The following is a 53,281-nucleotide window of genomic DNA, read 5'->3' on the forward strand; positions in this document are numbered from 1 at the left end:
ATAGATGTGAGATATTATCCAATACAATTTGAATTTTATTTATTGAGTTATATTATAATCAAATACTTTCTATAATTATACTTTCCACAAATCAATGCTTATACAAATGCATATATAAATGTTAATATTATACATATACCCTCAATAACCAATGTTAATATTGCAACTATATGAATGCAAAAAATATAATGGTTCGATATATGATTTATTGACGTTATAAAATATATGAACATTATTTGCGTATTATGCATAAATAAAGAAACGACTCGTGCAAGTGCACGAGTACACTGCTAGTTATTAATAGAGAAATAAATATTTTAATTATCCTTTTATATATAATGAAATAATATTTTTATTATTGAAAAACAAGTAAAATCAAATAGTTGCCTCCATACTCCTTTCACCCATTGAAAGAATCATTCCTTATTAAAAAATTGTAAATTCACAGCATCATACAAATTGGTTTAAATAAATTTGTGTCCCTATATTTTTATCTAATTTGAATTTTAGTCCCTTTAGTTTTCCTTTAGGATTTTGGTACCCATAAATTTAAAAATTAACAAAATCATTTTTTCTCTTATATTCCAATACTGAAGAAGATTTCTACTCATTTATTTTATTATTTATTTATCGAATAAAATCTAAGCACATTTAATTGTTTAGTTTAATGTAGTTTTTAAATTTAGTTAACCTGGTTTTTTAATTTTAACTAAGGTGTAGTTGTATTTAATGCAAGTTTCTTTTTACTTTGTTAAATACATATTTATTTGCTTAAAAACATGATTTGTCTATTTAATTGATGTATCGTTTTTCAGTTGGAGTGAATAATATAATTTGATAATAAAAAAGAGAGAGAGTAAAGTAGAGATATATATTATTAAAAGTTCTAATGGGTTTTTAAGACTTATTTGAAGTGATCTTCTGAAATTTTTTTCAAGATTATAAACTCCCATTTTTTTTCACTTGAATTATTCTAATAATTTATAGGATTTAATTGTATATACTGACAGTGTGAATATTTTTTACACTGTCAGCAAATCCTCATCATTCATATATTAATTATAATTGATTTTTAAATAAAAGTATTACAAGTGAATATATTGACACCGTAGAAAACTTTATTATATTAATGCATATAAACTCAGGTTGTGAATAGTCCTGCATGCATAGAACAACTTGTCTAAACCTTGTAAAAATAAAAAGGTTAGACTATAACCAACTTTCTGACCCCAACAACTTGTATATTGTATAAATTTTATATACTACAAATAATATATTATTATAATAAATGATAAATAATATATTAACTACATATAAATTTTTATATTAATAATGCATAAATATTAGACTAAATTATAAGTGAATGAACTAATTTTGAGAGGTTAGTTGAATTTACCTATTGGATCCAACTCATTTGTCTTCTCTAATCATATTCATATGTATGTGATCCAATGGCTATAATGCCCTTCTGTTGAACTCACAGATGAGTGATGATCACTGTGTATATATCCACCCCACCATTATGTTCACACTCGACTCACTTTGGCTTGGTTCAATTCATTTCCTTCTCCAATTTGCATTATAATAAGGCTTTTCTCAACTTGGTGAGATAAGAATCTCAAAACTGATTTTTTTAGTACAAAATAAGACATAAAAGTCTTTTAATTCTACCAGTGCATCATTTCCTAACAAATTTTTTTGTAAATTATTAACCATTCAATTATATTACTTATATTGATTGAGAAAAAATATGTAGTCAGAGTCTAGAAATTTCTTATTGCAATGCTTCAATATTGATTCTCTTAAATATAAGTAAGAATTGATATTTATCATATAGATGATATGTTGTGTTAATATTGTAAAGAGTATAAATACTTTTATTTAAAAGTCAATTATATACTAACATATAAAAATTGTTATGCTATTATTATTTTTTTTTTCTCATCATGAATTGATTCGCAAAAAGAAATAACTTATCTTCTAATCATAAATATTAAACAGATAATAATCCAAAAAATATATTTTGATAGAAAACAAAACCCTTTTCTTACTTTATGAAAGTGTATGACAAGAGACATAGGGACACTGCATTATAAAACAGTGATGTCCTTTTCCTACCTTTGTCTTTATTTAATAAATACTTTCTTACATCATATTCTCAAACTCCTACAACTGTGTATGTTCTCAAGCTCAATTTACTTCCCTATCTTTGTATAAATTCACTTTCTTCCTTCTCCCAAATCATTCCAACCTCAAACACCTCTTTGGTCTCTCTCACTCAACCTCAAAAAATTTCAAAAGGGTGATTGTTTCTTGTTTTGAAGAAATGTATGCTGAAACAGGTCTTTTCTTCCCATACTTGCAGAACTTCTCTCAAGAGCTACATCAACTTGAGGAGTACTGCAAAACCCAGAAATCTAATGTTTCAATGGTACTTTACCATTCATCTCTTTCGTCTCATACTTTTTCTGCTTATTCCTATTGTTATCCTTTGTTAATCTGCACTTTTTTTGGTGGGTTTGTCCTTATATCAATAAATTTTGAAACTTTCTTTTCTTTGGAGTAAATGGGGCAACAGAAAATGGTTTACTTTGTATTAGAATTAAGCTAAGTTCTAAAACTTAATTTCTTCTTCTTCTTCTTCTTCTAAAGTTCTGTTTTTTGTTGTTGTTTTTATAACCTCTAGTTCCTTGCTTGATTAATAATATCAAGCTGAAGAAGTAAAATTGATAACCAAACTATTTCAAGTGTGATATTTGTTTACTCATTTTTTTGCTCTTTATTCATTTGATTTTTTTTGTTTTTGCCCTTTTCATTCTTTCTGAGTGTTTTGTATAGTGGTAGCACAAGTGGAAACAGCTGGTGTTGGATTCATATTCTGGATCTGGAAAAAGGTGTGAGAAAAAAGAGTATAAATAGATAAAAATAATTGCCTTGTGATGGTTCCGTGCTCTATAATCTTTCTTCCATTTATTTATTAAGTTCCTTGTATGATCTCTCAGTGGGGTTTGTCTTTTTGTGCCGCGCTGAGGGAGATGCAAGAGAAAAAAGCCCTTTTATTCTCCCTTTATAGTAAGGGAAAAAGGTTAAGGACTTAGTGTTGTTTAATGCTCAACTTAATTTTCTTCATGATATTGTCGGGCACTAAATACATTTGTAGAATGATGCTTCTAAATTTTCTGATTCTGTTACAAGTAGGTTGTTTCCAACATGGTGTGGTTTTCTGTTTTAGTCATTGAAAGTTTTAACAATGATTTTGAAGCAAGGCCTTTTGTAATCAGGGAAGGTGGAACATAGTTTAAGATTTTTTCTCTCCTTTTTTGGTATTGTCTCAAGGTACAATTTGACTAATCCACCTACTACTGTAATCAAGGTGGGTCACTGAGACTAAGTAGTGTTTGGTGCACAGACAAAGTAGGATGGAACATGATAAAACAAGATGTTATCTATGGTTCGACCGAACCTTTGTTCTGTATATAATACACCAAATGCATAACATAACCCCTTTGTTATCTTCTATTCTATTCACGAGGATATTCCTTATAGCTTAGCTTCAATTAATTGGCATATTTAGGATCCAATCTTATACCGTTTAGATATTTTTGTTACGCATCTACTCGGCCTTTCCATTCCATGTGAGAGTTCATCACAATATGTATCATTGTATTGGCACCTTTGATTTACAAGGCTTCTGTTTTGCAATATAGATTTGGTTTTCTCTGTTGTTGTATATGGTAGTTGATCTGTACTGAATGAAAAGGTAGAATTTCCTTTTTCTTTTTTATCTTTCTTCATTTAACCTACAATATATTATATTCTGATAATAGAAGTTTGAGTCTGTTTCCCAAACTACAGAATTTTGCATATTTCTTAGGTTGTGCTTGAAACTTTGAGGCCCTTGCTTAAGTCTCTTACTTTCATATAGCTTTTTCTGTCACTTCATTATCTCAAATAGATTCTCTCTACCTTTTTTTGTTCATTCTCTCCTTTTCTCTTTCTGAAAAAGTTGTGGAACAATCTCTATTCGATGTAAGTGACATCAATAAACCGTGTTTTGGTTGGCTGATAATGGCTTGCAAGTGGAATCTTTTGCCCATTCTAAGAAATTCATTACCTTGTGGCTATAAGAACCACTTTACTTTATGGAATCATGAAAACTTTTGGCACCATTAATCTGAAGAATCCCATCTAAGAGCCCATTATAAGTGTTAAAATGCTCATAACAATTGATTATTGAATATAGACTTAAACATAAAAGTGGTGCTGATAGTCTGATACACTTTTTTCGGTGGTGGTGGGATTAAGAGGGAAGTGTTAATAATTATAGTCCTCACTGTATCTGGAATTAACCAAGTCAATGTCATTTCTTAAATGTTTTTTGATTTTTTGCTACATGATATTTAGTATTGGTCAATTTTTTAATTTTTTTATCTTGACATAATTTTATCTAGTGCTGAATAATTAATTATTCAACACCTTGTCTATCTTTTGTGTTCTAAAGCTAACATTTTGTTTTTATTCATTACATTCTGGTTCACCGTTCTTTGTCTTTATCTTTGTTGGCTCTTGTAATTAAAGACAATTTGCTGGTTTATTCCTGTTAATTACATTTTTTGTTTATTTCCCGTTGTCTTCAATGCAGAATGACCTTGTTCAGTCGTCTGCTATGGCCGAGTATGATTTTGCAGCAGAGGGAGATCTGTTCAAAGCACCCGAACCAATTATTGAAGAGCCATTCATGGACCTGGATCCTATGACAGCAGCAATCTCAATGATGTCTTGTGGAGAAGGCGTCTCGTCACAGGGACTTCAACCCACAGATATTGATGTTCTTCAAAAAGAACAGCTTCTTAGCGACATGTTATATGAGTGCGAAAAGGATCTCTTAGAAAAGGCTGCAATAGAATCACCATTCTCTGAGATTTTGGAAATTAAGGCTCCTGCTTTAAACACGGATGAGTACTCAATTCAAGAAGATAAACCATTTCCGGACATGCCAAAGAGTGTTAGTTCAGTAAGTTTGAGCTCAATGGACTGGATGTATGGAGCTGCAATTAAGCCGGCTTTCCTTGATTTCCCAGGAATAGATTTCAATTCAGATTATGGAATGCGAAGATCATTTAGTGAAGGAGATATAAAGGTCTGACTTAACCGATTCGTATTGTGGCTTATGCTTTTGATAAATATAATTAAACCAATTAAGCAGCACTGATGTAAGTCATAAAGGTGTCTTAAAAAAGGTTAGAAGGTCATGCCTTCTTTTTGGAGTGGGGGACGGCACTTACAATGAAAATTAGTAATAGATTTAAGTTTGTTTGCTACATGATGTTATTGATATCTACCTTATCAAGGAGTGATTCTTAAAATATGTCTCGAGTTACTGTCTGAATCTTATTCCACCTCAAGTTGGTATTTTTTTCTTATAATAGATCCTATAATTCAAAGATTGATTTTAGTTTTGTCAAAGTCTATATTTGGATCTCTCAAATGTCAAAACCTGCTTATGTGATCAGAAATCAAAAGGCTGTTACCAAAATACACCAAATGATTTTTATGAAAATGACTATTTTGTCACTCCTATATTAATATAGTATGAAGAAATATATATGTACTGAAAAATCTTTAGATTTCTGGCCATTTCCGGAGAAGGGGGTTGCATGATTGATACTGTTTTTTTTGTGACAGACTCTCGGTAATGGTAATTTGAACATCGTCCAGTCCCCCCGCGAAAGGCCCTTTCTTATAAGCAACTGCACCAGTGAGGAACGCCAAGAAAAGCTTTCCAGATACAGGAATAAGAAAACAAAGAGGAATTTTGGGAGGAAAATCAAGGTAACAGCGCATTCACCATCCCTCTACTTAAGGTTTCATACATGTCATGAAATGAGTAGTGTCTTCTATGAATCTTAATCTTCAACTTCCGAAGCTTCTGAATGCGCCACTATCCATGCTGTTGTTTTTTTATAAGATCAGCTAAGTAAGAAGCAGTTTGACTAATCCTTTAAATGCTTCAGAGTTGTTTAGTATGCATTAACCACAGTTTTCTTATGCAACCAAGCTTCCCTGTTGTGTTACTTTCGGTCTATCAACAGTTTCCGAACTCAACTAATGATATCCTTCGGTTTCAGTATGCTTGCAGGAAGGCTCTTGCTGACAGTCAACCAAGAATCCGTGGAAGATTTGCAAAGACCGAAGAATCCGATGTGAAAAGGCAATAACTCGGAACTGATCCAGACGGAAGAAACTATGAACCAAGTAGCTAATATCTGATCAAGCTATATGGAACAGCCCAGCAGCAATATGTGCTTGGAAATTATATACTTGATGGAGTTCTATAAGTTGAACAGATGTTGCCAAATAAACTAGAACTTAATCTCCTTAGCTAGCTTATCTCTTATCTTCTGTAATAACCTTCTCCGTAGACAGAAATTATCTTATAGAATGTAAGTAGGTTTGGATAAATAAAAAGAAGGAAAAAAAGGTACCATGTTCATATATATGAATATATTATGTAATAGTAATGTTTAGTTTTCATTAGTTATTTTTTCTGAAATGCATTGTGAAGTTATTTTTGAGCTAGATGTAGATTATTTTATTGTAATGAAGCTTTCTATAAACTCCTCTTATGGAATGTTGATGCGGAAGACATATGGAGAAAATATAATAGAGAAAATGACACCGAGAAATTAACGTGGTTCAGCAATTTGCCTACGTCCACGGTTGAAGAGCAACAATGATATTATCACTATGATAAAAGAGAATTACAAGTTCACTCAAGTGTTTCACTTGCTTCCCAAAACCCAAGTACACCCAATATCACTCTCACTCACTTATATCTTAAACACTAAAATATTCCTCACAATATTAGAACAAGAGAAGAAGAGAGAATATGCACTAAAGCTAGAATATTGGTGTGTCTTACAATGGCTTGGAGCATTCCTATTTATAGCCAAAGCCTTGAGGATCCTATGGCCAAAAACAAAGATGCTTCACCACAACCTCTTCTTCTCATTGGCTATAAAAAAGGTTACACTATAGCCACTCATTTTACTTGGCCACAAGAAGGTTTCATCATAGCCACTTCTTTTGCCACATCATTCTCTTTTTCTTTTAAGCCAATATTTAATAGACTTCCTACCACTCTTTGACTGCATCTATTCAGAACCCATCAGAATATAACAACCATGTAATTAGCGATAACATAAAAGACAATGTTCTAAAATAGCACCCAGTATTATCAGCAAACTTTTAATTGAGTACAGTAAATTAAAATAACCTTATAGAAGCTTAGTTTTCCAATACTGTACAATAAAAAAATAGTATGACGTTTTTAATTCAAGTAGTCAACTTTACTTAATGAGTCTAAGATTTGGTTGTTATTATTATCTTTAAAACAAACAGTCCAACAACAATAGCTAATGTTCCCTCATGTATCCATTTGTAGGAAGAAATCACTTAGTGGAAAATGTCTAGTTTCATGTTTTGGGATCTATGGATGTTAGGATTCATGCACACAAAGTAACTGTTCAACCTTATTTATTTAGTAGTCTATTACTCACTCAAATGAAAATGAAGAAATAGTAGTGTTGTTTGATTTATAAAAGTATTCAGTAAACTAAACATCTGGGCATTTGGTCTAGTTGTATGATTCTCGCTTTGGGTGCGAGAGGTCCCGAGTTCGATTCTCGGAATGCCCCTTTTTAACTAACTACCTATTGAGCTTGTAATAGCACAAGATTACTACGTAGTATTACCATGCAAGTTTCTCCAACCATATGGTTCTTTTTGCAGCATAAAAAGCTTTTTCTGTTTACACCATTAATCATCAGAGGCAGAGCATTTCTTTTATGTCAAACAAACAAGATCAAAGTAATCAATGTTCTAAATTGCTTTTAAGGTTGTCATTTTTATTAAATTGAGCTTTTAGTCTAAAGCCCCTTACAAGAAAATTTGAATGCCTGCTATGTCTGAAGTACATTATAGCAAGTACTTCTAGGAAAGAGTACAAATCCCAAGGTACAAACTGAATATTAACCAAGCATCAATTTAAATTGATCCGGATGCAAATATAACAACCGAAATAGTTTCTGATATACAATGTAAATAATCGAAAAAGGACATTGAAGGTAGTGTTTCCTTCAAGAATAGCATCATCATCATCAATAGATTTAGACCTTCAATGCTAGCTTCTGAGCTGCAAGAGCTTCAGCCTCTAGAGTTGGTTCCCACAACAGTGTAGTCTCTGCCAGTAAGGCAGTCACTACATATGGATCCATGTTTGAAGCCGGTCGCCTGTCTTCCAAGTAACCTACATTCAAGAGCATTGGCTTGGTAAACAATTAACTGATGTCTGTAGATTTCGGAAATTAAATGCCCTTGATGATATTAACTGAATCCGATGGATGGCTCAATGCACGAGTTTTCCACCTACTAGGGTATGAAAAGACCGAAAGGGTAGTTGTATACAACCTTATTCTTGCAAGCGAATAGGCTGTTTCGAGGATTTCAGCCAATGACCTCCAAGTCACAAGGCAAACAATCTTATTGTTACGCCGGGGCTCACCCTCTTAAACTGATTCTGATGGTATAGAAAAAAATTAGAATGAAAAGGCACAGGATTACACAACACAAGAACACTACAAAAATATATTAACAAAAGCCAAACCAAAGTGTCATGGTTAGACAGTGCCAACCCATAAGGCTAATAATGGTAAGATCAAGATGAAGTTGTTGCATTAGAAATTAGCAAGCATTCTAAAATATTGAAACTAGCAACTTCTGTCAAGAACAAGCTAATGAAGTAAGATGATGCAGACATTATAAGTAATGTATGTATTCATTTTACTGTTCCTTCATTCAACTAGACTTATCAAACAGCAGCCATTAAAAATTAGTTTTGGTGACTGACCTTTGCCATTCTTCTCTGTGTCTCTTCCGACACGGATCGAGCAACCACGGTTAGCCACTCCCTGCAAGTAGAATTTTATTAGGGTGTTTCACTTCATGCTTGATTATTCTGTGAAAATTTAACCAAAATATGTATTGGAAATTTTGAGACAATACCCAAGAAAATGTGTTAATGCTGGCTGTCTCATGCTTTCCTGTCAACCTTCTCTCATTTCCTTCTCCATATGCACTGATGTGATCCTTGTGGCGAAGCGATAGATTCAAAATCGCCTTCTTTATTACCTCGAACCCTCCATCTTCCCTCATGCTCTTTGTACTAAAATGCAAATAAAATTTCATCAACCTAGTAATAGAGCAAGTTAACAAAACACATGCATGCATGATTCATGACAAATAGTGAGTCAAGAAACCTGTAGTTGGTGTGTGCTCCTGCACCATTCCAGTCACCCTGTCAAGGGAAAAAAACAAAACAATTAACATAATCATTCAGAATGAGAAATAATGGCAACTACATCAATTTAGTACCGCTATTGGTTTTGGATCTAGTGTGAGAACAACTCCAGCTTGTTCAGTAATTCTCTGTCAGAAAAGGAAAAAAAAAATGCAACACTTTCAATCATAGGATACAAAATTAGATAAGGGACAAGAGAACAATGTATCAAGCTTAGTGCACAAAGGAGCCACTTCTTAAAATGCACCTGCAAATGAACAAGAACTACACAAAAGCCAAAGCCTTAAATAAGACATTATACCTGAAACCTCTAGATACATGTTTTAGTATCTGATTCTTTGAAAAGCTCAACCTTTCTGTATCAAATGGCCTAACAGTATATATAAACCAAAAGTAGGTAAAATGAATTACCTCAAGGATGTATCTCGAAGCCCAGATATGATCACCAGCTTCAATACCTACACTAGGACCAACTTGATACTCCCACTGTAATTTTCATACAACAAATAGTGACGAAAACCGATTTCGTATATTCATAAGCCTTAAAAGAAAGGAATCATGAGAGATGTACCTGCCCAGGCATAACCTCCCCATTGGTGCCACTGATGTTAATTCCAGCATATAAACAAGCCTTGTAATGAGCATCAGATATGTCACGTCCGAATGACTTATCTGCCCCGGCACTACAGTAATACGGACCCTGATATATGAAGCAAGATTTAATTAAATCTGCATTGCAAAATTCCTGTGAAAGGTGAATAAAACTCAAAAGAAAAGTACAAGAAGTGACTTTACCTGAGGACCGGGATAGCCGCCCACGGGCCAACCTAAAGGCCAATTCACATTTGTTTGAAGTAAAGTGTACTCTTGTTCTATTCCATACCTTTGAACAATCAACATACAATATCATCATGTTTTCCATTAGATTATAGTTCAACACCAAAATTTCAGTTATCTTCTATTTGATAAGTGATCAAATGAAGTAAAAATCTCATGCCTAATTTGGTTAAGCATCACTAGATAAGAAATACAATACATGTCAGAATGTTAGTAGGCATTATTGATCATTATATATATCTTTCCTTTTGGAAATTAGTGATCAGATATAGGTTTGTGCATATTAGAGTTAGATACTAAGTTACATTTTCTAGCAGCCAACAATAGTTGGTAACATAAAAACTGCTTGAACCATGCAATTTATCACCACAAAATTGTGTTTATCTTGGTTTTGTGCATTTAAAATGACAAAGTTAAGGTGTATAATATATACCATGGAATTTCAGCTTGGACCTTCGGGTTACTGAAGATTTCAGCCGCTCTGTATCGCTTGTTTGTAGGGATAGGTTCACCTGCTGGTGTGTAGGCATCACAAATTACCTTCACAAAACAAAATAAATCAAATTAACTTCTTAACATTTGTATTTCAATTTCAATCAACATTTCATGAGCTCTCACCAAAATATGGTTACCGCCGCGGAAAGGATCTCTGAAAATTGCTTGAGGACTGGAAAAAGAGAGTAGTAAACTTAATCTGGAATTTTGTGGAGTAACATTAATAGAAGTATCAGTTCCAAAATTCTTACTATAGGATTACTTCACTATCTTCACCCGGTGCTTGTCCGGTGCTAGATCCATCATAGTTCCATTTCGGGAGTTCAGAAGGATGTTCAACAGGCTTTGATATTGTCTGAGAATTGAAAGTATAGGATTATCATGATAAATAACATGAGATGAATCAAATGGCAACATAGTTAGGAATAATTTATTATCCTAGCCTGGTTACAACATTATAAATAACATACTCTTGATTTACTGCGGACATCAACTCCTGTTCCTCCAATCCTGTTTCACAACAACAAAAATTCAGCTTCAATACCTCGTATCGTCACACAGAAGCAGGAAAGGCAAATAATAATATGCGATACAAACAAAGTCGAGGGGAATGAAATACCAAATGTACTCAGCAATTGTCTTGTCAGTGTATGGACTAACATCCAAATTAAGCAGACCCTCTAGCCTGTTGATGGTGCTACCATCAGATTTGATTGCCAGCACTCTAAATTTAGTAGAACTAATCGGTGCGACTTTCTTATTTTGCCTCAACATCAAGGAACTCCACATGTTTGACGTGATCGGGCTTGCATTTGGAGAGGTTTTTGTGCTTCTAATCCGCCATTGTGTCGGGGGTGCCAAAATCTGTGCCATGTTCTGCTCCTTACAAACATGTCATGGAAAAGAATCAAATCAGAGTACTTAATACAATTTTTGATTGATAATAAGCAAAAAAGCTAAACAGCATTATGATCATTGAGATAAAGCACAAAAGAGCATTATGATCTAGAAAATAACATTTTATCTTACATTACCAAATTCAAATGATGAGTACTAAGTAGTGTTTCCTCAAATAAGATCACACTAAAGATTAAACAAATTTCTCTTTAAACCTAACATAACATTTCAGTCAGAGCCATGCAAAAAAACAATAGAGAAATAATCAGTTAACAAAATGTGTAAGTGCAAGGATCCTTTGATAATCAAAATCAAATATGTGTATCTAACCACTTCCCTCTTTTGCATTTATAAAAAAGAACCATTCTTCCAAGTAATCAAATCTAGATTCACTTTTGTACAATTGCAATATAAATGTTCTTTGTACATCAGATATTCCTTATTCAATACATTTTCACTTTTCAATAAGCTCTATTTCTCTCTCTCCACTTTCTCTTGCAACTTTCCTTTTTCTTTCTGCATTTTCTCATCAATTTTCTCTTTCAACAACTTGATTATACAATTCTACAGTACTGAATGCAGTGAAGATCATATTTTGCATAGAGTTCTGTTATAACTTCCTACAAATCCTCATAATATTAAATAAATAAAAAACACTACGTGAAAAATAAATTCAACCAATGCCATGAGATTACCAAAAAAAACATTCAATTCTTTCTAGCTATTAGAAGGATTTGTTAGAAGAACTTGCATGAGAACATAACATTTCTCTTCTACAAGTTTACCCCTCAAAAAGACATTATATTTTGAACCATAATACAATTTCATTAGCACTAGTCTTCAAAATCTTCTTGATAAGTAAAAAAAAAAGAACCATGTTGACAAGGGTGATCATGAAGATATTTCACCAAAAAGAATAAGCATAGAATTCACATCCCAAAAAAAAGAAATGTGCTTGATTTATCATATCACCTTTTCTTTAACACATAAAAAAGTTTCACTAAAATGGGACAAAGAAACTTACAAGAAAACAATGGAAAAATTTGTAAAGCTGCAAAGTTGAAAACTAGGCTCAACCAGCAATGAACCTTGTAAGACAAAGTGTAAAATATGAAATGGTTGATGACCAAAGAATGTGTATCTTGGCTTTTCTATAACTGATAGGGGTATGTTATGAGTGGATGAAAATAAATTTTGGTCCCTTAAAGAGCACCAAGAGAAGCTTGGACTCCATAATATATTTTAGATAAGGTTCTCTAATGTCACATTTTTTTATTCATAACATATTGTTGTTACCAATCAATAATATAAGGACAATGATATTGCTAATGTCAATGAATTAATAGCTTTGTTTATTGCATTCATAATTGAACTTTTATGTTGAGTTGTTGACATTTCTTCTTCACCTGTGATATGTTGCCAATTTCTATTTGAGTGTTGAAAACATACATTTCAACCATGTTTTCTTCTTACTTTTAATATAGACTCATTTTTATAGGTTAAGTTAGTATCATATGAAGGAAAATCTACTATAGATTATCATGAAATATGTGATAAGGAGTTGATATAACTTATCTTGTGTTTAAACATTAAGTATGTAGTTGAATTAAATATTTAAAGTGGAGATTTTTTCACTCATAATAGTTTACCCACTCAAAAAAATTATTTATTATCTAAACCAAAAAGTCAATTATAGATTGTTACTATTATAATGAGGTACATTCTCTAGATGGAAATAAAGTTATTTTGTCTGGTAAGAGCATGCGTTGAAACTAACAGGTAAGAAGTTAGATAATATAGGAGTAATTTAAAATTTAATAATTTAAGTAAAACAAAAAAATTAATTGGTTAATTGAGAGTGTAGATAGCTAACTTGAATATCTTAACTTTAGATTAGTCAAAATCTAATAATGCAACTTCAAAAATACTAATATTTCTGATAAAAAGGCAAAACAAAGGTAGTGTTAATAGACCCTTCTTTTATCAAATTAATCTTTAAAAATCTCTATTTCTAGAGAGTATTCTATAAGTTGTAATGAAATTGATGGTATAGGTGGGAATCAAGACAAAATAACATGCACATGGTATATGGTATAATATATGTGGGCGCCCAATGGCTTCTATGATCTAAGCAAGCCAATTATGAAAGTATATGTTGAATATTCCTTCACTTACTTGGTGAAAATAGGTTATGCTAAGATAGGTGGACCTAGTTTGTATTTTAAATTTAAATATATTCAGGCTGGATTTTAACTGGAGTATATTTGTTGTCTCACAAAATATGTTACTCTATATACTATTGTTTGTGATTGGTTGAAAAACATATTTAAATTAAAAAATTAATAATTCAATATTTTTATGATCAATCACAAACAATGGTACATGAAGTGATATATTTTTTGGGACATAAGAGGTAAACTCGACTTTAATCTAGTTTGATTTATTTAAAAATTTGGTTAGTATGTTTGAAGATACTATTGAGTAAAATTTTAAATACCTTTTCATATATGAATAAGTTAATAGGTTCCTGTTGTACATAGGTTAATTGGCATATATTGATTAGAGCTATATATCTTTACCAATAAATAAGTTGATTGGCTATTACATGTAATAGTATGAATATTAAATCATAAATTATAAAAATGCATGTAATACTAAATAGGCTGACATTATAGACATAAATTTTTTTTTAAACATTTGAGTCTACATTTTTAACTAAATATTTTTTTAAAAGACTTCCTACATTCTTGTTATTAAATAAGCTAAGCCAAATTTAGGTATTAAATAGGTGATGTCATATATCTTATATATACAACTTTTTAACAGCTTTCATATTTAATTTCCTGCCTCTTGTCTATTTCTTTCTTACAATTACAATGAGAGAATAGAAAAGGAATCTCTCTTAAAAAGAAATGAAAAAGTTACATATACCTACTTTTGTTTTTTATGGCTTTTCTATATCCTAATTAAAAGCAATTCCGGGTAGAAAAAAAATCATTCATATAACCACTTTAAGCTTGAAATGAATAATTCATGTGGGCACACAATTTCTTTGTATAATACATGTACGGTATGTATAATTAAATAATTGGTTTGCAATGGTGCAGGACCACTTAACAGATAACTAGATACTTGTCTAGCGAAGGGTGCAGAGACACTAAAATTTTAATCTTGTGTATGTATTGGTGTGTGGAGTGGAATATGGTAAAGATAATAATTCTAAAATACCATATAAGGTACACTTTGTTAAGATAAACAACTCTAACCTTAAGACTTAGTTTTAGGGTTGAGTTTCATCTTATCATTCTAGTATAATATTAGAATCTGAATCTCCTAATAAATTACACATAAACATTAAGTCTCAGATGTGGGAAATGTTTACCTAAATATGAGGGATGTCTCACATCAAATAAGAATATGATCACCTTCTAAAGTTTATATAATAGCTTTAAAATGTTGAATTAAGTGTAATCATTCTAATACATTTTCATTAACTCAGTGAATCTCATCACAACTCATTACTCATTATCTTATTTAGTGGTGTATGACATATGTCAGATGGCAATGAAGCTTTTATGGCATTTTCTCTCTTTCCAAATTTTAATGATTATTGGTGGCATTAAGACATTATGCTTTGGAGTATGGGGACCATATTGGATAAGGAGCACTCCTCCGAGATAAGTTTGCGTGTCCAAATTGAAATGATAAAAAAATGTGAGTAGGGTGTAAGCAGTTTCGGTTTAAACTGTAAAACCGATGAAACCGAACCAAACCGTAAAATGTGGTTCGGTTCGGTTTCGCGGTTCGGTTCGGTTATTTTTTTAAGGAACCGTTTATGTTCAATTCGGTTTATGGTTTTAGAAATTTAGGAACCGTTAGAACCGAACCGCGTATTAAAGAAATATATACTAGGGATTAAGAAATAATATTTTATTATTGTTTAAATTCTTCAACCAATTTTCTAGCTTAAATTATCAATTTTTGTGTGAATTGTAGTGTTACATATGTTACTAAATTGTTATTAAGTTAGTATTATATATGTTATTAGTTACTAAATTGTTTCATAATGTCTTATCATTTGGAACATATTTTCCATCTTTTGTGATATTGAGTTTGAAACCAACATATATCATATATTATTATACATGTGTTACTAATTATGAAATGTAAGGTTATAAATGTAACTATTATATATTTTTCTAATTGATACATATGTTACTAATCATGAAGTGTATTGTTATATATGATTCATAATTTTTTATAATAATAGTAGTAATGTTTATCCTTTTATGATAAACAATATCTCTTGTAATACACTTTGAATTTTCAATTGATGAAATATTTTTTTTAATAAAAGGTAAATGTAAAAACCATGGAACCGAACCGAACCATTCAAGAGCGGTTCGGTTCGGTTCTTATAGTTAAAATTGCGGTTAATTGAGCGGAACCGAACCATATGTCTTTGATCGGTTCGGTCACTAAAATGCACCAAAAACCGAACTGAACCGAATTTTTACACCCCTAAATGTGAGTCTGACTTCTCTCCATTACAAGAGAAACCAGTACATAATTCAGTTAATAACATGTGGCAAAAATAATTTTTTAATGATTCAGATTTTAATTTATTTTTAAATTAAGTAATTTAAAAAAATTCATTCCCTCATATTCTCCGTACGGGAGGATTGGAGAGGAATCTTATTCAAAAAAATATATATTTTAATAATATATAAATTTGACATATTATCATCTTCTTATTATCATTCAAATTTAATTATTATTGATTCTTATATATTTTAGTGATTCTTTACACGTGCATATATATATATATAATATATATATATATATATATATATATTAGTCAATTGAAATTCACCAATTCTACACTTTCACTCTGATCTGTTTATTGTCTAACATCATCGGTTATACAATTCATACGCAATTTTTTTCTTTTAAAAGTTATCTTAGATTATAGTTATGGGAAACTCTTGAGACGTAATGATAATTACTATTATAAATTATATATAGTATTATTTCTATAAAATGGAGACAGTAGACTCTTATTACTAACTTCTCAAATAATATATATAAGAAAATACATAAAACTCATAAATTTTATGTCTTTTACAAATAAATGTTATAAACTATTTTCTTCTAATTTATCCCTTAAACTTTTCTAGTTTATGAAATTAGTCTATCTAAAAAGATACTGTTAGGATGAAGCAGTCACAACAATAATATTATAGAATACAAGTTAACTAATATCAATGGTTAGAAAACCACGGTCAAAATATCAATAATTGAGAAAATGATGATAAGAATATTTAAGAGATAAAAAAAATTAATACAATAATATTATATTATTAGAATATATAAAAAATAAAATAATAGTCATCATCTAACTATAATTAATACAAAATGTTAAGCGAAAGTTTTCTTTATTTTTGCATGACAAAGTTAAAAGTTAAAACATCCTAGCAAATAAATGAGAAAAAAATATTTCATCATATTAAGAAATAATTTATTTTCTTTTATCATATATATTATTTTTACATGTGTACTATTTTATTTAATAAATATTTTATCATATGTATTATTTTTATATGTGTACTATTTTATTTAATAAATATTTTTATAAAAAATAATTAAATATAACCTATATTAAAATTTAGTGACTTGAGAAGATAAGGGTATAATTTATTTTCATACTAAAATATATAAAGATGGATGAGACAAGGTATGTGGTGAAAAGTTCTGAAAAAAGCAGGTTTGGTTACAGCTGAGACTGATAAATCCATTTAGTCATGTGCTTTTATCAACCACTCATTCCAATGCTTTTCTCTCATCATTTTAAGTTGAAATCAAGACAGACACACAGTATTAGCTGGGACCATATATGTTTTGCTCAATAAATTCAGCATGAAATTTGAGTTTCGTGTTTGAATTTTTTTAGTATCAGGTTTATTTTATTTCCATTTTCAATAACTATTAATGACTAATTGAATGAAACAAGTCTTATTAACCTATCTAGTAAATTATACTCATACACCCCAATCAAATTACATAGATTATCCTTCATTTTTTGCTCATACAAAAATCATCTAATTTTTATACATATATTATACTGACTATCTCTATAAGATAAATAAGTATAATCTTTTAAATAAAAATGATATGATAATAAGTATAATTAAGTTAAACAAAATACGATATATTATAGAGACAAGCCCAGTAGTATATAAGTCGATACATTTTCATTATTTTTGGTAATATAAGATGCATAAATAATTCTAAGGACATATTTAAATCACTCTTATACTAGGCTCTAACCAGTAGTATATAAGTCGATACATATGAAAAAGTATTGACTCAAATGTTATTTAATTTTGTTTCCACAATACACATATTTTGTTTAACTTAATTACAGGTAAGTGGGGCTAACTCTTCCAACGGGCATTTTTTCCATCCACAAGACTCGAACCCGGGTTCTTGCTTAAGGGGAATCAAGCATGTACCACTTGAACCAACGCCCGTTGGTGGGTCAATGTAATTTACTCTAACATATCTATCATGATACAATAGATTTACTAGTTAAAAGGCATATGATTAAAATTAATATGTATTAATATTGTTAAAAGTCATAAACGATATAAAATATTTATATTTCCACCAATAAACAAAACAAAATAATGTGATGAAGCTGTTAAAATGGTAGAGTCATGTATGAATCTTGATAAAGCAAGAAAGAGAGAATGAGAAAATCATTCATTGAATGATTATTGAATTAATTAAAAAGGCGAGCCGATATAATTTATTTATACGAGAGAAAAGAGGAAAAAGAAAGCTTGTAAAACAATCAACTAACACAAATCTAACTAGCTAATTCCTAATTTCCTAACCAACAATCATCTTATAAAAATAACCTCTAAAATATCTTTAATAGAGGCTATATTCCATCATTCACAATAACAATTTGGTAAAAGAATTAGTTTTTTATTTTTTTTATTTTAAAAACAATAAAACATTAGTTAATAGGCTAAATAAGGTACAAATGAGAAATCATCAATGCAACTGATTTTGACTAATATAATTATATGATTGGAGTATGTATTATAACACATTAGTATGAGTCCAATTCATTGATTTTTTAATTGAATCGACCACACATTTTTTTAAACTATGGATTCAAACTATAAGAGAACTTATTTTTTATAAGCCAAATTTCTTAGCATAAAAATAAAGGGTATTCAACCTAAATACAACTTTTATATAAAATAAATCAAGGTGTCCAAACATCCCAAAGGCGATACACACTAATCTAAAAAAGAAACCACTATATCCATTATCCCCATAGTTGAAAACCACTCCCAAGAAACCTTGCTGGAAAATAGTATAGTTCCTTGCTATATCCACAATAACTATGTAACAATAGTCCAAATCATACATAGAAACGTGAAACGTCCATTGTTTCTTCCTTTAAAAAAACTTTGAAATTCCAGAAAAAATAAGAGCAATCAGTTACCTGGACTGAAAGCCCTTAGCCTACTTTCCACACTATAGTAGTTAGAAGGTTCCTTCCTTTGGCCTACATAAGACATATCTATTCGATGTACTACATACCAATTATATATAAAAGAAGTCTTGTATTAAAAATTATAAATTGATAAATCACATGTGTGAGAGTAATGAAGAGAAAAATGTTTTCTCCGAGTAAAGGTGTAATTTCACCTGAATAAAAAAGATATAAATACAAATATATATTAATTTTTCTTTGATTTTTAGTTATATTTATTATAAATTATGTTTATGAACAAAACATTGATATAAGTTTTCATTAATTATTATCCTATCATTTTTCTTGGTCTCCATCTTTTTCTAAGAATTTGAGTAATCTCCATTTCATATATTTTCCTTATGACATTTCTATCGGTCTCTTCTATACATCTCCGGGGCACTCAAGTTTTAATTATAATATTATACCATATTTTCTATAATAAGATCTAGAGTAAATTACACTGACACTCCCTAAGTTTTAGTTAAATTACATAAAGCACTCCTCACTTTTTTACATCTACACAAACTCCTAGTTTTTATACTTTCATTACACTGACCACCCTGCATGAGAAATGTGTGTAATATTTTAAACAAAAAATATGATAAATGCAATTAAGTTAAACAAAACATGAATGATATATTGTTGAGACAAGTCCAAATAATATACAAATCAATGTATTTTCGTTATTTTTTGTTACAAAATGCATAAACAGTTCTAAGAAATATTGTTTAAATCGTTTTTATACTTTATCGTAACGAACCAAAAATAATAAAGAGATATTGACTTATATATTATTTGGACTTGTCTCTACAATATGTCATGTTTTGGTTAACTTAATTGCGTTTATCACATTTTTTGTTTAAAAGATTACACTTATTTCTCGTGCAGCGGTGGTCGGTGTAATGAAAGTATAAAAAACAGGGGGTTTTGTGTAGGTGTAAAAAAGTGAGGGGTGGTTTGTGTAATTTCACTAAAACTCAGGGGGTGTCAATATAATTACTCTTAGATCTATTACAACTTTATCCGTAACGCATTTATTTCTGATTCTATTTTCTTTAATATATTTATTCATCCAACAAAACATTCTTATTTTTACTACATGACCTATAAAATTTATTCTCTTATTGCTATTTTACTGTCACCCAACTCTTATAAGAATGTAATAAAACTTCCCCTTAACCTTAAACATTATATTTTTATTACAATTCATCCAACCTGTTTGAATTATATGGTTTAGATTTCGGTCAATTTCTCTATCATCTTGTATCTTATATGATTGACCCAAAATATATAAATTTAATGACTTGTAGTATGATATGATTCTCATTATTTACTTCTACAATAAAGTTTGTCCACCTAAACTTACACTCCATGTATTTTGTCTTATTTCAACTAAAATAAAAATATAAATTATGATGAAAACTAATTTATCCCATCTAACTATCAAAGGATAAATCCATACCCACACTCATCCTGTAGAATTTTAGGACATTACTGATATCCATTCCCATTCTCATCCAAAGGATAAATCCTACCTACCATAGGTTATTTTTGCACATTATCATTAGTTCCTGAATCCGGATACAATTCCCATTATTATTACCAAAGTTGTTCACATGAAGTGTGACATGCATTGTTATTAACTAGACTCACATAGTTCAAATATTTATTAACTAATATATTCAACCTATAAATTTGGCAGCATGAAGATGGATGACAACTACAATTCCATTTTTGTATGCTTCATTTTTATATTGTTTTTTCCAACAAAAGAAGAAAACATAAGAAGACCAACAAAGACAAAAGCCAAATTACTTGGACCTGTCTTTTTCCTTCTGTTTCATATTTCTTTACCTTTTTTCTTTGTCTCACAAAACCGTTGCCACCTTCCTTTCTCTTTTTCTATCTCCACTTGCCAACTTTTTCTTTTTTCTTCTTCTCTGTTCTCTTTTCCTTGCAAATATTCATGACAAAATATTGATACATGTTTGCTTGAAACAGCTTAAATATATCATATTTGATAGCTTCAATCCATGGAACAGTTTGTTAACTTCATCATTAGGCCACCAAGGTATTAACTTTCTCATTTTGACTCTCTATTGTGATCACTTTTTCAATAAAAAATTTATCTTTTTTAGTTCTTCTGATCAAATTCCTAGATGGGTATTTGCTTCTGTTGGAATAGGATGAAATCAGTGTCTTATGATTTTTAGACTATAAGTGTGAATCGCCTCCTTAAGGGAAGAACTATAGCAAGATGTATAAAAATGTATTAAATGTTTTCATTTCCTTTGCATCTCAATGAAAGCATAGAATTATTTTTATATTTTGGTAAAGTGTGACATAACATTTTGTTGACTTGGTTTTTTTGTTTGTTAAAACTTAAAAGTATGCTAAGTTCACTTGGTTCATTGTTTGTTTTGTTGGAATTTGAGATCTATTCTTAATCTAATATAGGGAACTTGTTAGATATTCTAGTGTTAGTTCCTTCCCTCCCAAAATAAAATAATAAAAAAGTAAGTCTTGTTTTCTAATATGCAACTCTCACTTTACATGGTAAGAGGCACAGTATAAGCTTGACTGCAAATTTCTTCTACTTCTACACAAACGTATGAAAATATGACTGTTTAAACCTACTATAACCAGTTCTTGTTGCTGTTTGTATTCTGAAAATAAGATCTGTAAATCATGTAATAATTGGTAGAATCCATCTTCTGAATCTTGATAACATTACACTATGAAAAGGCACATTTAATTTAGAGGATATCAACCAATGCTTGTTGGTCCAAGTGGTAAGGAGTTTGGTTCCCTTAACCCTAGTCTCGGGTTCAAGTCTTGCGAATGGAAAAAATAGACGCTAGGAGAGATTTGCCCCCGTAAATGAGTCTTCTCGGCTTGACATATATTAGTTGGGTCCAATGTGACTTCCGAATACTGAGTGTTTCAGACAATTTTTTTAAGGATATCAGGATGAGGCTTAGTTGCAACATATACTTCAAGGCATGGTTTTGCATATTATGCAGTTATATGGGGCATGCATGTCACTAAATTGCTACATATTTTCAGGTTATTCCGCAATTATGGCATAAGATGAATTGAGTTGTGCTATCAACATGCCTTCACTAACTTTTTTCGCATTGCTTTTATTTCATACTCAACTTCAAATTTAAAATTTTTGTGATATTATGCAGAGCTGAATATGATCCAAAAACTGATTTATTAGATCAAGAGTTCATGCTGAAAGGGAAATGGTTTCAACGGAAGGATGTGGAGGTAAGATTTGAAAGATTGATGAATCTAAACCTCCTTTAAGTGTATACTTTTCAATCAAGTTTCACAACTTGTTTCAACCCTCAGTTATATGCTTGTGTCACATAAAAAACAATCAGTCATGCAATATCTGATATTTTGCAGATAAAAAACAGCCATGGTTATGTTCTTCAATGCACTCATTATATGCCTATAGTCAGTCCTGAAGGAAAGCCTCTCCCGTGTGTAATATATTGCCATGGAAACAGGTGACTCTGAGATAAGATGTATTTCTTTGTTGATTGGCATGCAAGTTAATGCTCGAGAGAGTTCTATTCAAAGTCTACAGTTTCCTTCTTGACTTTTCAGACTCTACTTTGATGATTGTTTGTGTTTGTCTTTTCTTTTCTTTCTAAATATTTTTTTTACTTTAGAAATGAGTACTATGTCTTCACCGGGCCAAGCATATTATTTTCAAGAAGTTATTAATGAACCGATAAGTAATGAACCTATAACAAGAAGTTAACTACTGCCTTATTTTTTATCTTTCTTTTTTACTTTTCTATTTATGAAGTCGTTCGATTCGTGTAACTGAATCCACTAGTGGGACCAAGACTTGGTTGTTGTTGGTGTTGATTAATTTGACATGGTAACCTTATATGGCTTGCTTTATTTTCAACATAGCAACTGTAATTTGAAAAATCTACTCTAAAGATTTGCTATTGACTAAAAGTCTATTCTGTCACACCCTTTTGTGCTTAAGAACAGACATATTGAGGATGAATTAGCATAAAAAGGAGAACTGGAAAGTTACTAACATGACATATAAGTTTAGTAACATGAACCAACAAATTATATCATTTTGCTCACTGTATGCAATGCTTATGACAGTGGATGTAGGTCTGATGCCAGTGAAGCTGCCATGCTTTTACTTCCTTCAAATATTACAGTTTTTGCTCTGGATTTCTCGGGATCTGGAATGTCCGGAGGGGAGCATGTCACTTTAGGTTGGAATGAAGTAAGTGCTTACTCAGTAACTGATTGAAAGATATGTATCTAGTTTTATCATTGGTATAAATACTATTGCTATCTCCAGTCCTTTCTTTCGGGCAGAGGGGATAGGGATAGCATCATGCCATATGATGCATGATTTAGGTATCTTTGATCCATGTTACAAAGTTCTAAGGAGATTGATTTGGATGTAACAGTAGGATTGGAGATTGTTGAATGAAATGAAGAAGCACTTGAGGTGTAATTTATTATCACAAAGTGCCATTGAACTCGGTAAAATCCTACCAGATAACTATTAGACCACCCGCGCTTTATGGTAGTTTGGTCATATGAGAGAAGAGCATTAGTGTCCATTTGAAAAAAATGTACCTAAAACTAATCCAATTAAAAAGGGGTAGAGGAAGCCCAAGGAATATTCACAAATTCAATTCGAAACTATTTTCACTGTTTTTAAATTTAATTTAGTACAATGTATATTCAAATATGTTAGTGGCAGAAAATATGAAACTTGCCATGTGCATGATGCAAGTTTCATATGCATTACTACCATTTGTTTTTGTTTTCGTAAAGAAGATTATTTAACTATCTTGGCTGGTTTCAGAAGGATGATCTAAGAGATGTGGTCAACTATTTGCGGGCGGACGGAAATGTCTCTCTCATTGGCTTATGGGGCCGCTCTATGGGTGCTGTGACTTGGTAGGTTTTCTTGATCCATTTCTTCATTTGACCTTACATTTTGAATGAGGTTAAAGATAGGTTTTATAGTTAGTAGTTACACATACTGTTATTCCAAGAAAGTGTAATATGGTCTGCTATTACCAAGATCTTGTTGTTAATAGCTTGCAAGTTGATTAGTTTATTAGAGACACGACATTGTTGACCTTGTTGTGATCTTCCTAGAATTAGGCCAAGATTTCATTTAAGAATTATTTGGTAATGATCATCCAATTGGAAACAAGATCTAACTGACATGGTTTGTGAAAGGAGGTATATCTGTCATTATCATTCTTCAATAAAATATTGCCGGCGGGCACATCCTTAACCTGTGTATGTAGGATTTTATAGTATATTCATGTATGCTTGCTTGAACTTCAAAAATAGATTTTTAGTTCTATATTTGCATGACTTGTGGAAATGATATTCTTCACATGTATGTATTTATGCCCTTCTGAATTGAACATTTCGTACCATAACTGACGAAACACATTCTCGTCATTTAAAGTGTACTACTGATGCACTATTTAACCTTAGTCAAATTATAAAGTCTCTGGTTATATAGCAACTCAATCTTTCCGGTGAATATGGTTTTCTTCTTGCCATTAATGATGTTATATTCCTTGCAGCCTTATGTATGGAGCTGAGGATCCTTCAATTGCAGGGATGGTTTTAGACAGCCCCTTCTCTGATTTGGTTGATTTGATGATGGAACTTGTAGATACTTACCGGTTCTGTCTGCCAAAGTTCACAGTAAGTAATCCATGTGAAATTTTTAATCAATAGTTTCATTTCATACTTTACTGTTTCTTCATTGAAATCATTAAAACAACCTTCAGCCTTCAATCTACAGTGTTTGTCCTCATATTTTGAACAAAAGTTTGGTCGGAGGACATTTCATTTCAAGCTTGATTTTCAGAAGTTTTTTCCATGTTGGTTCTAGGCATCTGATTTATCTTTAAAATAATTTGAAAAAAAAAGTAGTCTATTGTGTGCCCATATGCATGTTTTGTGATGAGAGACATACAAGGCAGTTGTAGAAATGCTTCCGTAGAGGCCATATCTTGAAAAGGAGTTGGGCATGGATGGGACAGAACTTTTTCTTGGGCTTGTGAATACATGTAGTTTGCAATGTATAATTATGTTTTGACCATCCAATTTTAAATACTTTACATACGTGACTAGAATCCGATTCCACTGCCCTTGTTTTTCATTCTCTATTAGAGTACATTGTCATTCCCCTTTAAGGGCCCTGTGTTTGTGGTGTTACTCTTATGCTAATTTTCCCCTTTTTACAGGTGAAATTTGCAATTCAATACATGCGAAGAGCAATACAAAAGAAGGCAAAATTTGACATAATGGACTTGAACACCCTTAAGGTTATTTTTCCTTTGATTCCCCCTATGGAGGGTTGCTTAATGAAAGAATTACTTTTATTTGTTTGGTTCTATGTAATGATTGGTTAAGTGTAAAACATTTGTTTATAGTTTCATCTAAAACATGGTGCTTGTGGGTATGCATAAGCATTCCATTTTGGAAAGGGATCAATCTGCTGGTTAGAGTGCAAATTGTTCTGGAAGCATACAAGAGGCAAAACAAATAAAAAGGAAAAATTGTGTACAATTTTTGGTTCTCTTGAACATGTACTATGGCTTGGAGGGAAATCAAAAGCATAGGGGGTTTCTAAACCAAATACAAAAGTTTATAGGAAATATTTGATTGGGGGGGAATATACGAAAATTGTATTTCTTTTTTGCTTTTCGGACTTTTATATTCTGCATTGTATTCATTCTTCATTATTTGTTTGCATTGCAGGTTGCAAAATCTTGTTTTGTTCCTGCTCTAATTGGGCACGCCATTGATGATGATTTTATACGCCCTCATCACTCTGATCGTATACTTAAGGCTTACATGGTAAGTATTTTTCTTTGCTTTTTTTGTTTTAAGTAAAGATTGATTTACATGACTGTACATCTTCCTGCTCTGTTGGTTTTATTCTAAGCCTTCATGTCACTTTGTCAGCATCGGTATACATGCTCCTTTCAGAACAATGAAATATGACAGGATAGTTTCTTAGAGAGGATTATTTTTGGGATCCTAAATTGTGTATTCTAATTATCATTTTTATATACTAGTTCATGTGTTCTTTGTTTTATCTTCTCACCTATCCTTTTATGTCTGGCCTTTTGAATCTTTAATATGTCCGTCTTTGATCTGCAGGGAGACAAAAACATATTTAAATTTGAAGGAGATCACAACTCTCCACGTCCTCCGTTTTATTTTGATTCAATAAACTTCTTTTTCCACAATGTTCTTCAACCTCCAGAGGATGAGGTTTGGGAATCATTTTTTGATTTTGACATCCCAAATGAATACTTTGGTGAGGTAAATTCATCAAACATATATTTGGTTCCATTTTGGTCATAGTGCAAAGTTCCATTCTTTGAGCATTTCTGAAAAGTCAAATGTTTTTAATCATCAGGAGGTTTTGAGATCTGTGCATGAAGTAGGCTATGGTAATGGACCATCACCTGAAAACAAAGGTTTGACTCAAGTACCTAGTGTCTTTTAACTACTCCTTCTGAATTGTATCTTTGAGGAATTGCATTTGGATTACTTCACTTTATGCAAATAACTTAATTGTTTCTTTGTTAATTGCAGAACCATCTAGAATCAGTACTGTTGATGCGATGAAGCAAGTTCGTTCAAAAAGACCAATGTGTAGGATGGAGGTTTGTATTTCTTTGCTCTTAGTAAGTTTACTGTTGTAGTAGCATGCAATAAATTGTACCTTCATTTAATTGTTGAAGTTCTAAAGGTTACTTCGTTAAAATAATTTTTTATCATTTTAAATCCGAACAAATTATTGTTTATTCTTTACATATGCTTGCTTAGTAACCACTATTAGTGCACTAGACAATGCAGTATGTCTAGCTCCAGATTAATGAATAAAAATAAACATGAAGTTTAATCAGATGCATAACTTGGTAGGAGTAGGTTAAGTGATCAAACTCAAAGTAACTAGAGGCACTAATTTTGCATGATATTCTTCTACAACAGGAGGAGAAATGTGATGCTATTTCCTCATCTTCAACAATGATTAGCTTTGAACTGTCCAATGATCATCCTCATGTTCTCACGACGTTAGAGGATGATCGATATGTGGAATATCAATTTGACGACCTTCCAGGCTTTCCATCTAGTGCATGTAAAGAAGAAAGAGTAAGTCAACTTGTTATACTTTGAAATTTTGAATGCATTATGGTATACAATGAATGATGGATTATTGTCTTTTATGGATTTGTCCATATTATTCAGATCTCAATGGAAGCGGTTAAAGACATGGACACCCGAAATCGTCAGGTAGATCAACCACCAATCAGCAATGTGAGTACCATGTCTGTAGAACCATCAGATAAATATGACTCACATGCTTCTTCACATGAGATTTCCAAACCAATGGAGACAGAATCATCTTTACTCAAGCACAACATGCATTCAACTGCTGAAACAATTTCCACTGCATCTAATGTTTTTGGACCCTTGAAAGCTGAGTCAAATTCCATTTCAGTGATCCATTCTCAAACTTTGGAATTTGAGCCAAGTCAAGTGCCAAACCTTTCATCAAGTGGAGCACCATCATCACTGAACACTTCATCAGTGTCTCAGTCTTGCAATACAACAAGTGCTTCTGCTCGTTGTGATAGTTCAGCTAGTGTACAATGTTCAACATACACTGACATATCACATAACACTAAAGCCACATTAACTGTTGTCAGGAATCCATCAGGGCATCTCATGAATGGCTTAATCCGCCGTTGGGATTTCAACTTCTTCAGAAAATCGATAAGATGAGATATTCTCGTTTATCTTCAGATGCTTATACATTGTTTTTGTAACTCAGAAAAACAAACTACAGTTTGTAAAATGCTTGATAGAAGAAATAGTTTGCTCTACAATTAGTTTAGTGTGCGTAGATTATAATCCAACAGGTCATGTAATATTCTTTGATTGGGAGAGTTGTTGTATGTTTTTGTCCCCTCTAGACATGCCATTTGAGCATATATTTTTTATGATTGGCTCATGCTTATGCAAGGGTGTGATTATATTCAACTACTGCAATGTGGTTTGCTATTGCATGTTCTTTGTGTGGCCTTATATTTGACAATTTTGTAGTCAAACATCTTGGAATAAAACAAATCTTCCTTTAAACTGATAGACTCACCATACATTGTTTAAATGTCTTTTACTTTTGTTAAACTAAGAACAGGTTAATACGTACAATACTTATCCATGATGAGGGGTATATTAATGTCTTATGTTTAATGTATATTCATGATTTAGCATTTATGCATATCATGAATATAACCATGAACTTTTATTGTGACAATATATGCAGAGCCTAGAGTAAGGATAGAAGCAGCATTAAAAAGTTATTCCTAAATCAGCCTGGTATATACAAGAAAAACCCATGTTTATATAAGGCTTTGGTCTAAATATAGATATTATAGCTTAGCCTTTAAAACTAACTTACCAAGGTCATTGGATTTTTTTGAGTTTTGAGGCAGGAAGTAATGTGCTTAACAGTAGAGGACAAATATGGATAGTGAATTCAACTACAACCTTGAATCTGAAAAAATTGATGAATAAATTATTGAGGAAGGGCTAGCTTTCCAGCCAAGAAAACATGGTTGCCTTCATGGAGAATTTGCTAGTTTACACACATGTACAAGTACACTATTACAGTGGCAGCTGTTGATCAACTTGGATAACTGATTTTGCAATATAGGCTGTGTTGGATTATTTTACATATCTTCCAACAACTCCAATGCATTCTCAACTAGTGTTTGAATTGTTAGCATTTGTCTATTCAGTCCAACAGTGCCAGAGAAAACATTGAAGCTTTCTAGCTCTGATGTCGTATCTAAGACACCCTCGAGCACCTCCTCCATTCCGAGATCCTTGAAGGTATGTATGTTTTCTGTTTTGTCTTTCATCATCCATATTGCCAACTCGATCACGAACCTCCTTATCCTTGGGACATTTGTTGGTGGATATTGGTATTTCTTGAGAATCTGGATTAACTTATTTGCCAGTTCAACTTCAGTGATTCCAGATTCTTCAAACACATTGCTTGATTCATAAGAAGTCATGAATGTGAAAACATTTGCTGCTAGTCCAATCATCACTTCTTGTAGCTTGTTTTCTTCTGACATGATTGCCTGAAGTACCTGCAGGGTCGAAGAATAGTTAAAAGTTCATCAAGATTTTCTTGTTTTTTCTTTTCTTTTTCTCAAATATGTAATTTTTTCCGGATAGAAACATAGTATAAAGTACACATTTTCCAAAATTAAAATGCCAGAGTAACACTTACTGTAGGAGCTGCCACTTTAACCTCCTCTAGTTGGTTAAAGAATTCGAATCCGCTGTAGATGCATAAATTTCTTAGAATCCTAGCTGCATTGACACGAAGCAAAGGATCGTTCAATGCTGCCACAAGCCTTTCCATCACTTTCAACTTCAAAATTCTATGGCAATTCATCTGGCTTTCTAACGCCAGCATCGCTACGGCCTCGCCAGCACCAGTGGTTACATCTTCCTGGTCTAATGGTATGTTCTGCTTGAAAAATATGTTGAACAATTCTCTAAGTACTCCACCTGTACCACCAATCCTTTCAGTTGCACCGTCTTCCAATGCCAAACTTGTTAAGATTTCTATGCTCAGTTTCTGCAGCAAGGGGTGTTTCTCTCCATGTCTTAAAATATCTCTGATATTGCTGATTGTAAAAACTATCTCTGAGATCCCCCTTCTAAGTTGTTTACCTGTAGTGCCTGTTGTGCTAACCAGCCTCTTCACCAGCTTCAAAGATCTCTTCACTGTCAGAATTTGCGATGAAGTAACATTTTCATTCTTCAGCAACCTTTCTTCAGCATATGTAAAATCTATGATCTTCGGGAGTAGGCCTCTTGTATTTCCAATCTTTCCACAGTTATCATGATCATGGGCAAGTTTTTTCAGAATGAGGAGTCCTAAATGGTTAAATGTCCAAAAACTATAATTTGGATGATCAAACATGACCTTCTTTTCTCCAATTTCATCAGCTGCAGGTATAGAGTTCCTGTTAGTTTGAAGAAGAGATGATATTGATTCCAAACTTCCCGGTATTCCAGCTATGCGGAGTGAATTCTGCTTCTTCCCGGCTAGTTTCGATAAAATCTCTGCAGCTGAAAACCTAAGCTCTTCCTCATTGTAATCTGTCCAATTCAACATATCAACTAGCCTCTCTACCACAGATATTGAAATTCCAATCTTTTGAAGGGTATCATCAGAAAATCTCTGGCTGAATGTGAATTGACGAAGAATTCTTACTCCAATGACCTGCTCATCAGCTGAGTTTGAAGCCAAGAGATCCATAGCAAAACTGACCATGTCCATTTTCAAGCCATCAAATATGCTTGCATTGACACACCTTGAATATGCATCATAGAAGAACCTTCTAGTAGACACAATTCCTGATGGCCCTAACTCACACTCTTTGTTAACCTCTTCGATTAGTTTGCAATAGCTGATTTTATATTCCCAGTAAGCCTTTTCCAATAAGAACAACAAAGCTTCTGCCAGTGCCAAGGCATAGAAGATATTCAAAGCAGACCCGCGATTCCTCTTGTCAGTGTCACCGTTTGCAATCTCTCCATAGTTACGCTTGATAAGTTTTGTTAATGAGAGAACTACACAAGCTGTTGCAGACAGAAGCTGAAGCCAATATAAAATCCTACTTATATGCCTTGACAGGAAAAACCATTTAGCATATCGTACAAGTGGAACATTTATGACATTTATGCTGCTAATCCACGTTCGAGTCGGTGCCCTTGTGCTTGTGGTATCCCTATACTTAGGGGCTACCAAATTACCCTCCACCGTGTCTCTCTTTTGTTTCTTGACTGCAGCAATTGGCCTGCAAACACAGACAGATACAGAAAATATAAGGAGGAGCCAAATATATTACAAGATATTTTTTATAACAATTACTGCATGTATATATATCACCAATTGTACAAAGTTGATTGAGGAAGAAGAGGCCAACACTCAGGCTCTCCCTTCCCTAGATTCATTCCTACCTGCAAAGGCTCTTGATACTTTGAAGGAGTGAGTTTGATCTAGTCCTCAGCCTACGAAAACTATTCATTCCGGCATCAGTTATAGACCATGTGGCTTGATGCTGCCATTCAAGCTCATGACTCCTGCTGAAAATTCTTGTCCCCTCAATCAAAAGTATAATGGTGATGAACCAAAAATCAGTTTGGTCCAAGGTAATGGCAAAACCGCCGAGAAGGACAACCGTTGCCCAAATGAAACTAAGTGTTCCTAGCCCTGTTGCTGTTTTCTCAAGCACAGCAAGCCTCAAAGCAAAGATTGTGAGCTTCTTTTCTGGTGCTATATCTTCTGTAATTGTTGCTGTTGGAGAGATAGGATTATCAGCAACACTGTCTCTCCTCTCAATACCGCTAAGTCCACGTGGCTCAAACAATGTGTCGTGTATGCTGCTGGTATCACTTAGCCTCTTGAGTTCACCAACTTGTACTTGAATTTCTCCCTCTCCTTCCACACTAATCCTATTATCCATGATTAGATAATGCTAGCTCTTAATAATATTTCTGAAACATGAAAGCAAATGTTTGAGTCTATAGATCTAAGACAAAGGGTTAGTGTTGGGAAAAGATAAAAAGATAGGTTGACAATTTGGTATGGTATATGGTTTTTGTGACATACCCTTAATAGATAGATAATACCAAGTCTTCACAATATGCTGCCACTTGAGAGATATATATATGTGTGTCTATATATTTATATTAATCTAAGACAAAAAGGTTAGTGTTAGTAAAATGTATGAAGGCTTGGTGGGCACGTTTATTATGTGGTATTGTGTATGAAGAGTAACGCCAAGCTCAATTTTTGGAGAAGTTAGTTATGCTTTCCTAGCAATCCTAGTGGCTTGGGGAAGGGTTAACTTACTTCTCTCTCTGTTCTTTAAGGTTTCATTTTCTAGAAAGTTTCTTTGTTGAGTCAAGGTAGTTTACAACGTAGTATGTAATCATGTTAATTCAGTAACTTGCCCCTTTTACCAAAATATGCAAATCATCTCTATCCCATTAATATACATAGGCTAAAGTGGATAAATTTAAGATTGACATATAGCTCTAGTGGTTGTGGTTATTTTAATGGCATAACTTTTTGTTTTTCAGTATGGAAGTTGTCCGGCTGGAGTACTGGAATCCGGGCAAGAGGTAGCTTGAATGTTGCCCGAGTCTGGTTTGATAGCACCTGAGTGAGTACCTGAAAATATACTCTAACACTCAAGTCACTATGTGAAGATACGTGTAGAGAGAATAGAATACAAGAGTATAAAGAGACTAAAAGATGTTAAATTCCGTATGAGGATAAATGAGGTGAGCATGAAATATACTTTAATAGATGTTGTTTGCATGGTCGACCATCTTGTCCGATCGAGTCTGCCTAGACAGGCATGAACAGCTTTATACATATCGAGTGACTCAGGCATGTCCATATATTAGGTATGTCCTTGCCACATAACAAGAGGGCGGTACATAATGCGACAAAAGTATATATTGTTCAGACAGCATGACAACCTGTACAGATGGTGTGACAATTTTGTAGCAGAGGATTGTGATCCCGCATATTGCTAACTAGGCCTTATCTGGTTAATTTTGTCTTGTATCTGGCTTGGTCGACTATCTAGACATGATAAATGATCGCCTCAACCAGATCTTCTATGCCCGACATTTGACCGAATCTCAATGATTTTAACCGGTCATGACGTGTTCTGGATGGAACACTTTTCTTCACAAACTGTACTCAAACTATTGATCTAATGGGTGGTTTTCTAAAAAAACAAATTTAAAGTGGACACTTTTGAACCTGGTTATAATCATATATTACTAAGAGGGAATCATGATTGGTTGTTGCTGTCTGGCACAATATCTTTTATTTGAACCATTCCTAGCTTACAAAATTTATACAGGGACTGGTTCCTGCGTTGACTCCGTACAAATGTGAGTCTTCCCCACAACAGGGCATGTTAAAAAGAACACAAATATCATTTTCCTTATCACTCATTATTCACTGCTGTTCTTTTCTAGTTGAAATTCATATGGGAAAAAAAAGACAGCAAAACAAACAAACAAGGTACTAAAAAAACAGGAAAAGTCAATAGTTTTGTTGAATCCTATTTTTTACCCTTTAACATCCATACAAAAATAAGAGTAGGTAGTACCAAAAGGACAACTAATCTCTTGGGTAAATATATGTAAAGTAACAAAACAAGTTGAAATTGTTTGACATCTATTTATGTTTTCTTAGATATTATGCACAGCTTTTCTTCACAAACTAGTAATATGGTTTTATCTCAAAAAATGAATTTTAAGTGGGGGGGTTGAACTCAGATATAATCATATATTATCAAGAGGGAATTATTATTGCATCATTTTTCATTTACAATAGTTTTGACATAAAAAAACATCTATACAGAAATTGGTTCCAGTGTAGAATACATGCACACAAGAGTATGTAAAAAAGTAAAACAGGCATAGTTTCCTTATATTAATTGCTGCACTATGGTGTGACCAAAACTCTAAATAAATGGAGGAAAACGTGTTCCTTTGAATCAGTTTATAACTAATCACGTTGCTCATGCGTGCTGCCCATTTTGTATAATTAAAAAATGGGAAAATTCGTTATGATCATTCTTCCATTGTAACATTGAACTCAACCCTCCAGCATGATTAATTGATATATGCAAATCATGCATTGCGTTATTATAAGGGGAATAAATCAATTGGAACTGGGTCCCATGACCACTTCTGATCATACATCAGCTGGTAAATCTATTGAGATTGAGAAAACGATATCTCCCCATTGGGTTTCCCCAACCTGACCTAAACCTGCTTAAACATCTGAATCGAACACAGTTTCATAAAACTCTTATGATTAGGATTGAGAAAAATAAACTTGAACCCAAACCCAACGTATTGGAGTTTCCCTGACAAATTTGAACGGGTACCCATAGGTTATAGTGTCATCTCAACTTTGATTTATCACCACATATAAATTCTCTTTGGTTACCTTGAGCAAACAATGTTTGCCTTACGTGTTTTTGCTCGCAAGATATTTAATTTTTAATTTAAGCGTGCACAACAAACAGAACTGCTTTGCTTACAAGCTTAAGCCAATGGACTTGATTTTATCTTCTTTTGGGATGATGGGGATTGAAAGGCCTAGGTCATGTTTCCTTTCTCTTGTTATTTTTATTTCCATTTACTCTTACTCATAAAACACTTTATCTTCACGTCTTTAAAATGTGCAATTTCATTTTTTGGGTAAGTGGTCTCTAATCTTTTGACATGCATATATCCCTTTCCTAACAAAGCTAATGATGAATGTTCTCGGACCCACAAATTTAATCTTAGGACATCACATCCACTAGGGGTGAGCAGGATCCGACCCTAACCGCTTATCCAATTTGATCCGATCATTATCGGGTCCAAATAATGTCGGGTCTCATTGGGTCTAAGGGCGGGTTCAAGTTTAAAAATTATACTCAAATAATATTTAGGATCAGATAAGAGACAAACATGACTCGACCCGACCAGTCTATGATCACTCACTTGTCATATTTATATGTGTCTATGTAGAGAGAAAATGAATGTATTAGCACAAGTGCAGAACTAATTCTTTTACATCTGTTTTCTATAGGACCAGTATATGAATAAAAACTTATGAAAAATAATATTTTTTCATACAAATCCTCCTGCGTCATAAAAAATAATGTCACAAAGTGGTACATTGACTATTAATGATTAGTTTACAGGTAATATATGTCAATTTCTTGTGATGTAGGAGAATTTGTAAGAGAATATATCACTACTCTAACTTATTGTCATAGGTTTGAGCTACTAGCTTTTTGAATCAGTTTAGTAGAAGTATTGCATAAAGTATGAAGGTTTTCTGCATCAGTACATTTAACTGTATTCATCTACTAAATTCAACTAGCTGTCTGCATAAATATATCCTACCAGATCGGCAAATAAAATTAAACAAATGGTACTAGGTGTTGTAATTAAAACAAGAAACTACTTTTTCACTGAAAACAAACACTTGTACTTCATTTAATGCTGCAACAGCAAGCAGTGCTAGAAGAACCACCACAGCATTACCCACATATCTGCACATGATGACACCAATTGTAGGAAAGCAACAGAGGTAGGTGGTGCTTGTCATTGACATTGAGCAGAGCTCACAAATTGGAGTTATATTAGCATCCCCAGCTTATCAGGTGTCATAAACCTACCAGTAAAAAAAACAATATTGACAATATAAACAGTTACTACTTGCCAATTCAAGACAACATGATGTTGAAGGCACTAGTTGCTTCTGATGTACAAGTAAATATAACTTGAAACAGTTACTATTGAATATTAATGATCAAGTGTTAAAGTAAAATCTTATAATATAATGAACTAAAATATGCTGCCATTTAGCACATATGATTCATCACAGTACGTACAAAACCACATAATCAAAATGTAAGGAACAGTTTGTACTAAAACAAATAAATAAGCAGCAAATATTGGTACTCTATCATTCTAATAAGGCAGATGCAATCATATTAAACATACCCATGATTCCATGAATAACAAGCACTTCCATGATAAAAAGGATCTTATACTCCAACTGAGGATGAGATAATCTCAAATTTGGATTCACAATCTTAATTTCTTGCAAGTGCAAAATGTATCTCTAACCTTAGATGTTTAACCTACTGCACTGGGAAACAATGTGTGACAGATAGTAACCCAATTTTAATGTAAGCTCAAATGTAGCAGCCTATTTTCTCTAATACTTTCCCTAAAGCTTGCCAAGTGTCAATATCTGAATTTCCTAAGGGGTATGGGCAAATGTCAGAAGTAATTCTCAACAAACTTCATTTAAGGACAAAAACTCATCTTTCAATCAATGCTAACATCTTAGTAAGAAGTTGGTATGGTGAAATGAACATTTTAATCCAACTTCGTTTCCCAAAGAATGGAATATTATACCCGTCATTTCCTCTAAAATGAGTTGGATCAGAATCACCAATCTGTTCCATGATCATGAAACATACATTGGATAATTTTATCCTCAACTGTAAATCAAATTTATAGAATCAGTCAGTATATGAAAATGTTTTGGAGAGATACTCTCTCATCTACCTCACCCCCTTCCATTTATTGCCCATCCCTCTGGCTCAGGAAGTGTTGCTGAAGCAAATTCATGGTCCATTTACCACTTTCTGGGTAAAAACAGAACCTACTTTATTCCACAAATATAAAGAAATTCAACTTACCAAGGGTTAACGGGAATAAATTCATTGTCCAACTAGTTCGCCAAAATTATTGCAAGAAACCCATCAAGACAATAGCAAAAACACTTTATTCCACGATTATAAAGAAATTCAACTTACCAAGGGTTAACAGGAATGAAGACACAAAGTTGTAAGAGAGAACAAGGAACACTAGATTTACAGAGACTGGTGGAATAACTTCTAGCCTCTAAGACAGCAAGCCAGTATAAATCAAAAGGATTATCTCAATTGAAGGCCAATATGGTACACAAAATATGAAATTATTTGTTTACATCACTAATATTTTCTTGGTAGTTAGTTATTCTTATACAGTGGCAAAGATGTGGTTGGTTCAAAATAATCAATTCTCTTCATATAAGCTTGAAACTTCCAGCATCTACAAAAACTGTTGTTCCCCATAGAAACTGATTTTTTTTAATAATTTAATCAGGTTTGCTAAACAGTAAACATCTTAAATCAAACCAAGAACATCTTTTCTAAGAAAAAAATAGCAACTGTTTTCATAAAGCATTCAACTAGTGCCTAAATTCTAAAGTACACTTAACATCATAATGATCATATTGTGGTTTAACAACATAGGAAATAATTTCCATACAGCATTCATTCATTCCATCCATTTCAAAAGTATGGAATTAAGCTGAAATTTCCATACAGCATTCATTCATTCCATCCATTTCAAAAGTATGGAATTAAGCTGAAATTTCCAATATTAATCCACATTTCATAATAATCAATACCTGAAAGCAATGAATTCACAATCTATTATACAATAGCATTCCTCTGTATAACCTTAGCTTTCTCAGCATCAATAATAGACTCCATCAACTTCACTGCATTCTCAAGCTTCCCTTTCGCATTCACAACAACATAATCAAAATTCTTCATATGCTTCACCTCTTCTCTAGCAGTAGCAATCCTCACCAGCAACGACTCAGCCGTCTCAGTCTTCCTATCAACCAACCTCTCCACCATCGCCATCTCACTCTCCGCCACCAAAAACACAAACACAGCCGATTTCCCAAGAACCTTCTTCAAAGTCTGAGCACCTTGAATATCAACCCTAAGCACAATATCACAACCTTTCCCCATGAAATCCCTAATCTGCTGCTTCGGCACTCCCTTGTAGTCACCGTACACCAGAGCATACTCAAGAAGCTCGTCTTTCTCCACCATGGCGAGGAATTGGTCCTTCGTGACGAAGTGGTAGTCCTTGCCGTCGGTTTCGGTGGGGCGCATAGGGCGAGTGGTGGCGGTTACGACGAAGTGGAGGTTGCGGCGGGTGGAGCGGAGGCGAGTGATGAGGGCGTCCTTGCCGACGCCGCTGGGGCCGGAGATAACGATGATGAGAGGGTTAGGGTTTGGATGGATGGGTTGGGAATTGAAGGAGGAGCCGAGGGAGGATTCGAGAGCGCGGAGGAGTTCGGAGCGGTTGGATTTATCGATTGAGGGGATTGGAATGGATAAGGGAGTGCGAGGATTGGACATTTTGGAGGAGGAGGAGGAGGAGGAGAAGTTAGGGGAAGGGTTATGGTGGGTGAGAGAGTTTATGAAAATGGGTTTCAATTGGTGGAGGTAGTGGTGGTTGAAGTGGTGGTGGGTGGGGAGAGAGGTGTAGAGCAGCCTGCGAAACATGGAGGAAGGTGGCATGTCTAAGAGATAATCTTCCAATACATTCAGTAATAATATGTATAATAATGTACTTTGTGTTGGTCTAATATCGTAAAGATCATATAATATCATATAATATATATATATGGTATAGGCAAAATATTTATACGCTAAAAAGAAACTAATTATTTTTTAGAAGATATTCTCAGTTATATAAAAAAAATATTATAGTTAAAACAAAAAGAAAATACCCCTTTCACTTTTGGATAAATGTATGACATCTAGGATAATTTGGATATGTTTTTTAATTGAATTTGATCGGTGGGCGAGTTGTGAAGCATAAATTGTAGGAGTTCAAAGTCAAACTTCATTAATGTGGTTTGGTCTTTCCCTTATCCCTTTTGTGAGTATGGTCGTTAGATAGAAAAAGTTATAGAATAATTTGGATATATGAAACAGATTAAAATGAAAGGAATGCAACCAGCAAGAATTAACCAAACAAGTAGATAAGTGAGAATATTAAGAATGATGTCAAGTATATTATAGAATAAAGAAGACCCTTAGTTTTATAGATAATATACATATTATTTGGGTTATGCTTCTTTATTCTAACACTAGTGTATTATAGAATAAAAAAGACCCTTAGTTTTGCCATTTGTACAATAGGGGATATGTATATTTATTGGGTTACGCAGCAGTACTAGTTAAATTAAGATAGAACTGGTTGGTCAAATCATGATTAAAAACACGAGCAACCATATTCAAATCCAAACCAAAGCTTATTAGTCCTCACCAAAACCTCAAATAAATTGACCATGTCTAAATACATCTTTACAATTCAACTTCAGTGATCATGTGTACATATATAATATATTACATGGTCATGTAAAATATGTTAGCCAAATTGTGAAATCAATTTTCTTTGGTACATGCCATAAATACTTACAAAATGGTTATCACTACTATTTTCACTAAAAGAGCATTTTCTTTTCTGAAAGATAAAACGAGCATGTTTTTAGTATGAATGAAGCTGATATTACTTTATTTACATTTAGTTTATAATGAAATCTTACTACATATTTTTTTGAAAAGTAAGCAAGTATGTATCATTTCATTTAAATAGCCAAATTACACGACAAACTTTGAAGAATTTACACAGAAAAAAAAAAGGTACGAGTATCCATTCTACTTCACTATAGTTGTACCCCAACACTTCATACCAAGCATCAATTTTACTGGATGTATTTTACTTTCCACTATTTTGATGAGAACAATATTAGATTAAACAATGAATTTTCTTAATCAAAAATTAAAATCAACTCAATTTATAGACAGACAAATTAAGTTTCACCTATGAGCACTATTCCTGTGACACTTAACCACAGAATTTATTAGGTATAATAAATTTTCATCTTATGCTAGTTTGTCTCAAAGCATGGTATAAGAAAAATAATGATGAAAAAGGCACATCAATTGTCCCAAAAAGACAATTTTTTTTTTTTGCAAACAAAACAAAGCAAATCAGAAAAAACAACTCCTGCTATGCTAAACTTAAATATTAATCCGGGACTAGCGCATTGTCCATTATAACCATTGAGTCTAAAAAATTGAAATCAAAGCAACATTAAATGTTAAAGGGAAAACTAATAGAAGAAACCAAGCACTTTTCCTCCAACATTCTTTCTCCTTGCTTCTTCATGATCCATGATGCCAGCAGAGGTTGTCAACACAATATACCCAAACTGCACCATTTATGTAGTAATGTAAAATAAGATGCAGCAACAGAAAGTTTACGTAAACATTTAGATAAAGTTATGAAGTTTAGGGTGCAGGCAAGGTATGATATATCATATAAGAAAATCGCAAAACAGAAGAAACATTATTCCAGCAATTTTTAATACAAAAGATTGTCAAGCTGTCATCAGAAATAAGATGTGAGGATTGTCCCAAAAAAATAGAGGCAACACAAGCTAGAGTTTTCTGTTATTTAGGAGCCTACAAGGCCTTGTGGTTGGGAAAATTTTGCAGGGTCAAACATAATCTTGAAGTGGGGGGATGTGGATTCAGCCATACCAATATTCAAGTTGTACCTCTTGCAAGTACCCAACTCTTAAAGGTAATAAATACATGTATACATATAAAGCACCACTTCTGAACTATCCATGCTTCATAAAGTGGCGTCTATACTAAATAAAAAATTAATCCAAAAAGAGACTGCAGTAAAATGGGATGTGTATTCAACATAATTACTGTTACAAGTTTTCAAAAACTTGGACCTTTCTACTTAATTGATTATGCAACTAAAATTTTAGAATTCTCAATAGAGTGGAAAACTGAACAAAAATTAAGATCCTTAGAATTTGATCTTTATAACAAATAGAGCAGAGACGTTGCAACTCAAAAATATTATCTCTAAATTAGTTTCAGGTCAATTATAACAAGGCAAAAGGACACAATATCAATTTTTTGAGTTATAGGAAAGTCAGAATAGCTTTTAAGCTGACCTGTCTTGAAGGGAGTAGCCTAGCAGTCCAACCTTCAATCTCTTTGACACCTACATCAAAACGGGGACTGATAACCCCACATTTGTTAAGTCTTCCATTCAATTCAACCACAATTTTTCCAGCCCTGTGGTCATCAACATACTCAAACTCTCCGATGTACCCTATAAAGAATCAGAGTTTACGAAATCAAGACAATAACTAAATAATTAAAAGGCCAAAACAACATTAATCAAATTGAGATACATTCAATTAAAATAGAGAGAGACATACCATGCTTCTGCATAACCAAAAGGAACTTTATAATCACTTTTGAAGAAGGCCTAATCATGACCTGACGCTTGCCGCGCTTCTCAGCATTGTACATGCTCTTGAGAGCATCATTCAAGACACTAACCCTCACCATTATCACTGTTACAATTTCATCAAAATAAATCACGCACATAAAACACTGTTTTATAGATCAAAAGCCAAGAAAAAAATTGAAAAAAAAACACTTCCAGTTTCAAAAAGCTACAAGCACATGTTACTAATCTCTAACACACTAAATCCGGAACCAAGTCAACATAGTGAAGAACAAAAAAAAAACTAATTCAAGTGAAAGGCTAAATTTTTCGAATAGAGTTTCTCCTATTAGCTACTAAAACTTACAGTAAAAGAGTGAAACACCAATGTAAATTCCAAAAATGTTTCTTGGTCAATAATTGCATCATAAATTGTAAGACAAGAAAGATATAACAAATCAATGAAAACCAGAACCAAAATTCAAGAAAAAATGATGATACAATCGTATTATAGAAGATCTTACCAAGGTTGAAGAGAGAAGCTTCAGAAATGGCGCGGCTGCAGAAGAAGCAAAGCAATGCAGAGGGAGAGTAATATACAAGGACCCTCACGGGCTTTAGGGTTTGGAAGAAAGGGTAAAATTGTTGGGCCCTCACGGGCTTTTCTTCTAATTGCTCTCTTTTATGGCCCATAGTTCTACCCATTCAATTTTAAAAGGTGTTTAGATTTAAATCTCATGAAGAAAATAACTAAACCCCATATATTTTTAAAATTTCAATATTATTTTCATTTTTTCCTCTTCTCATCTATTTCGCTCTCTCTTTCATCTTCTTTCTCCAAGTTTCTCACATAGGGATTCACTCAAACCCCAGTCTTCACTATATTTGAACATTATTTAGACTTTATCCCACAAAATATAAAGAAAATTACATCAATTTGAAATAAAAAATGCTAGACACTCATATGTGATATTAGACATGTTAGCAAGGTCATATATTTCCCCCCACAAAAACACACATATGACCTTGGCCACATGGACATGTCTGAGGTAAAAAATTCATGTGCCAAGGTGCAAGAAATTCATACATGAGAAAGGTCATGGATCAAAGTTATTTCATTTAATTTATTCCAATTTTAAACTGTATTAGATTTGATTGAATTACTCATCTATTCATCATACTTATTTTTGGGACAGTATATAAACTTTATGATTCTTCTATGATGGTAAGGATACCTAACTTGTTTTTAGTTAGCGGTCTATAACTAATCGATATTGCACTCTAACGTTTAGTGTTTTAGTTATTGCAACTCTTTTCCTCTAAAGGGTCACACACCTTCATGCTTTTGCTTTGGAATGGATCTCACATTGTAATTCTTCACCTTATGGAGACTTGTATGGAATAATATCTTAGCCATCAACCATTGTCCCTTGAACGTTCCTCTATAAAGGCATGTTGAATATATTTTATGTCTCATGCCAACATTTAAATACATAAACAGTATATGAATTTTATATATTGTCATTGTATCATTCTTCATTCATGTTTTATTATCATTGATTATTCAAAAAAAAAATACAAATAAATGATAAATGATATATTCACTATGTATAAATATTTACATTGAAAGTACATATATATTACACTCTAAGTTTTATATTATATCCTTTGATACATGACATTAATAATAAGAAAATGTGAAGTTAAGTATTTGTTTTTTAGGTGTGGAGATATAATGTATGTCCAAGAACCAATTTGTCATGTTCATAATAATAAAGTTATATCTATTATCTTAATATCATATTTATTGTTTGTCAAAATAATTAATATGAAAGGTCATTGATTAAAATTAGAGACTTATTATTATAAGAGATTATAATAATGAGAAATAAATTTTTTATAATTTTAATCTAAATTGTTTTTTATCATAGGATCATTGAGCTTAGGACATTATTAATCCAGATAGATCAATATACGTGTAATGGTCTTTATTAGATAAAGATTAATAGATATCATTTATTAAATTACGCATATAAATGGTGCATATAAAGATATGACCATTGAACTGACTAAAAGAAGAATTTTTAATCGTTAACATATTATCTTTGAATTGTCAATAGGATATTCTTATGAATATATATATATATATATATATATATATATATTCCTTAGACTTGAGATTACCATAGTAATTAACAAATTATTTATTATATTTTGATATCAGACATCTAGTGCCTTATGATATTAGTTGAATGATTATTGGGTATAATTAAATCCTTGTAGAATTAGTGATTAATCAAGAAAGAATTCATCAACTCATGATAATGAGTTTGAGCTCTATAAAAATAAAGACTTTGGCCAAGGGGAATTGAATGAATGAAGAAATGAGTTTCTTAAGTCATTCACTACGAGTTAAGTTATTAGAATTTGACAATTATATCATATTCTAGAGTTAACATAGAGTTGTAAAGATAGAAGAAAATATTATATTAATCTTCTAATGGTTCTAAAGTAAAAGATATTACTTCATTTCTATCCGGTCGTTAAAGAATGTTGCTAGATGCCAACCTTGATTAGTAAATTAATGAGTTAATTTACTACCGGTTTAGTAATGAACCTACGGGTCACACAGTAACGAGTGTTCTAATTTTTGTTGGACGAGAAGATATCTAAATTAAATAGTTTAATTTTTTATATTTACTTTTAAGTGGAATATGATTGTATTTTTTGCTAGCACCAATAATATATATAATATTATTCAGTCATCTTTAATATAATTAAATGAGACTTAATTGTAATATTTTAAAAGTTTAAAACTGATAGTCAGTTTTGAAAACCAAAAACCAAAATTTATGCCAAATAAATGAGTTGTTAATTGGCACTAAATGGATTGAAGGAGAATTTTGTTTTATATAAACCAAAACTAACGTAACCTTCATGAAAAAAAGCAACATAGGCAATATACATAGAATCATATTGCTTTCTTTCAATCCTTTCATCTTAGTTTTATTTGAGTTGAATTTTTGCTCCACGGACCAAGTGTTTGTACAATAAGGATTAGTTTCGGTGTGGATACGTGTGCAAGACCTTTATACTTTTGAAGGAGAATTTTTTGAAAGTCATTGCAGTCTTCTGAAGTATTTTTATAAACATTTTTGTCTACTTATTATAGTGTATGCATATTTTAACACAAATAGATGAATTATTTTCCATTGTGCATGTTATGGCTTAATAAAGCTTCAATTGGTATCAGAGCAAGTTTTTTTCTTGTGTTTTAATTCAAGCTGCAATGTTAATTGGTTTTTTGAAATTGATTAAATTATTTAGACAATGATGACTTGAACATTTTGGGTTATGAATATCTTTTTATTGTTCATCACATGGTGATTGCATGAAATTATTGGGACTGAGATATGAATTATTCCTAAAATTATTCAAACCCTTAAACTTTATTGAGTGTAAAATGCAAATTTGTGGACTGTGAACTTCTTATTCAATGTGTTGAATTTTCTTATTTTTTATTTACACACTAATTATTTTGTTGATTTGATCACATAGTTATTGGCTTGTACTCATCACATGACTTGAAGGTGTTGGATTGCGTAGAGTTTTATGAAGAAAAAAAATAAACAATTCTATATAAAAGTTTGTATCCAGCAAATACATATAATGAGTTATGGTATTAATATTTTTAAATATTGCATCTACAAAAGTGTAGAGATCAATATGTGTTGTTGTTAATATATAATAATTATATATGAATGTGTTTAATCATATAGTTAGAGTACTATGACATGCTGAATATATTGGTTTTTGTTGTTTGCAGTTTTTATTCACCCAATGATTGAGTTTTAATTCACAGTGAGTGAATTGTTTTTGTTAACATGTTGAATTGTCACACTAATAAAAAACTAAACATGAGTGAGTTGGTTATGTGAGTTATAAACATATGAATAAATGTCTAGAATAATATATTGGTTTACAATATATGATTTGATAACTATTAATTAATAATGATTAATTAGTGTACTAATATATAAATTAGATTTATATATAACTGTTAAAAAATCACGAATATATATATTTGTATATATATGAATCATAAGTTTCATGTGATGAGGTATGATGGACAAAATTATTTTAATATTCTTAAAATTATTTTGTATAAGATACATTTTTTAAGAGGGTGTTAATTATTTAATTTCAAGAGACGATCTGACTACCAGAGGACTTATAATTAAGATGATTAACATTGTATGTGATACCAATCAATCAATAAAATTAATTTTATCACTAATCGTCTAGACTACCTAGAGAGTGTAAAGATTAATTCAAATATACTTATAGAAATGACTTGACAAACATGTAGCTATTTGTTATTTATTATTTTGAATCAAATTATATGTGATATATTTGTCTTAAAATGTGCATTAGAAATGGTTTGACAACAAAGTATTTGTTCATTTTAAAGGCATTTATTTTATATTTCCACTAGAAGAAATTTTTATTTCTTAAATTGTTATTGTAGTAAGTGTGAGTATTTTATTTGTGATATATCTCTTTACATTAATATGTTCTCATATATATTTTTAACTGTGTGTAGATATCTCGACATGTCTTATTTATCATTACGTTCGATACTCGCAGATGGAAAGTTGGTTGAAAACAATTTTCATGATTGGTATCGAACTCTGAGAATTGTTCTCATGCACGAGAAGCTTATTGATATGATCGATAAGCCTCCAATGCCTGAACTAAGCAATAATGATGATGTTGAGGCAGTTCGTGCTTATAAGTACTTAGAGGACCTCATGAGTACAAAATATCTCATTTTAGCATCAATGAGTTATGAACTCTAGAGGCAACATGAGGACATGGACCCAACTGACATCATTGTACATCTTAAGAAGATGTATGGTGCACAGAGTAGGACAACTAGATATCAGTTGTCTAAGACTCTATTTAGGTCCATGTTGAATGTGAATGCTCAGGTAGGACCTCATGTTCTAAAGATGATTAGTCATATGGAACAACTTGAAAAGTTTGACTGCAAACTTAGGAAAGAGTTATCCCAAGATTTGATTCTACAGTCACTTCCTGACTCGTTCTCACCATTCATTGTTAATTTTAAGATGGATTGTGACTTGCATGAGATGATGAATATGTTAATTGACTATTAGAATCAGATTGACTCTAGAAAGAACCAAGGATTTGTCTTGGTAGTTGGAAAGTCCAACAAGGAAAAAGGCAAATGGAATAACAAGTCCAGAAAGAAGTCTTTCGTGCCTAAAGGTGGCGTGACCAAACCTAAGGACAAGAAAGGTGGTGTTGATCAAAGTAATGCTGAATGTTTCTTCTGTAAGGAGAAGGGACATTGGAAGAAGAATTGTCACAAATATCTTGATTCTTTGAAAGAAAAGAAACAAGGTGAGACATTAATGAAAAATATTTTCATGATTTCCCTAAATATTACAGATTCTTCAATATGGGTATTAGATACTGGTAGTAGTTTTAACATCTACAATTCGTTGTAGGGACTATGAATAACTAGATGGTTGAATAAGGGAGAAATCAATCTCCAAGTGGGGAATAGAGCAAGTGTTGCAACCAAGGCTATATGAATAGTCTCATTAATAATGATGAATGGCAATGTACTAGTCTTAGAAAATTGCTACCATGTTCCTAATTTTGTTTAGAACATTATTTTAATTTCGATGTTGGATATTCATGGTTACCGCTTTGTTTTTAATAAAAGTGTTTGCTCAATTTATAATAATGACATCTTTTATGCGAATGAGTATATTCAACACGACATTTATGTCTTACCTCAAGTGCGTTTTAATTCAATTATGCATGTTTCTAGTCTTAAAAGAGAAAGAGATAATCAAGTAAACAAAACATATCTCTAGCATTGTAGACTCGGTCATATTGTTGAGAAAAGAATTAACAAGTTGCACAAGGAAGGTTACCTTGAAAATTATGATTATGAATCATACATGACTTGTGAATCTTGTCTCAAGGGCAAAATGACCAAATCTCCATTTATTGGAAATGGAGAAAGAGCCTCTGAATTGTTGGGACTAATTAGACTGATGTTCGTGGGTCCTTGAGAATTCAAGCTAGAGGAGGATATTCTTATTTTATTACATTCACTGATGATGTTTCGTGATATGGTTTTTTATATCTCATGAAACATAAATCTGAATCGTTTGAAATGTTCAAAAGATTTCAAAGTAAAGTGGAAAAGCAAACTGGTAAAAGTATCAAGATTCTAAGATCTGATAGAGGACGAGAATATCTTAATGCTGATTTTCTTGATTATTTGAATGAGAATGAAATTTTCTCACAATGAACACCTCCAAGTACGCTACAACATAATGGTGTATCTGAAGAAGGAATTAAACCTTATTAGATATGGTTAGATCCATGATGGGGTTCACTGATCTTCCAATAAGCTTATAGGGATATGCTTTGGAATCGGCAAATTATTTGTTAAATAAAGTTCCCACAAAACTTGTCTCTACAACACCATATGAGATATGGAAAGGGCACAAACCAAGCCTTAAGCACATTAAAGTTTGGGAATGCCCAATCTATGTTAAGAGATTACAAATGAATAAACTTGAAGCAAGGTCTAACAAGTGTATATCCAGTGGGTATCTTAAGGAAACAATGGGATATTATTTCTACCACCCTTCTGACCATAAAGTGCTTGTGGCAAGAGGAGGAAATTTTTTAGAAAGAGAATTTCTTGCATAAGGAATTCACTGTAACGAAATAATGCTTGATGAAGATCAACAAAAAATGAAACATTTAATGCTCAAGAACATGATATGGAACTTGAGCAACCTTGCTTAGATGTTTTAATTCCAACACAAAGGTTACCACCGTCAAATGTTGTGGTTCAATACCTGGTTGCAGTTCAGGAACAGGTTACTGAACCAGTTCAGGAACAAATGGAACAACCAATGAATCTAGAACAAGGGGATTCATATCCACAAGTGCCTCTTAGAAGATCTACGAGATCACATCATGCACCAAATAGATTAAACTTGATGGTGCTAGATGCAATAGCAAATGGGGATTATCATATTGATGGTGACCCTAAATGTTATGAAGAGGCCCTGCAAAGCTTGGACCATGAGAAGTGGCAAGAAGCCATGGAATCTGAAATGGAATCCATGAAGACCAACAAAGTATGGACTTTAGTTTAGGCTTTAAAGGGCATAAAACCAATTGGTTGTAAATGGGTTTACAAGAAAAAGATTGGAGCGGATGGAAAGGTTGAGACTTATAAAGCTCGCCTTGTTGCTAAGGGACATCATCAAAAAGAAGTAATAGATTATGACGAAACTTATTCTCATGTGGCAATGCTCAAATCAATTCGGATTCTACTTGCTATAGCAACATACCATGATTATGAAATATGGCAGATGGATGTGAAAACAACTTTTCTTGATGGAGATGAAAGAGGATGTGTATATGACACAACCCGAAGGATTCACACCTATGTCTGGTCATAATAAATTTTGTAAGCTACAACGATCCATTTATGGATTAAAGCAAGCTTCTAGAAGTTGGAATATTCACTTTAACAACACAATCAAAATGTTTGGTTTTGTAAGATGTGAAGAAGAACCTTGTATTTACAAAAAGGTCAGTGGGAGCATGATCATCTTCCTATTGTTATATGTTGATGACATATTACTCATAGGAAATGATATTATGGCATTGCAATCTACAAAGACTTGGTTACCAAAACAATTCTCCATGATATTCTGGCATTGCAATCTACAACATTGAATATTTTCCCTTCACCTTTTGGTAAGGGTTAATCTCTTTTGTGCAAAGGTTAATGTTTTTTTAGGTTTGTAGTTACTCATTTCAATAAATATCTTTTAATAAATATTGTTCTCATGAATTAAACAATTTAGATAATTTTAATTATTTATCAATGCTGGTGGACAGACAATAAATCTGTTAGCCCATTTTAAAACATATATGATATATGAATTTGCCCTTGGGAGAATTTCACAGCAGGCAGCAGACTAAAACGGTCCAGGTAGACCATTTTGCCACTACTATTTGTGAGATAGTTTGTGATTTATTTAGAACTAGCGTGTTGACAGACACTGCCATGTCTGTCAATCCGCTTTCCTATCGTTTGTAACTTATAATTTATATGTTATAAATATCAGATATAATAAATTGTGTAATATTTTGCAAATTTGTGAGATAGTTCGTTGGTTTGTTGATCTTCATCAAGCACTATTTATTTACCATGAATTCCTTCTGCAAGAAATTCCCTTTCTAAAAAAGTTCCCCCTCTTGCCACAAACACTTTATGGTCAGAAGGGTGGTAGAAATAATATCCCATTGTTTCCTTGGGATACCCAATGAATCTACATTTGTCAGACCATGCTTTAATGTGCTTAAGACTTGGTTTGCGCCCTTTCCATATCTCATATGGCGTTGTAGAGACGGATTTTGTGGGAACTTTATTTAACAAATAATTTTCCGCTTCCAAAGCATATCCCCATAAGCTTATTGGAAGATCAGTGAACCCCATCACGGATCTGACCACATCTAATAAGGTTCGATCCCTTCCTTCAGATACACCATTATGTTGTGGTGTACTTGGAGGTGTCCATTGTGAAGAATTCCATTCTCTTTCAAATAATCAAGAAAATTAGCATTAAGATATTCTCGTCCTCTATCAGATCTTAGCATGTTGATACTTTTACCAGTTTGCTTTTCCACTTCAATTTTAAATCTTTTGAACATTTCAAACAATTCCGATTTATGTTTCATGAGATATAAAAAACCATATCACGAAACATCGTCACTGAATGTAAAAAAAATAAGAATATCCTCCTCTAGCTTGAATTCTAAAGGGTCCACAAACATCAGTATGAATTAGTCCCAACAATTCAGAGGCTCTTTCTCCATTTCCAATAAATGGAGATTTGGTCATTTTGCCTTTGAGACAAGATTCACAAGTCATGTATGATTCATAATCATAATTGTCAAGGTAACCTTCCTTGTGCAACTTGCTAATTCTTTTCTCACCAATATGACCGAGTCTACCAAAGATATGTTTTATTTACTTGATTATCTCTTTCTCTTTTAAGACTAGAAACATGCATAATCGAATTAAAACGCACTTGAGGTAAGACATAAATGCCATGTTGGATATACTCATTTGCATAAAAATGTCATTATTATAAATTGAGCAAACACCTTTATTAAAAACAAAACGATAACCATGAGAATCCAACATCGAAATTGAAATAATGTTTGAAACAAAATTAGGAACATAGTAACTATTTTCCAAGACTACTACATTGCCATTCGGCATTATTAATGAGACTATTCCTATAGCCTTGGTTGCAACACTTGCTCCATTCCCCACTTGGATATTTATTTCTCCCTTCTTCAACCATCTAGTTATTTGTAGTCGCTGCAACGAATTGCAGATATTAAAACTACTACCAGTATCTAATACCCATATTGAAGAATCTGTAACAGTTAAGGAAATCATGAAAACATTTTTCATTAATGTCTCACCTTGTTTCTTTTCTTTCAAAGAATCAAGATATTTACGACAATTTCTCTTTCAGTGTCTCTTCTCCTTACAGAAGAAACATTCAGCATTGCTTTGGTCAACACCACCTTTCTTTTCCCTAGGTTTGGTCACACCACCTCTGGGGGCAAAAGGCTTCTTTTTGGACTTATTATTCCATTTGCCCTTTTTCTTGTTGGACTTTCCAACTACCAAGACAGATCCTTGGTTCTTTCCAGAGTCAATCTGATTCTGATAATCAATTAACATATTCAGCATCTCATGCAAGTCACAATCCATCTTATTCATGTTAAAATTAACAATGAATGGTGAGAACGAGTCTGGGAGTGATTGTAGAATCAAATCTTGGGATAACTCCTTCCCAAGTTTGCAGCCCAACTTCTCAAGTTGTTCCATAAGACTAATCATCTTTAGAACATGATGTCCTACCTGAGCATTCACATTCAACATGGACCTAAATAGAGTCTTAGACAACTGATATGTAGCTGTCCTACTCTATGCACCATACATCTCCTTAAGATGTGCAATGATGTCAGTTGGATCCATGTCCTCATTCTGCCTCTGGAGTTCAGAACTCATTGATGCTAACATGAGACATTTTGTACTCATGAGGTCATCTAAGTACTTCTTATAAGAACCGACTACATCAACATCATCATTATTGATTGGTCCAAGCATAGGAGGCTTATCGATCATATCAATAAGCTTTTCGTGCATGCGAACAATTCTCAGAGTTCGATACCAATCATGAAAGTTGTCACCGACCAACTTTCCATCAGTGAGTATCGAACACAGTGACAAAGAAGACATGTCGAGATATCTCTACATAATTAAACAAATATGTGAGAACATATTAATGTAAAGAGTTATATCACAAATAAAATACTCTCACTTACTACAACAGCAATTTAAGAAATAAATATTTCTTCTAGTGGAAATATAAAATAAATGTCTTTAAAATCGTGAACAACTACTTGGTTGTCAAGTCATTTCTAATGCACATTTTAAGACAAATGTATCAAATACAATTTTATTCAAAATAATAAATAACAAATAGCTACATGTTTATCATGTCATTTCTATAAGTATAAATGAATTAATCTTTACACTCCCTAGGTAGTCTAGGCGATTAGTGATAAAATTAATTTTATTGATTGATTGGTATCACATACCCTATTAATCCTCTTAATTATAAGTCTCCTGGTAGTCAGATCGTCTCTTGAAATAAAATAATTAACATGCTCTTAAAAATGTATCTTATACAAAATAATTTTAAGAAAAATAATTTTGTCTATCACATTTCATCATATGAAACTTATGATTAATATATATATCTTATGTAATTTGTAAATGTGATATATAAATCTAATTTAAATTTTAGCATATTAATTAATCATCATTAATTAATAACTATTAAATTATATATATTATCAACCAATAATATATTGTACGTAACTCACAATGTTACAAATAAGTCAATAAACTAATATGTTGATACTGTTCCAATAAACTCACATTAATGAATTAAAAGAACAAAATGAAAACACTTTTCACAGTTGCAAAACACTTTTCACAACTGCATTAACACGTTGATACTGTTCCAATAAATGCATTCTCCTCATACATTTGTAAGGAAAATTCAATCAATTAATATGATAATAATGTAATACCACATTCACATATATTACATATTAACAACAACACATATTCATCTCTACACTCTTGTAGATGCAATACTTAAAATATTAATAACATAACTCATTATATATTTGTTGGATACAAACTTTTAAATAAGATTGTTTAGTTTTTCATAAAACTCTACACAATCCAACACAGTCAATACACCGCAGAGACAAGACATTCATAATGCAACAATCGAAGTAATTATTGTTTAATGAATTACAAAAACAATAACATTTATTCACTGTTCAATATAAAAGTCACACGTTTTATTTTCTTTTGAAGCACTCGCTGTTCAAGTATAAACATCACATGTTTAATTGAAGTCTTTTATTGTGTTTGAATTAAAAATAATTATTCACAGTCTAATTTGTATCAGTTTCCAAAACCAATTAATATTGCAGCATAAATAAAAACACAAAAAACAGGCTCTGATAGCAATTGAAGGTTAACATGCATGTTCGTAACATGCATAACAAAAAATTATGGATCTATTTGTGTTAAAATATGCATACCAGGTAATATTGAGGCAAAAATACCTCATGAGACTGCGATGACTTCAGAAAATTTTCTCCTTCAAATATATGAAGGTCATACACGTGTATCCACACCGAGACTGGTTCGTGTTGTATCAACACTTGATCAGTGGAACCGAGAAATCAACCTAAATTATATTTCAATGTTTCAAAACCAAAAAACCAAAGAACCAAAGAACCAAAGAAGAGAACCAAAGTCTTCTTAAGTCTTCTTCTGTTTATGTAGTGTGTTTATTCATAATGCCTTAGTTTTTTTCCTTTTGTTATTATAGATAAAAAACAAAACCACTTCAAACTTTTGGTTGCTTTCTTTCCGCAACCAACCCCACTAGACTTGGGTTTTTGTTTTTAAATGTTTAAAAAAACAACTAATCTTATTAGTTTTACTAATTTAAACAACGCATTGAAATATATAAATTAAGTCTCACTTCATTATATATTATAGATGACTAAATGATATTATTTTATTTTTGGTGCTATCAAAAAATACAATAATATTCCACTTAAAAGAAAATATATAAATTAAACTATTTAATTTAATCAATAATATTTTCTCG

The 53,281-nt window shown here is 32.2% G+C and overlaps 6 protein-coding genes, 2 long non-coding RNA genes and 1 other non-coding gene across 13 annotated transcripts; 3 read left to right on the forward strand and 6 right to left on the reverse strand.

Annotated features, from left to right (window-relative positions):
• Window positions 2,189-6,534, forward strand: LOC109334668 (two-component response regulator-like APRR9). 3 transcript variants are annotated; one of them, XM_019570557.1, is made up of 6 exons: window positions 2,189-2,431; window positions 2,839-2,891; window positions 4,641-4,897; window positions 4,961-5,140; window positions 5,686-5,832; window positions 6,129-6,534. In XM_019570557.1, exons 1-6 carry the CDS (start codon window positions 2,331-2,333, stop codon window positions 6,216-6,218), a joined length of 828 nt encoding a protein of 275 aa, XP_019426102.1. In that variant the 5' UTR covers window positions 2,189-2,330; the 3' UTR covers window positions 6,219-6,534. The 3 variants fall into 3 exon arrangements, with proteins under 3 accessions (XP_019426102.1, XP_019426100.1, XP_019426101.1); XM_019570555.1 differs by having other exon boundaries at window positions 2,191-2,431; window positions 4,641-5,140; XM_019570556.1 differs by lacking the exon at window positions 2,839-2,891 and having other exon boundaries at window positions 2,194-2,431; window positions 4,643-5,140.
• LOC109334671 lies at window positions 2,298-2,891 on the reverse strand. Its single transcript, XR_002106130.1, has 2 exons — window positions 2,506-2,891; window positions 2,298-2,468 (listed from the first exon to the last, which is right to left on the reverse strand). It is a non-coding gene; the product is annotated as an uncharacterized LOC109334671 (long non-coding RNA).
• On the reverse strand, window positions 3,465-4,634 carry LOC109334670. Its single transcript, XR_002106129.1, has 2 exons — window positions 4,394-4,634; window positions 3,465-4,263 (listed from the first exon to the last, which is right to left on the reverse strand). It is a non-coding gene; the product is annotated as an uncharacterized LOC109334670 (long non-coding RNA).
• Window positions 7,626-7,697, forward strand: TRNAP-UGG. The gene has a single exon. It is a non-coding gene; the product is annotated as a tRNA-Pro (tRNA).
• Window positions 7,892-12,878, reverse strand: LOC109334513 (glutamine synthetase leaf isozyme, chloroplastic). The gene is made up of 14 exons (XM_019570331.1): window positions 12,612-12,878; window positions 11,310-11,576; window positions 11,161-11,200; window positions 10,942-11,045; window positions 10,814-10,862; window positions 10,629-10,735; window positions 10,154-10,241; window positions 9,930-10,058; window positions 9,770-9,844; window positions 9,433-9,486; window positions 9,318-9,355; window positions 9,064-9,223; window positions 8,909-8,969; window positions 7,892-8,308 (listed from the first exon to the last, which is right to left on the reverse strand). The coding sequence occupies exons 2-14, from the start codon at window positions 11,561-11,563 to the stop codon at window positions 8,169-8,171; spliced, it is 1,299 nt and encodes a 432-aa protein (XP_019425876.1). The 5' UTR covers window positions 11,564-11,576; window positions 12,612-12,878; the 3' UTR covers window positions 7,892-8,168.
• Window positions 20,978-28,250, forward strand: LOC109334897. The gene is made up of 13 exons (XM_019570892.1): window positions 20,978-21,210; window positions 22,331-22,412; window positions 22,554-22,657; window positions 23,280-23,406; window positions 24,001-24,095; window positions 24,743-24,866; window positions 25,412-25,492; window positions 25,929-26,027; window positions 26,334-26,498; window positions 26,596-26,656; window positions 26,775-26,845; window positions 27,174-27,335; window positions 27,432-28,250. Exons 1-13 carry the CDS (start codon window positions 21,173-21,175, stop codon window positions 27,966-27,968), a joined length of 1,746 nt encoding a protein of 581 aa, XP_019426437.1. The 5' UTR covers window positions 20,978-21,172; the 3' UTR covers window positions 27,969-28,250.
• On the reverse strand, window positions 28,738-31,914 carry LOC109333684. Its single transcript, XM_019569227.1, has 3 exons — window positions 31,233-31,914; window positions 29,488-31,069; window positions 28,738-29,344 (listed from the first exon to the last, which is right to left on the reverse strand). The coding sequence occupies exons 1-3, from the start codon at window positions 31,736-31,738 to the stop codon at window positions 28,919-28,921; spliced, it is 2,514 nt and encodes an 837-aa protein (XP_019424772.1). The 5' UTR covers window positions 31,739-31,914; the 3' UTR covers window positions 28,738-28,918.
• Window positions 35,090-38,221, reverse strand: LOC109334682 (guanylate kinase 3, chloroplastic). Of its 2 annotated transcripts, none has more exons than XM_019570572.1 (2): window positions 37,270-38,221; window positions 35,090-35,475 (listed from the first exon to the last, which is right to left on the reverse strand). In XM_019570572.1, the coding sequence occupies exon 1, from the start codon at window positions 38,177-38,179 to the stop codon at window positions 37,295-37,297; it is 885 nt and encodes a 294-aa protein (XP_019426117.1). In that variant the 5' UTR covers window positions 38,180-38,221; the 3' UTR covers window positions 35,090-35,475; window positions 37,270-37,294. The 2 variants fall into 2 exon arrangements, with proteins under 2 accessions (XP_019426117.1, XP_019426116.1); XM_019570571.1 differs by having other exon boundaries at window positions 35,090-35,481.
• LOC109333595 (40S ribosomal protein S15a-1-like) lies at window positions 39,620-41,578 on the reverse strand. 2 transcript variants are annotated; one of them, XM_019569102.1, is made up of 4 exons: window positions 41,450-41,578; window positions 40,915-41,052; window positions 40,645-40,805; window positions 39,620-39,882 (listed from the first exon to the last, which is right to left on the reverse strand). In XM_019569102.1, the coding sequence occupies exons 2-4, from the start codon at window positions 41,045-41,047 to the stop codon at window positions 39,784-39,786; spliced, it is 393 nt and encodes a 130-aa protein (XP_019424647.1). In that variant the 5' UTR covers window positions 41,048-41,052; window positions 41,450-41,578; the 3' UTR covers window positions 39,620-39,783. The 2 variants fall into 2 exon arrangements, with proteins under 2 accessions (XP_019424647.1, XP_019424648.1); XM_019569103.1 differs by lacking the exon at window positions 41,450-41,578 and adding an exon at window positions 41,427-41,447.

Source organism: Lupinus angustifolius, chromosome LG19, assembly GCF_001865875.1.
Source record: "Lupinus angustifolius cultivar Tanjil chromosome LG19, LupAngTanjil_v1.0, whole genome shotgun sequence".
Classification (NCBI taxonomy): Eukaryota; Viridiplantae; Streptophyta; class Magnoliopsida; order Fabales; family Fabaceae; genus Lupinus; species Lupinus angustifolius.

Bases quoted from the DNA above. Each gene is read 5' to 3' on its own strand.
- LOC109334668 (XM_019570555.1), top strand. From the start codon at position 2,331: ATGCTGAAACAGGTCTTTTCTTCCCATACTTGCAGAACTTCTCTCAAG. The intron at 2,432-2,838 runs GTACTTTACCAT...TGTTTTGTATAG, and splicing joins AGAAATCTAATGTTTCAATG to TGGTAGCACAAGTGGAAACA. The intron at 5,833-6,128 runs GTAACAGCGCAT...CTTCGGTTTCAG, and splicing joins ATTTTGGGAGGAAAATCAAG to TATGCTTGCAGGAAGGCTCT.
- LOC109334513 (XM_019570331.1), bottom strand. From the start codon at position 11,563: ATGGCACAGATTTTGGCACCCCCGACACAATGGCGGATTAGAAGCACA. The intron at 10,863-10,941 runs GTAAGAATTTTG...CTCTTTTTCCAG, and splicing joins GATAGTGAAGTAATCCTATA to TCCTCAAGCAATTTTCAGAG. The intron at 10,242-10,628 runs GTATATATTATA...GATTGTTCAAAG, and splicing joins GTCCAAGCTGAAATTCCATG to GTATGGAATAGAACAAGAGT.
- LOC109334897 (XM_019570892.1), top strand. From the start codon at position 21,173: ATGGAACAGTTTGTTAACTTCATCATTAGGCCACCAAG. The intron at 22,413-22,553 runs GTAAGATTTGAA...GATATTTTGCAG, and splicing joins TTCAACGGAAGGATGTGGAG to ATAAAAAACAGCCATGGTTA. The intron at 27,336-27,431 runs GTAAGTCAACTT...CATATTATTCAG, and splicing joins GTGCATGTAAAGAAGAAAGA to ATCTCAATGGAAGCGGTTAA.
- LOC109333684 (XM_019569227.1), bottom strand. From the start codon at position 31,738: ATGGATAATAGGATTAGTGTGGAAGGAGAGGGAGAAATTCAAGTACAA. The intron at 31,070-31,232 runs GTAGGAATGAAT...CTGTGTTTGCAG, and splicing joins AGTATCAAGAGCCTTTGCAG to GCCAATTGCTGCAGTCAAGA. The intron at 29,345-29,487 runs GTAAGTGTTACT...TCGACCCTGCAG, and splicing joins TTAAAGTGGCAGCTCCTACA to GTACTTCAGGCAATCATGTC.
- LOC109334682 (XM_019570572.1), bottom strand. From the start codon at position 38,179: ATGCCACCTTCCTCCATGTTTCGCAGGCTGCTCTACACCTCTCTCCCC.
- LOC109333595 (XM_019569102.1), bottom strand. From the start codon at position 41,047: ATGGTGAGGGTTAGTGTCTTGAATGATGCTCTCAAGAGCATGTACAAT. The intron at 40,806-40,914 runs GTATGTCTCTCT...GATTCTTTATAG, and splicing joins TTTGGTTATGCAGAAGCATG to GGTACATCGGAGAGTTTGAG. The intron at 39,883-40,644 runs GTCAGCTTAAAA...TAAATGGTGCAG, and splicing joins GGCTACTCCCTTCAAGACAG to TTTGGGTATATTGTGTTGAC.